Source organism: Aquila chrysaetos, chromosome 19, assembly GCF_900496995.4.
Source record: "Aquila chrysaetos chrysaetos chromosome 19, bAquChr1.4, whole genome shotgun sequence".
NCBI lineage: Eukaryota > Metazoa > Chordata > Aves > Accipitriformes > Accipitridae > Aquila > Aquila chrysaetos.
The window spans coordinates 4,110,599-4,182,391 of record NC_044022.1 but is presented as its reverse complement, the minus strand read 5'-3'; the positions used below and the strand labels follow the sequence as shown (position 1 = coordinate 4,182,391).

General features: G+C 43.1%; 1 protein-coding gene and 2 long non-coding RNA genes across 4 annotated transcripts; 2 read left to right on the top strand and 1 right to left on the bottom strand.

The window, feature by feature from the left end:
* Window positions 1–27,240: 27,240 nt before the first annotated feature.
* Window positions 27,241–30,039, top strand: LOC115353565. The gene is made up of 2 exons (XR_003927607.1): window positions 27,241–27,288; window positions 27,879–30,039. It is a non-coding gene; the product is annotated as an uncharacterized LOC115353565 (long non-coding RNA).
* A 7,872-nt stretch (window positions 30,040–37,911) lies between these two features.
* HSPH1 (heat shock protein family H (Hsp110) member 1) lies at window positions 37,912–60,505 on the bottom strand. 2 transcript variants are annotated; one of them, XM_030042778.2, is made up of 18 exons: window positions 60,212–60,503; window positions 59,339–59,396; window positions 55,885–56,025; window positions 54,892–55,014; window positions 53,623–53,722; window positions 50,620–50,753; window positions 49,877–50,121; window positions 48,727–48,955; window positions 47,695–47,801; window positions 46,214–46,347; window positions 43,834–44,039; window positions 42,908–43,039; window positions 42,018–42,155; window positions 41,475–41,600; window positions 40,824–40,931; window positions 40,600–40,719; window positions 39,259–39,420; window positions 37,912–38,776 (listed from the first exon to the last, which is right to left on the bottom strand). In XM_030042778.2, the coding sequence occupies exons 1-18, from the start codon at window positions 60,316–60,318 to the stop codon at window positions 38,576–38,578; spliced, it is 2,571 nt and encodes an 856-aa protein (XP_029898638.1). In that variant the 5' UTR covers window positions 60,319–60,503; the 3' UTR covers window positions 37,912–38,575. The 2 variants fall into 2 exon arrangements, with proteins under 2 accessions (XP_029898638.1, XP_029898640.1); XM_030042780.2 differs by lacking the exon at window positions 42,908–43,039 and having other exon boundaries at window positions 60,212–60,505.
* Window positions 60,506–60,982: 477 nt separating this feature from the next.
* On the top strand, window positions 60,983–71,073 carry LOC115353601. Its single transcript, XR_003927624.1, has 4 exons — window positions 60,983–61,079; window positions 65,134–65,371; window positions 69,618–69,649; window positions 71,017–71,073. It is a non-coding gene; the product is annotated as an uncharacterized LOC115353601 (long non-coding RNA).
* The last annotated feature ends 720 nt before the right edge of the window (window positions 71,074–71,793 follow it).

The following is a 71,793-nucleotide window of genomic DNA, read 5'->3' as shown; positions in this document are numbered from 1 at the left end:
TTTCCTTCTTAAGTAATCTGGATCATGTTTTCAGGTTTTTTCCGTATAAGTACAAGGACAAGGAACTTGCTTTCTAATGGAAGTAGTGTTTTTTTCCATTTTCCTGTGACTCTAAAGGGTAAATAACTAATACATTATGTCTCAATACGATTCTGAGAGTTGGGAACACAAATTAACAGTGTTGTCAAGATTTTCAAAGGCTGGTGGATAAAGCTGGACAACAGCTTCATCAAATGCCTTTTATTCAGCTACCTAGCTCTTGTAATGATAACTGGAAAGAATCGTGCTGTACCCTTAAATGATTTCTTAAGCCTTTCCATTTCTGTGTGACTTAAGCTGAGGGATGGCTTGGGTAACAGAAACTCAATTATATGTTGTTTGCCTTTTCATAAAATATGCTCCCCTTGTTTGAAAAAACACACTCAAAACCAGAAAAAATGTTCTTTTCCAAAATAATAGCTGACAGCAGTACTAATGATGTTTTGTTTAAGAGGGCTCTAATACTCACCACCCATGGCGAATATGAAGTCTACAGAGAAATCATCTTAAGCAGACCATTAGTATTCTTTACAAATGTCAAAATAAAAAATGTCTCCTTAAATAGTATGTTTTCTATTCTGTTTTTTTCTCCTTGTATTTAAAACTCTTTTGATTAAAAATAAAGAGCTCAGTTGGTGCTAAAAGAGTGTATTTTGTTGATCATTTGGGCTGCGGTAATGCATTCCCCTCTAATGCTATTGCCATTTGCTGGTAGTTGTCATGAATGCTGGCTGCCTGACCTGAAGTTATTTTACACACTTTTTTCCAGCTATTTTTCCCATGTTCTTAAGATTTAAGCAAACAGTAACTCAGATTTGGAGATCCAAGTAAAGCATAAAAATCCACTTTGTATTTCACTGAGCTGATTTATATTCGAAGTAGCTATTCATTGGAGGATGTACCTTCCTCCAGAAATAAGCTTCAACAAAAAAGGACCTTGCAATGGCCTAGTGAAAACCATCTTTGCATCTGTATCTTTGTAAATCTTGTCATACCTTTCTTGAGTGCTTTTAGCTTGTAAATTATTCAGATGGAAACATTATGCTGCATATATCACACTGAAGAGCTGTGAAATGAAGAGTGGTACGTAGGGACCGAAGGGAAGCGTGTAGAGGAGAGTTCGTAAGCAGCCGTCTCTATCGCTCAAAATCCCAAATCTGCGAGGGCTTCTGATGTCTACAGGAGAAGAAATTGCTTTTGGGTGCTTTGAGAGTGCTTTTGAGCACTCTCCTCACCCTGCCACGCCATTATTTTCGCTGAAGCATTGTAGCAAGAGACAAATACATTTTATAGCAGATGCTTCTGGGGTTTTATGCTATTTGGTTAACTTCATGACACTAAAAACTTTAATATTGGACCAGCTTTCTGCTCTCTTACTTGGTATTAGTTTGAAGTGATTCCATGTGTACTTTTGTATACATACAGATATTTAAATCTAGTAACTGAGATTATACTGCAGTGCCAAGGTCAGAGTTACATATTTTTTTAATGTGCCTGCCAATAAGAAATGATAAAATTTTTTGCATCTCTTGCCCTTGAACTTAATCCATCTATTCTGAAGCAGGGATTATAGCTTAGTATCGAAATTCAGCTAGCAGGTAGATTGGTTTTTAGCAAGATACGTGGACTTGCAGATCTGCAGATAAGGATGTGTGATAAGGATTCTTCTCCTTGTCCAAAAATGTAAGCAGAAGTATAATGCTTGGCCATTACCGTATAAGAAAATATTTACACTGAAGGAGCATCAGCTTTGTAGAAATCAGATGCTATGTTCAGCTGGAATCGGGTATGTTCCTCAGCACTTGTAGTCCCTGGTAAATAGCAGACCTAATTACATGCTTTGCAACATAAATCAGAAGTCAGAATGCTGTTACAAATTGTGACCCTTTGAATTTCAGCCCACAAAGCAAAGAATGAATTGCGAGCAAAAACTTTTCTACCGCTTGCCACAATATTTTTCTATTGCCTACCGTTTTGTAAAGCAAGTTTCCACTCATTTCCTTCGGACCAACACTGCGGTTTCGGGAGAGGGGAAGGGGTTTCTTTGTGATGAACTGAGAAACGTGCCAAGATCTGTTTTTACAAGTTGCATTGCTGCCCAGGAGCGGAGCGCTCGGAGGCACGGCAGCGCTCAGCCCTGTCTCTCCCTGCACCAGGGCACCCATCGCCCTGCACGGAGCCGCCTCGGGCGGCTCGCTGGGCCCTGGGGGACACAGCAGCGTCTGCTGAATTTTCGGGGGCAGAAGGTAACGTGCCTGCCGGGTACGCTGCCTCAGACACGTATTTTAGTTTTTGGCCGTGATGGTGTCATTTTCTCCCATCGATTTTCACAGTAAATTTAGTGACATGCGGTTATTACGCTATACGAAGCGATGCCTTATTGTACCGAAATGTCTTTCTCACTCCGCTTGCTGCTATAGTAATTCGTGTGATTTTATTATAATCTGAATTTTAGCAAAAACTGGATATTTGGTGATTTCTCCTAAAACCCAGTTCCGGGCAGTTTGAGGCTGGCTTCTTCACAAGTACTGCCTAGTCCATGATCACTCTTGGAGCTCATTTCCAGCTCTTTTTCCAGTAACCTTTTCTTTGTCAGTAGTCAGGTTTCCTCCAGGTGAAACACAAAGCCCAGGCCTGATCCTGCAAGGACATCAGTGAATGAGCATTTAGAGATAATGTGCACCAAGCCCCAGGCTGACTCCTAAGAAAGCTCCCTGTAAAGACCGTAGGAATTTAGGAAGTAGGTTTGTTCATCAGCTGCACCAAGTTAACTTGATTTTTTGGAAGCTCATCAAAGTTTGCCTGCTCATAATTTGTATTTTTTGCTGAGACATCTGGCAAGGGAGACTATCCTGTGCTTGATTCGGTTGAACATTAAACAAGCTGTCACCATTAAGGATTATAAGGAAATTATCTGCACTGTACATGGGTCTCACATAGGTGGGATGATCTGACTAAGGCAGCTAAACGGTCTCCCACAAGCAAGAGGAAGGCTTAGGTTTGGATGATGGAGGTTGTTCTTAGTCATAGTTACAACATCATTAACGGCCAAAGAGCGGTTAAATGGGTGTTACCTGCATTATAAAGGAAAAAGGATTTCACCCTGGAAAGCTTGGTCTTATTCTGGTGCCCCTAAGCCTTCAGAGAGGGTGCTGTCAAGGCTGCGACCTGTAAAGCAGGTAAATGTGCCTGAAAAGCACTCCTCTCCCTGGTTTTTGTGCTGCTGCCCCAGTCGGCGGAGGGACCCTCGAAATGCACGGGTGGCCCGACCGGCAGGTCCAGCTCCACGAGGCCACGCGAGGCTGCTGGTCCGCTCCTGCCCTCCGCCCGTGGTAACGGAGTAATTAATGGTGACGTCTTAGGAAAAATCTTCTCCGGGAGCCATCTGGTTTGGGAATAGCCAAATGATGGCTGGGGCTAACTCAGCCAAGAGTTGTTTCTGAGCCAACAGCAGAGTAATAGTCTTCTCAGATATCTTCCATGCAGAGGCTTTCTGGAGCCTCCAGCTCTTTCTTTGTCAGCAAATTATGGGAGATGTAGTAATACAGCTAGCAGTCACAGAGGAACGAGGCCAGGCTTGAATTTAGGGCTGACAGCTTAAAGGAAGAATTCTGAAAATAAAGCGATACAGTTGGTGAGAGGAGTAAAACTCCACTCATGGTATATACAATTACTGAAAAATGAACCCCCCTACTCCTTCACTTGTGTTTACGTGCTAGAGGCAGAGGTCATGAAATTGCACCCTATATGTTGTCACCAGAAAGAGGAGCTGTCACTCAGTTTATGCAGAGCAGAGCCCTCTTCCTGATCCAGAAACTGCTACAATGCATTTTGGTCCATTTTATTCTTTCATGGAAAGAAAAATTTACATAGCTGCTCTTCCTTAATTGAAATAAATCATACTTGACTAAACGTACCGTCTGCTTCTCCTGCATACAGCAGCACCAGGAGCTCTCAATTCCCTAAACTAGCAACTCTCGCAACTTGTGTCTTTTCTGTTTTTCTTTTGCTAAATTATTCAGTTAAAATAAGTGTTCTCCCCCGGGTTATGTTTTTAAAATAAAATAAAATCATAGAATGATGCAGGCTGGAAGGGACCTCTGGAGGCGATCCAGTTTGATCCCTGCTCAGAGCATGTCCAGCTACAGCAAGTTGCTCAGAGAAGCACCCCATCGACTGTCAAATATCTCCAAGGATGGCAATTCTACAGCTTTTTTGAGCAACCTGTACCAGTGTTTGGCCACCTTCAGGGTGAAATATTTTTCCATATATCTAAAAGAGTTCATGAAGTATTTTGCAGAAAAAAAAAAAAAAGCAGTTGCTTATTAACAGTATAAAAGCTCCTGCACCAGAATAAGTCACACATTAAAATGGGGAAATGTTTGATAACCACCAGCAAATGACTGCTGACAGTATATAGTGGAATAAATGTTAAGTAAATGGTAGTGAATCTGTTTTGAAGATTTCAGTAGTTATTTTTTTAACAAAGAAAAGAGTTTAACAATAGGCGGTCAATACAATTTAAACTCAGGCTGGTAGTTTATCAAGGCACAAAAGCTCTCTGAATTCAGAATGATTATTTTAAAAGTTGAGGGATTCAAGGAAATAAACAGATATTTAGAGAGAGAGAGAGAGATTAATAGAAAACCCCAGGCAACTCTCTAGAGCACTAACACCGCTTCTCCATGTACACTAGACACATGGATAAGTAGCTACAGAATATCCTTTTAACACCATCTCTCTCTTACAGCTCCCCCAGTGAATTTAACACAAAAAATTCCATTAATTCCCATGGGAGCAAGTTGTACTCATTTTTCTTTTGCAATTTGTCTTCCCTGGCGTAGATCTGCGGGTTACAGCTTCCATTTTGCTATGCTGAGGGGCGTCGAGGCTACAAGAAGACCCTTGCGCTCCTTCACACCGCGTTCCCCAAGCGCAGGGTCGGAAATGCTCAGCCCCACCGCAGGATTCGGGTGCCGTGCCGGGGGCAGAGGGGTGGCCCGCGCGGTGCTGAGAGAGGAGCGGGGTGCGGGGGGGGCGCGTGGCCGGAGCTCTGGCGAAGTCCTGCCCCAAATACTTGCCTCCACCTGCCAGAGCTGGAGGTCCAGCAGGCACCAACTGCTGCCTCAAATTTCCAGAGTCTGGCAGCTCAGGGACTTAAAGTTGCTTAGGGACTTTTCAGGACACCACATCTCTAAGGAAGAAAGTGCGTCCTTGCATGTTCACCTCTCAGCACGTGCAGTTTTGCACATAAATGCACATTCTGTAGCAAATGACATTTTTGGCTTGGTTTTGTTAGACCGGCTGTTGCTTTGGAGCTCGTTTTCTTGCAATTAGTCTCTCCCTAGAGCATCGGTTGCAACATGAAAGTTTGTTCTGGTTTCTAAGAAAAAGTACTGAAAAGCTGCAAGCTGCTCATGGCCAAGGGAGGAGATTTTAAAGGAAGGAATACACACTTGGCAAGGATAAGTGGTAGCAAGTCATTCACAGAGCTTAACTTGGTCCTTGTGACCCATTCCTCATCTGCGGTACCGGTTCCTTGTAGAAGGCTTGTCCAATTTTACAAATTCAGAAAAAGGACTAAATGTTAGAATAACTCATGCTAGCAATGTTCAAATCAGGGAATAATGCTTGATTGGTAATAATTATAAACTCTGGTCACCCCCAGTAACTAGAAGCACTTGGAGAGTTGTGTCCTCATCCAAAACCTCATCCACGGGCAACGTGCAGCCGTGTGCGCCCAGTGCCTTCGACGGGGCCTGACCAGGACCAGTCGAGCTGTGACAGTCTCCATGCCACCGACCGTACCCCGTGTCACCCAGGTGCCACATTCCTCTGGCTGTGACACTCACCGGAGCTGGTGGGTTCCAGAGAGGCCAACACGTATTTGTGCATAACGCGCTGTCCTCTTCCACACCACGGCCGTTCGCTCCTGGCAGGGCTAGAGACGGTTTCAGCCGCCCGTAACCGAACTGGTCGTGCATCACTCAGCAAGATGTGTCCCTGCGACCACCGGCCCGTCCTGGACCAGCTGTGACACAGCGTGGCTCAGGAAGGACATTTCTGCTGGAAAAGTTGTGACTGGCAAGCCACTTTTTCTTCCTCCCAAACATGCCGTTTTCCACTGGGCAACAGAAACAGCCAAGAAAGGAGTCGTACGGGCCAAAACTGCGCGACTTCTTTGGCAGCAGAAGAAACCAATGACTAACATTTTAAATGTGTTTTATTGCTGTTGATTTGTTTGTTCTCCGTGTGGCTGACCAGGCTTAGTGAGATGTATCTGCTGCAGATGCAGCAAGGGCTGCCTGCCTCCCGATTCTGTAACCTCTGGTTGTATCCACATTGCAAAATAAGAGACGGTTAGAGCACCTGACTAGCTACAGCAGTGAATGATAGCTTATACCCTGGCTTTCTTTGGGACTACTCCAGCTACCCCTTTCCAAGAGGAATCTGTAGATAGAGCTAGCTCTAAGCCAGAGTGGCCAAAACCCAAACTGTGCCACTTAGTCTCAGGGCTAAGCGTTGGGTTTTGGCCCTTTATCATGCGGTCATCTTGAGAAATGTCTGTCTGAGAAGTCCATCTCCTCATGAGGGAGCGAAGAAGATAGATAAGGAAGTCTTTATAAATCCACAAGGGCCTGTCAAGGACAGTACATGCAGTTCCTAAGAGAAGACGTTCCCCACTACGTGACATCTGGAAGAAGGAAGACTTCTTGGGCAGCCAGATTGTGGCAATGGTTTCCAGGGAAGTGGGCAGAGTCAAAATGAAAGATATGTCTGAGCTGAGAGCAAGGAAAATGAAGGGAAAACAATAGCTTTGGACTGAAGTAGGAATAGATAGCGTGGGTGTGTTTGTGTGTCCTGAAGGGGCAGAGATTAGATAGGATTGAAAAACATCATAAAAAAATGTAAACTGATGTAAGTTAGAAGCTGCCAATTGAAGGGAATTGATAAATGCAGTAAAAAGAAATATCCATGGCTGAGTGGCTCAGGGGCATAAGGAAGAGCATAGAAACAAAAGCACCCTAGTAAGAGTGTAGGTTAGTAGCTAGTTAGTAAGATAAAATTGTTGAAAATTATGCAGTGGTGGCACAAGCATCATTTTGTCCCAGAAGTGGTTTGTTTGTGGCTTGTTTGGTCTCAGTAATGTCGTCTGGTGACAGGACATACAGAAAAGTGTTGTCATTTTACCATCCATCACAAGCCAGTTGGTTATCTGAATAGCACTGTGATTGCTCAGGAATGCAGCTCTGTGGCAGGGAGGGACAGGTCTTCAGGACAATCGAGGTGTCACAAAACCAGGGTTTCAACACACTGGAGAAGTCGGCTCTTCCCTTGAACTAGGGAGAGCAGACCTAGTTACGAACATACATGGTTGCTAATGTAACTTTTTATAGTGGGCATATTTATGTAAGTCTTCATTTAATCAAATATTGACCTTTTAATGAAGAATTCAAAACTAGAGATGAAGAACTAGGAAGAAGAAATCAACTTCACAAGAACAGGTCTTTGTTCTGGTTCCTTCTCCTTTGTAGAAGAAATGGGGACTCAAGTAATGGCAATTTAACAAATTACAAGCCATTAATATGCCGTAACTGTGCATTTCCACGCTCATATGCTATCCCACGTGTGTTCAAATGTCTCACTAAGAGTGGTCTGGGCTGAGATACCTTGTCTAGCAGTTGAGGAGTGCTAAGAGAGTGCGAACAGGGGGGGATTCAGCTCCGTGGTCCCACAAGCGGAGTTGGGCTTGGATAGTTGAGTGCAGGTGGCTCCACGCGAGCTGCCTGTTGAAACTCCCTTTACAGCCCTTGGAGACCCAGTCAGTCCGGCCAGCCCCAGCTGAAGGGTGCTTGGCTGGTCAGCAGGGCTGAGCTGAATTGTTCCTTGGTTTCCCTGCCTGCATTGAAGGGAGCTTGATTCAGGTCTGCTGTTCTACCCACCTTCCCAAACAAACGTCTGAGATACCGCAAGGGACCTCGGGTGGCATCAGGAACCTGTAGGTGGGCACACGATAAACCCTCCGGGCAGCAGAGCGGTGCAGGGCACGGCTGGATTGACTAGGCTGTAGGAGGAGGTCAGACACCCAGCTCGTGTTGTACATCCACAAAACCAAGGTGTCCAAATCTGGAGCTGAATTTGTCCCTTTCCAACTGTTTCTGTGGCTTCACTGACTTAACCAAGCCACGGTGGCTGGACTGTGGGGCCAGATTGTCCGTAGTTGCTGCCAGCAGACATTTCCCCTGTTCTCCTTTTTGTTTTTATCTTTCCCATCCACAGCAGGGCACTTGTCCCTGCTCTCTTGCCTTGTTTTTATCTTGTAAGCTCTTTGTAGCACTTAAGGCAGTGGAATAATACAGACTGTTAAAGATAAGATACAAACACCTGGTGCCACCCAGTCGTGGTTACAGCAGTCTCTGGTAACTGGCTTCTGCGTGGACGTGACACAAATTCCAGCCTGATGTGAAAAGAGCTTAGGACTCGAGAATTTTTGGCCTGCTTGTAGCTTAATGCATGCATTTCATGCTAACAGCTCTATGTGGCAGTCACGTACAGCCTTCCCCCACCTCCTCCCCCGCTGCTGGTGTGTCAGGAGAAATAATTCTCACTCTGTGGCTGCAAAAGATAACGAAAAAATCTCAGTAATGCATGAACCAGGCACCCCCTCACCGTTTCAAGCTCAGCTATGCTGACAAGCCATGCCATCGTGCTGCAGGATGGTCTCACGCGTGACCTGGAACACCACCTGCCATACGGACCGCTGCTCCATCGCACGATTTCATAAGGATGCTCACAGGCATGATTTACGGGAGGCAGGGGTCGTTAGTGTTCTGCCAGTTGTAATCCCTGCTCAAGTGTGTATCAGTGATGTTGGGGTTTTTTCCTGCATGCTGGAGCCTGGAAGAAACAAGCTGTTTTCCGATTATAGGGATCTGAGCTACATGCATATTGTTCTCCGTTATGCAGTGTGTTTGATTACTAACATTTTGGAAATTGCAGGCTCTTCTTCTGGCAAAACCAATTCTTTTCTGCAGTCTCACAGCATGAGCATCATTGTCACTCGAAAGTGACTTTTTCAGGATTGTGTTTTATACCACAGCGTTGTTCTTCCCTTAAATTAGCTTTCATCTGTGTTTTTCACAGATGCAGCTACAGCACATGCTGGAAAGCATCAGCCAGGGCATCATTCTGTTGCTTTCAGTATTAAGCATGTTCCTGTTAACAGTAACTGCTGTGACAGGCTGGAGCCCTGACTCTGGAGCAGGTTCCCACTGAGCCAGTGATTCCACAAACCCTGAACGTGATGAGCTACACCATGGGAGGTTACAGCTGAAGTATATGTAATAGGTATATATGAAGTACATGAGCACAAGGAAGTCTATGTAATATGGTAAAGGAGGAAATAATACAAATAAAACAGTCTTAGTGAACATAGCAGAGAGTGTTCTCAGCAAGTGAGCAGTCTAACATTCTTGTCAAGCTTTTTTAAGTGGAGCAAGGTCCTAGTGGGAAGGTAATATTGGTCGGTAAAGCTGTGCAAAAAGACGTGAGCTTTTTGGACATACTGACTTTTTTGTGCCTGTGCTGTGTAGCCGCAGTTGCTAACAAGTGGAAAGAGGAGCATGGAAGTAGCTCCATGGGTGGTAACAGGGAGCTTTCCTCCCATGGGAAGGGCAGCAATGAGGAGGTAGATGGTTGAAGAGAGCTGGTATCTGAGTAACGGCTGCAGGATAATATTGAATATTATCCAATTTGGGGCCTCCCAGTTCAAAAGAGCTACGGAACAACTGGAGAAGGTCCAGCAGAGCATTACCGAGGTGGTTGGGACCTAGAGCATACAACCCAGGAGGAGAGCTTGAAGGACCTGCGCTGGTTTACTCTGTAGAAGGGGAGGCTAAAGGCTGGTTTAACAGCTGCCTAATACTGCCTACAACTGCCCAAAGGGCTACCGCGAAGACCTTGGAGTCAAACTCTTCCTAGTCACGCCAGACAATAAAAACAGGGGCAACAGCCGTGAGCTGTGGCCTGGGAGTTTTAGGTAGGACATAAAAGGTTTACCAGAAGAGTAACCTTTTCTCTGGAGCAGTTACCCAGAGAGAAGAATCCCCATCCTTGGAGATTTTCAAGACTTTGCTAGACAATGCAAGGCTGGCCTGATCTAGCTTTGGTAACAGTCCTGCTCTGAGCAGGAGATTGGACCAGAGACCTCCAGAGGTCCCTTCCAGCCAACACGTCCATAACTGCAGCTGTGCTCTGCTTGCATCCAGAGCTTCAACATAACTTTGCTAGCAAAAAATGACCGGTATACAGCAGCATCTACTGCTCATGTAAGGTGTGATCTGCCTCATCATCCCCTTCCCGAAGGTTTAGGTTTTCCATCTTTTCTCTCAGATTATCTCCACGGCTAAATAAATGAAGGGTAGGGAGCAAGCCACCTTCGCCACCCACTGCCCACCACGCTTTCCTGCAGCCGGTCCTGGTAGGATGCTGACCGAGCTTCACGGGCCACCGGCCACAGAAAACCATGCACCTCGAATGCGTCAGCTCGTCTAGGAGTCCTTGGGCTGCAAGCTGCATCTCCTGCCAACAGCTTCAGGGAAGAAGCCCGGGATGGTAACTCCCTCGGGTTCACGGTAAACGTATCACAGTGCAAGTGCTCAGCATCACTCCAACGCTGCAAAGAGCCTTTGGAAAGGAAAGGTGTGATGAACGCTACAGCGTGCATCCCTCGACTTCTAAATGTCTCTGCTGTGAATAGGATTTGGCAAAGAGGAGCCAGGCAGCCAGACACGGAGTTGTCACTGGTGGTTTGGGAGAACCTAATTACTCAGTAATGTGGAAAAAAAACCCTGTTTACGGCATGCTGAATTACATGGGTAGCTGTTCAGGTGGAAGGTAGATTATAAGCCAGCCAAAACCATATCCAAGTGGCTATGCAATTCAAACTTCAAATAGTCCTTGCTACTGGCTCTGCAACAGGCAGCTCTGATCTGGCAGAGAATTCAAACCTTTCATCTTCATAGCGTGAGCTGCCCAAACCGAAGTTTGCTGCTCAGGCAAGCCATTCCCAGACAGCTGCCTGCATCAGCCGGGCCACAAGCCGACAGTGAACCCCACCAAGTGTGGAGCTGAGATAAAACTCTGTTTTTCCTGACTTAGCTCAGCCTCCAAGTGATGGAGGAGAAAATACAAGAATGTGTGGGTAGGAGGTAACACTGAGAAAGAGAAGTTGGGATGTTGAAGCCCACAGGATTGCCTGAAGAAAAGAAAAGCTAATGGGATGCAAAACCTCTGGCAGCAGATGCAGATAGACAGGCGCAGGATAGACAATTAACTGGAGGAAATTTCTGTCCATGAATGTTGGCTGACTAGGGCTGGTTCTCTGAGAGGACACAGGGACACGAACTGCTTCTCGGGGAATGACAATGCTGAGGCTGTGTGCAGGATCTGAGCATGCATGGCGTGAATAACAGATTTCCACAAGCCCAATCACTCTGAATAAAGAAATGCCGTCTCTCTCATCAGCCAATTATTTATTCACTTTCAGGAAAGCAGGATGGGGGAAGAGAAAGAGACTAGCAGCAGATATTGGTATTCAAGAGCAGAATTAGAATTTTAATCTATGTCTGCTACTCAGGAGGCAAAATTCTCAATATAAATGCTAAGTACTGCACGCTCTTATTATGATAGCTGCATGAATATGCATTGTCGCTGCTGGCGTGGGGAGCCTGTCTGGTCGTCCTTTGGCTTTGCCACAGTCTGGGCATGGAAGAAAGAGATGTAAGGAAACCGGCCAGCGACTCCACCTGAGGGCAACAGCAAGAGAAGAAGCCAAGGCTCGGATGGCTACAGCACGGGGTTAGAATAAAGTCAACCCTGGCTGAGATTTCCCAACGCAGGGGAGATTCCTCTCCCTTCCCGTACTCTGGGAAGTGTGAACCCGGGGCTCGCTCCCTTCCTCTCCCCTCCCAGGCAGCGGCGGGGACAAAAAGGTTGCGCTGCTGGGGAAGGCAGCTAGAGACGGCCGCTAACAGGAGCAGCAGCTCCGGTCACTCCGAGGGGTCTGTACAACCCCGCCGGGACGCCTCTGGAAGGGGCAGAGCGGAGCAGACTTGCATCACTCCCAGTATTGCCCCTCTTACCTCCTGCTCCCCTCAAGTCCCTTCCCAAAGTTTTCCTGTGCTTAATACGAACACATCTGCCGTGGCCAGCCCGTTTGCTGCGCCCACGCTGTTGCCTCTCTCGCAGTGTCCAGTTCAGCAGTCAGACCCTGGCTCTTGGCTGTTTGTCCAGCGTCAACAGGACGACAGCACGGCTCTGGATCGATCCCTGGCTGATGCCTTCAGGAATATGTATACTGATAATGAAGCAAGTGCCGCTCTGTCCCATAGCTTACCATCTCAGGATCTTGTTAATTACTGCTGCTCAAGGAGCATTATTTATGCAGTAAATTATTGATGAATGCAGCTCTGTGAAAATTTGAAACTGTCGTCTGTCATTCTGCTGAATGAATAATGGTGTGTGGAGCACTTGCAGCAAACACCGTGTCTCCCTGACCCGAAGAAAGGGAGGGGAAAAATAGACAAAAGCACTTTCCTTGGATGACTGCAAAGGTACAGAAAATATTTTGCTTCTCCATAACCATATTTGATTTTACTAGGAACTATGTACAAATTAAGGAGTGTGGTGAGCTCCCAGCAGTTATGAGAAGACACTTAGCTTGCAGCGAGGAGACACCAGTGGATTAAAAATAGCATGCTCCCTTCAAAGGTGGTGTTGAATCCTCATCATCTTCAGTAGGTACAGGAAAGATTTTTGTTTAGGGAATATGTATAAATGGGATCTTCTTTGCATAGATACAGTAAATTTATTTAAGAAAATAATCTCAGAGGAAAAGAAGTGTCTGCTAATTAATTAATTCAGACCTGCCCCTTCTAGAAGCATGCACTCCAGGCACCGAGGCAATTCACTGCACAGCGTTACTGCGAGTGTGACTAATAGCACTGGGGGTGACTTTTTTTTTTTTAAACACCTGCTTTCTTTTGTTACTTTGCAACATTGAACAGCAAATGACTCTGGAAGAACTTCAGAGACTGAATCCTGTATTTCAGGTATGGGTTTGCCAGCGAAATTGTTATCTCTGCACAAGCATGGGAACAAATGCCAAGAGCGAATTTCCCAGTGACTGGATCCACTGAGGCTGGCAGGGCTGTGCCAAGGGGTTGCAAGAGACGCGACCCCTCGGCCAGACAGCTCTCCTTATCCAGCACGAAGTTTAGGTAGGGGAAGAAAAGGCTCCCGTAGCACAGAGCAATTTCCCAGCCTGTGTTTGCTGGCGGCATGAGGGCTTTGCTGGCGATAAATTCACTCTCCTTCAGCGTGACGCCTGCTGCCTGGCTCTGGAGGAGGAAGCAGCTTAGGAAGAGGAAGGGAAAAGGGATCTGTGCTCTGGGATTAGTCCCCAGCCGCTTTTGGGAGCTTGTAACAGGGAAGGAGCCAAGAGCTGCGAGAAGGGAAAGGTCTTTTCTGCTGGAGGAGGAAACCTGGCGCCTGCTTAGAAAGGCAGCTGGAGGTTGGGCAGCCTACACGAAGGGGGCTGCGGCACGGCGAAAGAGGCAGCTCTATTCCTTCGCTCGCCCTCCAAAATGTTTGGAAGCAGGAAGCGAAATCCGTCCCTTCTACTGCTGCTGTTCGTGAGATGAGAGGCTAGAGTCGTGCCGGGAGGTGCTCAGCACGGCCGCGGGTGCTGGGGAGCAGGGGCGACCGAGGTCTCCGCTTGGGCTCCCGGTCGTGCGCCAGCTCGGGATGCTCATCCCGCGTGGGAATTTTGGCAGTAACGAAAAGCGCGGGGTTTTTCAGGTTGGCAAACTGCTTGCCGTGGAGTGAAGGGTCCAGCTGCAGAAGGAGGGGGGGGGTCTGCAGACGAAGCACCCTGCCAGCAGTGCAAAACTTCCCGGCTGGCTGGGTCCAAGTCCTGGGAATAGTGCTGCAGCCCTTTAAATAATAAACAGACGGCCCTGGTTTCTAGATGACCTGATGCGATCACACCTCCCGAAACTGGCCCGCTGAGCCGTGGCTCAGGCTGCCTTGATGGCCACAAGGGACAGCAAAGAACGAAGGAGACAAGGGCTGTGTCCGGAGGGCAGGCTGCGGGGAGGGGACGCGGCACTCGCCTGGCTGTTCCACTTTTTTCCATGGGAATCGCTCTGTGGGCTGGACTCTGCGACAGGCTGACCCTCAGGAAGGAGAAGAGAGGGGAAATGACCTGAATTGGGGGAAAAGTGGGACAGAGGGATCAGGGAAAGGAGCAAGCCCAAGCAGCCAGGGAAGAGGAATTGTCAGAGGCCAGGGAAGATGTGCGAGAAGGAAGAAAAATCAGCCCAAATCAGACAGCAAGATTCAGAGATGGCAGGAGAGAGGATAAAGCGTGAAAGAGTTGGCCACTCTCAGGTTAGAGTCTCCCTGCAAGCACATTTTCACATTTTCAAAGGGGGGGTCCTGCAGCGGAGCCGGGGCTGCAGTGGGGGCACTGGTCTGCACCCCCAGATATCTGGGGACATGGCTTACCTGCCAGCCACCGCGGGAAAGTGGCTCTCCACCTTCACAAGCCAAAGGGGGTATCCTTTCTCTGAAGAGTCTTCAGGGGAATTTCTGTCTTGCCACCCCATCCACTGCCCAGGCGGGTGGCAAACACCATCAGCCACATCCCTCCCGGTCCCCTTTGCCGTCCTCTGCTGCTCAGACAGGCTGCCCAAACACAGAATACCTTTCTCAGGACCAGGGAAGGGATGATCACCATGTCTTAGTCCAACTCTGTAGCAAAAATCTTGATCCTCCAGGCCTGAGCGCCGTTTGGGTACATCCACTCTGGCCCAGCAGAACGGACTGATGGAGGTCTCCATCTGGAGGTGGCAAAAGGACCACTTTTGGGTGTCCGGGAAAAATTGCCCCACGGCTGTACTTGGTACACACAAGATCCGTAATTTAACCTGATCCATAACATTTTTAAAGCACTTTCCCATACTTACATAGAGTTCTCACAAGCTGCGAACTATGCTTTTCTCAACAATATATTTCTAAGGAGCCTGAAATTACCATAATTTGTTTTGTAGGGCAGAGAAAGCCCTGGGCTTATTTCCTGGCTTTTGTTTTCCTACATTATTTAACAATAATTATACCACTGTATCCAGATGACTAAAAAGTAGCCAAACAGGCTTTTGTTTTATTAAATAGTATAGCCAGGCTGCAAAAAGTATGAGAGATGTCAGTCCAGTTGTCATTTGCTGGAGTCAGGTGGCAGGATCCATCCCAAGGTGCTAATGGAAAGCTAGGTTTTCTCAACTACTGGAATAATGAACTCATGCTGGATTTAAGAAAATTGTTGTATTTCTAGACAAAATTGTCCAGAAGTGTAGGCTCACATTAACACACTCGGTAATGAATGATCTTCAAGCAAACCAAATATAATCTTTCTCAGCAACGTTATGTTGTTTCTTCCACTCCCAGGAGATGGAAAAGAAGGGCTGTAAATCAATGCATGTAGAGAAGTTCAAGTGGGTAATGAAGAAGTGCACGAGTCCACATAGCATAGCACTTGAACCACAATTTTAAAAAGCCTGAAAAGCAAGAGTGTGTTTTGTCAAAGCATAGCTCTGCTCTGTGGACCTAATCCTGCAGTCAGGAGATCCTTCAGCGGCCTCTGTGCTGTTGTAGTCACGGAATTTCCCAGAATATTCTGAAAGCCAGGATATTAGAATTTAAAAAACATGTAATATGGAAAAGCTGTATTTTAAACATATAGTTTCTCCTTGTGTCCAGAGTGGTTACTTGTTTATGGTTATGGAAAGAGGGACGGACAGTTGTTTGCCTTAAGTAAAAACTGTAGGACTGTAGGATAACTCTGCGAACAGAACTGAACAATATTTAGGCCACATACATTTTCGCTCAGTCATGACAAATTTAGCATTTTTATGTAAAAGGATCCCATAATTGGATTAATCTGATCCATACTTGGACAAAAAGTTATTCCTGAAATTCTGATACTTGTCCAGAAACCAATATGGAAACCGAGAATGCAAAATGTTATTATCTCCAGCTGAGTAAAAATCTGTTGTTAAAATACAGCATACTAATTCAGCTACTCTTCACATAACATGTTTGTCTCAAAGTCGTATCATACACACTTTTCAGAGTCATGAGCAAGCTGAAAAACTTCTCATGAAAAAAGTCTACGTTGCAACAGGAAGAAGTCAGTGGGTGAATGTGCATGGCGGACAGCTTTGGGGTCTTCTAATTTGTTTTTTCTCACTTGGAGAGCAAGCCTTTCAGCCAAAAACAGGAGTAAGAACTGCAGCTTCAGGAGTTCATCAATAGAGTTTAAGTCATGGTTCACGGTATATTAAAGAGAGGAAGTATTAAAATAGGACTCAAATTTTCACATTAAAATTCTTTTGTAAAATGCACTTCTTTTTGTTCTATTTTGGATGACAGTTTGCTTGTTACAGGATCCAAGCTTCCTTCCTGGGTTTTGTACAAATTGAACAAGAAGTTTGGAAAACAATCCTAATATCCTAATCCTGCTCAAACTGACCCGAGGCAGCCTCCACACCGCTGTCCCTGCTCCTCTCCCCACTCCACTCCCCAATGCGTCCATACGTTGTGAAGACATGAGGCAAGGGTCAGCCCCGCCGACAAAAAAGGGTGTTGTGGAATAATTGGTTTGTCAGTGCTATAGGTGACAAGCAAGGGGCTCATCCTGGGTGGGATTTGGTGGCTCTTCATTCTCCGTTATGTTTAATAGGATGCAATCCACGCCGCACTCAGTCTGGCGGGGTCACCTAATATTCGCCTTCAATCTCTGCAAGGTGTCTGAGGTCCTTGGAGGCATCAGAGGGCAGCGGTGCACAGAGACCGGACCCGACAGCAGCACCTTATCTTCTCACGGAGCGTGGGGATGGCAACGTCCTTCTTTGCTTTTTAGGAGAAGTTCATCTAGGAGAAGCCTAAGTGTGTGTTGAATTCCATTGTTGTGACACAGTACAACAAACTCCTCCTGGGAAGAACAGGAGTGGTTCCTGCTTGCACCGTGAGATCCCTCTGGCCTTGACATCAGTCTCATGCGATGTTTCTCCACAGTGTCCCGTTGGGTGTACAAAACTATACTGTTAAATAGGTCACTTTGTCTCTCTTCATTATAATCTTAATTTTATTACTTTACCCGCTACCCGCTATGTGCTTGGGTGTTTATTCGGCTTGAAGTCAGACATAAATGGTAGTATATGGGTGCACCCTGCCCTTGACGGTGAGTGAACGTGAAATGCAGCTAATGCCTGTTGAGGACATATATTTGGCACAAAGAAACGTTCGGTACAAATGGGAGATGACACTGATTGACAGTGCCACGCAGTCACCAGCTTAGGCAGCGACCCCAACGCTTCCTCATACCTGGCCATTCCCTGCTTCACACTGGGGATGGGGGAAAATGTATTACGTCTCCCGGAGAAAGGCATTTTGCCTTCTGCTGCAGCCGTTAGGGACCGTTCTCCCGAGGAAAGCACTGGGTGAACAGGTTTAATCCTCTTCCCTTCCAAGTCACAAAAAGCAGGGTTGGACCCAATGCGACGAAACGTCCCTGTTAACTACTGTGTAGCGTAGCAAACAGCCTGCTGTTGCAATAAAATATTTATAACTAATCATTTTGTTAAATGAAACATGTACTTTAGGGCACCTTTTATAATTAACAAGCCATGTTCCAGTTAATTTTGCACATGATGTTTCACAGTTTATTACCAAGTACTACAAGGATACATAATAAGTACCTACGAATAACTGCCCATATTAAGCTGTAGTATTGCAAACAAAAGCAATTAAGCTCCCGGGAAGCTTAGTATTATTTGTTTGTAAACAAGTATAAGGGTAGGACCTTTGCCAAGCAAAAGATTGGGTTGGTGGGGTGATAAAGCAATAAACCTTGCAATGCGTGAACATGTTATTGTGGAGCTACAGTAAGGGAGTAATGAGGATGTTTTAGCAGACACTTTAATGAAGCTGGATTTTGCTGACAGATAATGTTTAAAGACACCGGTAGGGTCAAGCTGTACTTAATGATGCATTAGATGACCTGAGTGCTGGCATTAGCATTGAAATAATGGCTTATGATCTGAGTAAGGCATCCTCAGTGGGTTATGGCCACAGGAACATATCCAGCATTTACCATTAAGTTGTCTAATTTGCAGATTAGAGACCGAAAGAAGACATTTGAAGGGTTTGTGCTGAAGCGAAACCTCCAACACCTGCCATTCATCTTGTTCTCAACAAGGAACTGCTAGAGATTCATTCTAATCTATACCGGAGAGCGGAGATGTTGCTGCTTAGTTCGCTGACTTGATCGCACCAATGCGGGGTGCTGAGCCATCTCCTCTTTGTTTCTGCTGTGCAAGCGTAGAACAGCCACTACCACCATGTCCCACGGACGTCTGGCAGGACGAACCTGGTCAGGAAAAGGTGACAGACTGCGCTCCGTCTTGCAGTTAAAAGCAAGAGTAGGCTTAAATCACCCAAACATCAACATTCTCCTTTTGCAGATGTAGGCTGAGGAGACAACGCTCGTTGAAGCATCTCCTGAGAACGAATTCTCCCTTGGTTGGAGCTAGCAAAATGGGTTACTCGCCCCATTTATCGCTGCCCGGCGGAACAAGCGGGGTGTACGGGCTGGCTGGCGCAGCGGCAGAAGCACTGCGTCGAGCCGAGGAAGGTCCGGGGTCTCCGCACGCCCACCGCCGGGGACGTGGCATAGCCTTGGGCCCCAGCGCTGCAGGATTAGGCCTTCCCGAGAATTAACTGTGAATGTGGCGTTTTTCTGCCTTACTCTGAATGCAGAAGGCTGGGGCTGGCTCTGCTGGTTATTTGGGAGCTGGCAGTTCTTACGTATTTGTTACTTTTATTGGTGCTGCGGGTTCGATTTTTGCAAACTGCCGAGCAGCTTTGCAAAGCCAATGTGTGCCTTTGGCTCTCGCTGGCTTAATCACCGGTCCTTTGGTAACCGACGTCTACAATATGAATTAGCCATCTGCAAAACGCTGCCCTGCTATATTTGTGCCAAATCCCCACGTCCTTATTTGAGATCAGGGACTGAGGGCGGAAAACGAGTCTGTGAGTACAGTTTTCTTGCAAAACATTTCTTGGCTGTTTCTTTTTTTTAAGGCTGTGTCAATATTTGGCTCATGTCCTCTGCAGAGGTAAGCATTTATGATGCAAATATAATGCCAAACCAGGTGAGAAATGAAGGTCTTTAACAATGTTCAGTTTGAATGCTGACAAAGTTATTGTGAATTTTCACTGCATTTAACTTTCTTCTTTTTGTCCTATATTATCTCAGTCGGTCTGCAGGATAACTGATGTTCCCCAGACAGTCTAGCTCTGGTTAGGAATACTCATCCCAGTTGCTCCATTTTGATGTTGTTGCACCAGTGTCTCTGAGTTTGCCCTAAAACTGGAGGCAGAACAGCCGAAGAGACATGCAACCAGATGAAAAATACCTGGTTTCCTTTTTTCATGCTGAAGCCAGCAGATGGTGCTTACTGCCTTTACACACTTCTCCGAGAAACCCTACACTATCTGCTAGTTTATTTATGGTATTTACCAGGGAACAGCTATAAGGCTCACAGCTGCTTGTCACTTTTCAGAGAGCTGAAGGATTGGGCTCTGAAAGCAGAACACATCCCACAGTGTTGAGAGCTTTAGGGTTTCAAACCCCTACGAGTTTGGTTGTTTTCATGGACTGTTTTCTCAAAATGCTGCTTTGCTGCCATCATAATAATTTGGGGTTTTTTTTTCTTTAAAATTGGAAGGTGGGAGGAGGAGAGCAAGTTGTACCATCTCCTTGGACAGGTTTCAAAGTGGAGCCTGCAGAAGGAGTCTGTAAGAGACTGTTCTCTCTCCCAGTGTGACTTATATCTGCTGGAAGGTGCACAGACACTGGGTTACACGGATTTAAAAAAAAATAATAATAAAAAAATATATCAGAGCTGCTCTGTCATTTGGTGATGGAGAGCGTGAGCAGCAGTGTGCTGAAGATAAAAGGCTCAGCTACACATTACACTGTACTCCCGTGCAAAGAGCTTAACTTGTTCTTATTTATTTACCTGTGTATTTCCTTTCTACAGACAAAAAAGCAGAAACTGGCACAGCAGACTGCACCTTCCTGTGAGCGCATCTTTTATTCAATATTATTCTCTTTCTCTCGTTCTTGGTAGCTGAATTATTATGACTCCATTACAGCAGTGATTTCTACCTCCAGCCACGAGCGGACAGCTTTGGTAATAGGTAACAATTTTGCTTATCTTTAAAACCAGTAGGAATTTCTTTCAAGATAATATGTGTCCAACCAGCTCTCCCTGCTTCCAGTCCCACCACAGCGTCAGTGCTACCTGCATTTCTAGGAGGAGCCTGAGGTTTAAACTTTTCCTTTGATGATGGAAGCAGAAGCAGTATTCTCTTTGGGGGTTCTTTGTTTTGGATTACCCGTTGTACAAGCACAGCTAGGTTTTCTACATGGGAGGGCGATTTCTAAACCCATCAAGGCTGGTTAGAAAAGGCAGCAGCCTTGCAGCGGGGCTGGACTAATTTCCCGGCCACTCTTACCAGCTTTGGCAGCTAACCCAGGGGAGCGAGGGTTGCGAGGAACCCGTGCTGCTCCGCACTCTACCCCTGCCGTCCGGACTGGCATCCTCGGGTTTTCTCCAGGCCACATTGTTTCTTCCTACCTGCATGTTTACACTGGAAACTTGGTGAAATCTCACAAATATCGGTGTTTTCCTGAGACTGCCAACTAGTTCTTTTTATCTCAGGGGAAATCATGCAAGATGAAAATCTCTGATGATTAATATCTGTATGAGTTGATCGTATGTGGGTAGTGTGAATCAAAGATTTTCTAAATAATATAGGAGAAGAGTGTGTCTAGGCTTGGCAGAGGAATCGGGGGGGTCTGGGCCTGGGGGGTCTGGCCCAGTTTGAACCCTTACTGGGGAATTAGTTTATTTCACATACTTGGAGCTGATATCCATGACATTAACACTTTGCATTAATCAAGATAATAAGAGAAAAGTAGACATATGGAATAACTTTTTATTTTTCAGCTGTGTCCAGCAGTGCTGAGCACCTGCCTTTTAATCTAACTTTCTATCAATAACTTAAAAAATGGATATTGAAAACAAATGTCAAGTGGTAACTGAGGTATTACCAAGCTACTTAATTTTGGGGTTATGTCACGTGCAGGCTGACTAACTTTGGTCCTTAAATAACCAATCTACAAGAAAAAGGCTTGCATATTCAGTGCACTTTCTGTCCTATTTCTGGGACCACGGTGCAAGCACAGGTCTTGTTACTGAAGGCGAAAAGTGCTCAAGCAGCTCCGCAGCCCCATTTCTGCGAAGCGCAGGCAGCTGCCAAACACTGAGCTCCGCGGGAGCCGTGCAAATGTGCTTCCTTGCTTTGATGGAGTGAAGACAGAGACAGGTCTCTAAAACCTGCTTTGCTCCCAAAGAAGTCAATTGCAGAGCTCCTATCGATTTCAGTGAGAGAAAACCCCTCTTTCAAGGGTAAGTAAATAAATGTATTTCACCGACACAGAGACCAGCGCTGGCACAGCTTTGAAATGTGAAACGCCGAGCGTCTCCAGCCTCGCGGCGAGCCCTGTGCTGCCTCGCTACAGCGTGCTTCGTCACCCAGCCCAGACCTTCCCCCACCCGGGCTGTCTTCATCTGCCCACGGGAGCAGAGCGGAGGAGTCGTGTCTCCGCCAGGTCACCTTGGGTTTCCATAGTGACTATTTGAATGCGATTGTCTTATCAATCAGAACCTCCTTTACTCTCATAAGCAACTATAAAATATCTTCTGGTTTCTATAGCAACCATCTTTAACCCATATATTTGTTTTCTCTAGGCTTAGCTGAATTGTTGAAAATAGTGCAAATTAACTGCTGGTGCAACATTTCTTATTGTTTTTCTCTTAAGCGATCCTTTACTGTCATCCAGAACAACAGTTATGTTGAGGCTACTGTTCTTTTGTTTCAGCTACTTAGAGATCCTCTTTGCTGCCTAACCACATGAGCAATGACTCTTAAAAATCATCTTTTTCACGAGGAACATTGAAAACCTGAAACCTCTGGAGTTCAGTCTTTCCCTTCCCAATTCAGGCCCCTATATCATTCTGTCCCCGGGCACTTAGAAGGAAAAATGGTGCTGTTTTGTTACCCCAAATCACTTCCTGTAATAATATGCGAGAATAGCACCATCTCTCCAGAAACCTCAATGCAAAGTACAATTGCTGCTTAACAGCAACACTGCGAGTTAGTGAAATATTATTATCGGTGTAGTATGAAGAATGTGCACAAGGTTAATGGCCCACATACACTGCAGACACAATAAATGTCAAGAAGGTGGGTTGGTTTTTTTTTTTTTCCCAGCCTAAATGTGGTAAGAGCAGACAAGGCTGATATCCCATTATCTATGCTTTCCTTTCACCAGAGAGCAGGCAGACATAAAGTTATCCAAAAGAGCTGACAGTGGCACAACCACAACTACGCTCTTCATGATCTGACTATAAACACACATCGCTTATCAGTCTCAAAGTCCATTTTTCCTGCGTAGATCGTAAGCAGAGAATGTGCTTAATTCAAGGTTAGAAAGCTAGTAATAGACAATTATTCTGCTCTGAAACTCTGTGGCAGCGTTTTCTGGGATCCTCTCCGTAGCAGCAGACCACAGCCGTACCAGATCTACCTCTGTGCTATCGCAGGGGAAGAGATGACCTCGACTCCATCTGTGGGGCTGGCTTCTAGCTGTCCTGGCCTTTCCTCACTCCGCTTCCTCTGTCTTAGGAAAACAATCTTGGGTTTGGAGCAAGATGACAGAATTGTTTGCTTTTCTCTTAATTTCTAACTTTTCTCAGAAACCCGTGGTCCCTCCGACGTTTTCGTTTGCTCCCCCTTGCCCAGAGCTGCCTGGGTGCCGGCACAAGGCACGTTTGTGCCTGTGCGATGGGACGAGCAGCACGGGCAGAAACGCTGGCAAAGCTGCAGTCGGTCCACCTTGCTCCTTAGGAAAAGGGTTGCTAACTAACTGGGAGAAGTTCAAGGAAAGGTGAAAAAACAGCCGGCCGGCTGGGGTTGTGTTCACCTATTAGGGAAGAGCAATTAACTCTGTGTCAGTTAGTGGGAAACTCAGTAACTGTCATCGAGGATTAGGAAATCTTATGGGTACGGGAGGAGGAATACATCGAGATGATAAAAAGGAGAGGAGTTAACTACTCCTAAAGTTAAAAAAAAGAGGAAAATGTACTGACTCAGGATCATAATGCTGAATTCACGAAAAGCGGTTGGTGCTGCGGGGGCTTGGACCCCTTCCAGCTGAGGGAGGTTTCCGTGTTTTCCCAGGGCGCACCGCCGGTGCTACTCCTGTTGAGCTGGGGGTGGAGGAGAAAAAAGGGGCAGGGGGAAACCTCGAGGGGAAGGAGAGGGCGGCTGGCCGTGGGAGCTCCTCCAAGGAGAGCCGGAGGGGACCGGACCGTGTTCAGAATCCACGAGGGAATAAAAGTTTTTGCGCTCAACAAAAAGCACGACCTGCTTGTGACAGGCGGAGGGGACCGGGCGGTCCGGCTGTGGACCCCCGACCCGCGCGGGGAAGGGGCTGCCGAACCCTTGCCGCGGCGTGCGGGCGCAGAGACGGGTGCGGAGGGCGAGCAGCTCCCACCAGCTAACGGTGTCCCAGGTGCCGGTGCGGGAAAAGAGTCACTGGTGTCCCTGCGGGACGTGAGCTCAGGACCACGGCTCCATCGCGTTGCTTCGGGTACGGTTAGACACCCCAGACCGCAGCACTGCCGCTCGTTGCTCTTAATACCTTTGCTCATAGAGACCCCAGAGAAAAATCACCTCTATAAATAAATGCTTTGCAGAAACACAAACTGTTGGCAGCGGGAGCTCAGCTGGAGCTCTTCCTCCTCCCTAAACTTTCAATCTCACAGTGGTTTCTGCCCAAACAGATGCCCCTCCAGATGAGCAGGGCTTTCGGCTCTGCGCAGGCTCCTGCCACCTCGCTGTACGCCAACAAGGCTCTTGCAAACCTGCTTGCAAATCTGCCGGGTACTGCTCAGAGAGGGGATGCCAGGAGCCCAGCTGTCTTCAGGGTTTGGAGGGGAGATGGCAGCAGGCAGAGATGGGGCACAGGGAAGCCACGGAGCAATGCTAACTAGCAGTCAAAGCCGCTTTCTTCAGGCAAACACTTGCAGTACCTCTGCCTTCCTTTCAGTGTAGGGTTGCTGTTGCTGGCTAAACCTTCCTGAGAAAACTCGCACAACTTCGCTCTCCAAAACACAAGCGTTAATAGATTTGGGCCCATTACGTTTGGCTTGGTGTAATAAGAAATGCACAGATGGAAACTGCTTAACACGGAGCTGTTCTTATCTAAATTTCAGCCACTGCACATGCATACTCAGAAGCTACAGAGCACCAATCTTTTACCTTCACATATCTGAAGAAGATGCTAAAATATTTTCTATGATGTCCGCTGTTGAGGTCTGTAGAAGCTACTGATACCATACTCTGATTCTTTCTACACAAAATTGCTGAAATTGTCTAATTTCTGAACGTGTAACTCATAATCTGTGCAAAAAAAGCACGTGCCCTTTGCTGGCATTAGAAGAACATTTACAAATCTGAGGTCAAATACTCAGGAACTGGGAAATGCCAGAGTTGAAGCTATCTCTGCAGTCGTACCTTGGGTCCTTGCAGTGAAACACTCCGAAGAAGCAGAGCACTTCTTGCTCGACTTCCCACCGCCCTCCCCAGGCAGGCTGAGCTTTTCTTCCTTCTCTTTTCCCTGTGGATTTGGGATGCTGAGGACCAGAGCTGCTGGGTTTTGGCTTGCCCGAGGACAAACCAGGGGTGAGCTCTCTGCTTGCCTCTATGTACCCGGCATGCAACCCCTTTATGTTACTGCGGATACGCTTCGTCTTCTCTACCTAAAATTGAGGAAAGGGGCAGCTGGGGAGAAGGGGTGAGAGAGGGTGTTTTTCATCGCGGTTTTCTTCCCGAAGCCTGTGCTCGGGCGGGTGCGAGGTCCGTGAGAGCACAGCTCAGACTAAAAGCCTCGTTCTCCTTACCTTAGTTTTCAGAGCCGCTTAAGCCCCACGTCTTTCTTTCCCCCGTGTGGCTGATGTATCAGGAAACCGATGCGGAGCAGCTCCGCGTGTTCCTGCCTTCCCCGGGGCTTGCACAGCCACGTATTAACACCCCACTCTCTACACGGTCTGTAGCTGCACATCCCCGTCGTCTTCTCAGCAGCCGCCCCCAGGAACACGACTTTGTTATTTATGCTGCTCCCTCTCGTGCTCCCGCTCCCATCACGCCGCGTGGGTCCGGAGCCCGCGGTGGGTTTTCCCTTGGGTGAACGACTCAAGTGGCAGCAAGATCCAGGAGCTGTGCTGGATACTGCCCCAGCAGTTTCCACTAGATTAACCCTGGAGGGCAGCCAGTAAGGTAGACCAGTACCAGGGCTTGGCACGCCGCTCACTGGGCTCTCATGTCCCTGCAGGGTGGGCTAAGGCCCTTGCCCTGAGACCACTTGACTTCCAGCCCTCCCCTGGAGCATCTGAGCATCTCCCGCAAAAATCGGGAGCGGCTTCTGTAAGAGGGACTGTAGGTAACCACTGGATATTGGGTTAAAACACGGCCGGCAACACGACCCTCTCCATCCCTCGTTCGAAGAGGGTGGGATGTGCTGCGAGCGCAGTCACGGCGCAGGTCCTGCAGACGAGGCGGTGGTTGTCTTCTCCTGGGACTCTCACCAGTGTGCAGGGTGATGCAGCCTGGACCCGGGCGGCTGTGTGCCCACCCAGCAGTGGCTGCTTAAATGCAGCCTCTAGACACCCAGATCCAAGTTTATTCAAAGGGACTTTAAGTATTAAAGCCCACCCAAACTCTGGCCCCCATTGTGAGATACTGGAGATCTCAGTAAAGGTGAGCCAAGGACATGCCTTTTCCATGCTGTTCAACGGAAAAGAAAGTTGGGGCAGAAAGGTCGGGATGAGGAGCGGGAATTTAAGTGGAAAATTTGAGCTATTTTTCGGAGTTCAAACCTCCTTTGTCTTTTTTGTTTGTTTGTTTTCCTTTAAAGGCAGCTGAAGTGTGGGGTTTTGAAATGGGAAAGCAGTTATTTGAGTTCAGCGATGCTCACAAAGAGGCAGCAATCACCTGTTTGACTTTTGATAGCAGTGGAAGAAGCTACGTTTCTTTTCATACCGATTATATCTCTGTAAGCATTATTGCTGGTGCCTGCAGCGACGAATGCTGCTTTTGAGTCCTGTGCTGGGCTGGCTACGAGAGATAGAGATGGATGCCTGAAGATAGGGAGTTACAACAACAGACATTGCCTGAGTGCTCTGAAGAGGGGGTAAGCGGTCTGCAAATTTGTGGAAGGCTGGAAAACATTTAAAGGACATAAATGAGAGTGGATTGAGCTTTTTTTTCCCCTGCAGAAGGAAAGTGTGATGAGATCTGCGACCGCACCTATGAGGAGGTGAACAGGAGCAAGTAAGGTCTTCCCTGATACTGCGTGAGCTTTGTCCCAGGGCCAGATGCATCGGGTGGGAGTTTATGCTGCAAGTAACTGCGCTTTTCTGTGGGAAGTTGCTCCCATGAGACATTCCTGAGGGATTAGTCAGATTCGTATGCCTTTGAAAGAAACCCCTACTACAGCTTCTGGAAAGAAAAGAACAAAAATAAACCCAAGCAGAGCTGTAGTGCACGCAGATGGAGCTGCCCAGCCTGGCCACGGCTGGGTCTGCACATCCACAGAGTGTGTGCAAGTCGGATGGTGCTCTAAAAAAGAATTTATCTGTGCCCTTGCTCTGCTACACCAGACAACACACCGGTGCTATTTGTAGTATAGCGTCACACACAAGCCAGAGCCTAGTGCGCTAAGCGTAGGACCAAGTACATCGATGAAAGGTTCTGTGGTTTCCAAGAGGAATAGTAATTCCAGAACGGAAAATTATTGCTATTCCACCCTTTTGGAGACCAGTGGGTAAATTCCCCCATGTTTGAATATTTGAACTAACCCTGTGTAAATACCACTTCTCCTTCTAATTTTGGAAAAGTGTGTTGATACATCAAAGACAACCTGAGCAGTGTCCTGAATGTTCTTCTAGGTATACTGTGGCTGTCGGGTGGGACAGAAGAATAAATGTGTCTTTTGTAAGTAGAAAGATTGCATCTAAAAGAGATGATCTATAAGGATAAAATAATAGGATATTGTTTTAAAAGAAAACCCAAAGTCAGTGTTTAGATCTTGGTAAAAAATAAAACAGAGCAAAAATCACTTTGCCACCGCTAGAACCTGCTGTCTGGGCTTGAAACCAAAACTTGCCCAAGATACACAAATCCTTGGGGATCTTTCCACAGGGAAAGTGGTGTTACACTAGCTGCCCACCCCCTCTGCCCTCCTGGAAAAGCCCCTAGCTGCTTGGCTGTGGGCTGACTTTGGGAAGTGGGAGCAATTTCACTGAGTTCAGCTTGACTAAGCAGAGCGCCAGATATGTCCGTACTTCTTTGTAGAAGCACCACGAAGTTTTATTGTCCTCCAAACACAGTCTTGGGCTGTTCGTTGGGAGAAAAAAAAAAAAATCTGTGTAAAGCTGCATTTGCCAGTGATCAGAGAAACATCCAGCTGCCTTTTATTGGGTAGCCAAATGGTGGTGGCAATGGTCAAGGTTGGATTTAAAATGTAGAGAGGGAGCATTTTTGTTACTTCTGCTGACCTGAAGGATCTGCTCTTTCCTTACAAGGTCCAGGATTCCCCTTGGAGCCCCCAGGAAGCACCAGTAGGCATCTTCCCACAAAAGAGGATTTCGTCATCATCATAAAATGGTCATTTTGTTGTCCCAAAAGTGGGTTTCAGTACCCGGTATGCAATGAGCCAATCTCACACATGGAGACGAGATATTGTTCATTACAAAGTTGCTCAAGTTTGGGTGCTAGGTGGTAACTCCACAAAGCTAGCACACCTCAGTATTCTCCAGAGTTCCTTTTATATACATTATCATCGGTTGGTAGGTTTCTGCAGACTTCCCTCTACTACCGTTTGGTTGGTAATTTGCATATGGTTACACTATGTCTATTCTTATTACTCATGCTCTATGAGTAAGGGTCTCTGCCTGGGCCAGGGTCTCCTGCCCAGTGGGTGTGATTTTTAGTATTATAATAAGGGTAGTTTGCTGAAGGACACAGTTCAGCTAACTATCCAAAATTAAGTATAAACATGATAATTGTGTTAGTTAGTTGACATATTTTCCAGGATGTTTCTCCTTCAAGGACAGTCAGCTCCTGATTAGAAGTTCTCTAACTCATTGCTTCTAATAACTTCAAGGACAGTCATCCTGGTCCCAGACATTGTGTACGTGTTTGGTTTTCTTAGTATGTGCAACATCTAACTTCACTAAATTCTTCATAAATTTTTAACCCTCTACTTGCTTAGATAACAATTTGTTGGAACCAAATGGCTTCAACAAACTGGGCAATGTTGGGAATGGGACTGAATGGGAAAGAAAAAGCTTGTAATTATTTGCTGGCTATTCTGGGACACTCTTCTCGCTTGCTTCCTCTTTAAAGGAAGAAGTAGCTCATTTTATCCAACATTGGGGAAAAAAAGAGTCAGAAACTTCTTTACCATCAGTGAAGTGGATTTCCCATTTTCTGGCCAGCTCTTTTTGCCAGTAGGGCCGTGTAGCCCGCATAGCGCTGACCTTCCCGTCCCCCGAGCAGGGAGCATGTGTCGGGCCAGGGAGGACAAATCTCTTCTGGCAGTGGCCAAACCAGCCTCTCCCTTGCCGGTCTCCTCGGTCCAGGACTCGGCGGATGAGCTCCGTCGCGCTCAGAAAGCTCAGCCCTTTGGCAGGATGACATAATAAGGATCCGCCTTGAGTCTGTATTTCAAATACATTATTTAATGAGAGCAGTAAGTTATGGCATAGTGTAAGTCAGCATGGCACAACAGATAAATAGTTGGTCCTGATTTAATTCAGGCAAATGAGATTTTCACGTTAAACTGTTAATTCAATCTTAGCGTCGCATAGTCCTCGGTCACCAGTTTTCGTAAGGTCTAGGAGGAGAAGTCAGAGACAGAAATAATCTGAACCTGGGGAGAGCTGGGCTGCGTGGCTGTGAACTGAGATGGGAGGTGGAAAGCGGGTGGCACCAACCTTGCGGCAGGGTTGGGCTTATGTGGACGGTCTGGCAAAGCCGAAGAACCTGCTGAATGAAAGGGAAGGGTGAGCGCTTTTTCTTTCGTGGCTTTTCTCTGCTTCCACCCATCCCCGTGGCTACAAAGAAGATTTCCTGTGTGTTGTTAAGAGAGGTTGAAATGGTTGGCTTTGACTTTTATGGGGTTACTTCTGGCCCAGATTATTTACAGATTATAAACATCATTTGAAGGGTTTTTCTAAAGGAAAACAAAACTGCTTTTGTTCTGAAAATGCTGAAACAGCCTCTTTTAGAGACTTGCTGGGCTATGTTACCAAGGTGTCGCCCCAAAGTGAAACCTTAGTAAAAGCCGTCATTCAGCAGCCTGCTTTGCATTTCAGCAGACTCAAGTTTTCCAGTGTAAAATGTTTCCATCTTTCTTTGACTAGCTGTGCTGAAAGCCATCAATGGTGATACCTGATACCAACAGCAGCCTTGTGAGGCTGTGGAGGGGCAGCTCCTATAAATGCCTATCAGTACATTAGAACTGCTTCAGAAAAAGGCAAAGGTGGGGGGTTTATTACTATAATTTCAACACAGCAACAGGGGGGCATCTTGCTGTGTCAACATGATGTATTTTATTCATTTAACATCATTCATTACAGAAAAGTAATTCTGAATTGTGTAATTTAAGTAATTCTTAAATTCCTTTGCATTTAGCTGGCTTACAGTGAACGTACAAACATTTTTCTTCCTTTTGCTTTCCAAGCTGCAGCCCGAGTGGTATTTCTACAGGCTCACCTGGCTGGGCTGGGATCTGGAGCAGCAACTCTCATTTCCAGTGGGCCTCCAGGCAGGAATTAGCACTGGGACATCACGCGCATCCCAGCACGTGTCACAGCTCTGTGCTGTATGGGGTGGTTTTTTAAACGACCTGTACAATGTTGTTTTTTTTAAAAAAGACTATGCTTAGGTGTTTTTGGAAAACAGTGAACTAGTGGTGGTGGTGCAGCCCTCCCCGGGCCACTCGGAGGTCTCAGGATAAGCCATGCACGATTTGGGAAAACCTCCCTTTGTGCTGTTACCTTGATTACAGGTACAGTGAATTTTGGGTATCAGGGACTCTTCAGCCACACCTTGCCATCTGCTGCCTGAATTGTGTATCAGAATGACTCGGCACGAATCGTGGCCGGAATGTAAAATAATGACCAAAGCCAATCGTCTCGAGACCCTATAAACAGGGATCCAAGGGGAGACCTTTGGAGCTGTCTGGGATTGCAGCGGGATGTGTGACCCAGCGTGTCCCCCCGAGCTGGGACGGACACCTCTCGGGTGGATTTCACGAGGGTTGAGAGATCGTCCATCGACAGTTTTGTGAGGACATCAAGGCCTGATTTCGTGAGGTTTGCTGACCAGCCGTTGATGAATGCCGGCACATAAAAGCAAGCAATCCACGAAACTCACAAAAGGGAAATTTTAAGCATAGTTTAACCTCTGGGTGTGTGTGGGGGGTGTGTGTAAAATTTGGTTCAAAAGTGTTTTATCTGTGCGTCTGCATTTGCAGTGTTGTTCAGAACTATTTGTCTGCCTGTGTGGTTCAGAACTGTTTTATCTGTGCGTGTGTGTGTGATTTGATTGAACCTCCATCTGTGTGTGCAACCCTGCCGTAAGTTTCAGGTGATCCTTGCCATTTTCGAATCTTTAACTAAGTTGCAAATTTGATTGTAACAAATTCCATTGAATCACTCTGTTAAATTGGCTCATGATTAAGTACTGTTAAAATTATACAACCTAATCTTGTGATCTATCTCAAAAATATTAATAAATCCTAAATTGCTGCTAAACCAAAGCCATGTAACAAAAATCTCATTTGTGACAGTTGTTTCTCACTTTGTAGTTGTAACTAATCTTCCCTCTCCCTCTGCTTTTAATCCGTGAGCATGTAGATGCAGATTACTGATTTTTCAGCATCTTAAAACAAATCCCTTAAACTGGTGATGGCACAACGTGCCTCTCCCGTGGGGTAAATTCTGCAGGACCTCTGGCCCTGGTATGACATGGTGATCCATCCTGTGGGAGAGCTCTGATTTTCCCTGATAGCAGGACTTGCTCTAATCTTTTTAAACTGTTTTGGGGTTGGTTTCTTTTTTTTCATTAAATGTGGATATTTTATCGATTCCTCCCTTTCTTTATGTTGTAGTTTTGAATGAAAGTAATCATTTGCTCAGAAGACAAATACCCAGAGAATACTTGAGGTGAATAATAAAAATGAGAAAGCTGCTGTGTTACAGAGCACTAGTAAATAAATACCTTGCAGGCAAAAGATGATCGGTGGAGGAAGGTTTGGGATCGCTGTCTCTGACTGCAGTGTCATCCCCTGTGTGCTCCTCCCCAACACTCACATTCCACCTTCACCAAGAATTGTTTTTGCCGTCACCGTTTGTTTTTCTGAGGGTTCTTTCTACTCCCGGAGCCTGCTTGGCCTCGCACCCGTGAGCTTGCCGGCCGGCACACACGTTCCACGCGGAGCCGAGCTCTCCCCCTTCGCCGAAACCGCGGGTGTTCGCTAGAAGCCCCCGCGCGACGCAGCGCACGGCCATTAAAACAGCCCGCGCCCTATTACCACAGACAGTAAATTACCGGTTAATGACACAAGCGGCCTGGATGCCCGTCTCGGTCTGGAGCACGGCGGCAGCTCAGCGCAGCTCAGCCGTCGCTGCCGACGGGCACGGGAATGCCGGCAGCACCGAGGATTACGCCCTCGGGAAGCCGGAGCGGGAGCCACCACAACATACGGGATATGGATTGTTCCCACCTAGATAAACTGTACGTACGTGTGTGCATCTGAGCAAACACGATAAGAGAAAATAAAGATTTAAACGAGCAAAGTCCTGGCTATGATTTGTGACTGTATTAAAAATACCAAACCAAACACAAACCAAACAAATCTAAATCCCCTCTCCTCCCCTGCGTTAATCTCTTTTCTCCTCTTGTATGTTCTCATAAATCTGTCCTTGGTTTTGCAGTGGCTTGTTTTCAGCACAGCTAAGTTTGCCCCTGTGTAGCATTTCAAGTAAAACAATTTAATGGCCCATTGGCTAAATGCTGACAAACCTACTTTGAATTCAGTAGGAGGTAAGGGCTGAGCAACATCTCGTAGCTTAGCATCCTGCGACACTCAATCCTTGCAGTTTAGTGGGAGCTATTTACCCACACGGGTCTGTTCCGCACCCTGCATGAAAACTGTTTTAACATTTTGTTGCATTGAAACAGCATTACTGAGGCACGCGCTTCGTTTTCATGTGTTAGCCTTTGTGCTCGGCCCTGCACAAAGCGTGGCCTCTTTGCAATGTCATTCAGTGACACGTTCTTCGCTGTTGACCTATACCTGTATTACTGTGAATTGTATGGGATATTACAGAATTATTCTTTATTTTCTTTAATATGAAATTATTCATATCTTTGCTGTAGATACGCATCATGTACAGTTGTAAGTATGGTCTTACGCAGCTCAGTTTGGGCTGTGGAAATATCCACAAAGTACACAGACCTATAGCCAGCTGCTTTACAACGGCAACGTGATTAGGTTACTTAATTACCATCCTCCCAGCAGAACGGGAAACCTCAGCTCTGCCTTCCGCGCGGTCCAGAGGTCACCAGCAGCAATCACTTCTCCAGTCATGCTAAATGCCATTTCACGGTGCCGTTTCTACTTCAGCATCATTTGGATGTGTCTGATCCTCCCCGGAGCCTCAGTTTCTCCAAACAAGGGGCTGGGTTACAGCACCAGCACCGGGCACCCCTGCAGCCCAATTCCTCAATCTCCCTTTGGGGGATCCCTCTCCTGCCCCGTCTCCGGAGGAGGATCCCGAGAGGGACGAGCGTTCTGCACGTTGAAGCGGACCCGCCGTCGCTGGCGGCGGGTGAGGGCAGGCGGCGCGGGTCAGCGGCGCTGTCGGGGGTTTTCTGGCGGGCGCGCGGGCGCCTACGCGCTGCTCTGCCCCTGCTCGGGTGGATCGGAGGCGACGGAGGACGACCGAGTCCTGCTGCCCCCGTCTATAGGCGGCACAGCGCATCCCCGGAGTTGGGCCGGAGAACGCACGGGTAAGTAACGCTAACGGCGAAGCGCACGAGTGGCGCGGAGGGGATGCGCAGGGAAGAAATACCTGCGGGAAGCCGACGTGGCCTTTCCTAATTACCCTGCCGCTGGAGCCGTGGGTGGGTGAGCCCCTACGGCATGGATCCGTGGACTGCGTTTAGTAGTTAGAACTATATTTTCCTGCCTTGCATCTTCATCTCTATTTTAAATCACTAGGGGCTACACTTGAGTGACAGGATGGAGTTTCTTCATTCCACAGGGAATGCCTTCGGGCTTCTTCTGTTTTCCCGTATGCATCCTAGGTTCCAAGGAGGAAGAACATGGTCAAACAATATTTAAAATGGACTTCCTTCAGCCAGAAGAACTAGAGACCAGCTTTCAAGACACTTCAATATCTGAAAATGCAGATGTTAAAAGGTTTTATTATGCCTGTTATGCTTTTTTTAACAAATAAAACTGCATAGAAGAAAATAAGATTTAAGCATAAAATTTCCACTGTTTTTGTCTCCTTCACCACTTTGAAAGTCAGCTAAAACTATCTGCATTAACACCCACTGAAATCAATACCAGTTTGGGGCATTGATCAAGGTCCATGAAATAAATAACATCTCACTTGGAAGGTTACATAAACATGTAATTTTGGAATATTTTTCCAAGAGCTGTGCTGTGGCTTATCATGGGGAGATACAAAATACAGAAATATATGCATAGGACACAAACATTACCTGTACCAGAGCAGTAGATACCATGGTAATCAGGTGCTCAGCTGTAACAGAGAAGTTAAAACCTCCACTCAAATTTAGTAACTCACCTGGCAGTCCAGTATCCTCGTCCACAGAATTAAGAGAACCAGTAGTCCTCATTCACACGAGTAGAGAGCCAGAGCAGTCATGGCAATGCTTCCAAAGTCCCTTCTTCCTTACAGCTTATTTAAAGCAGTGATACTTTGTTCTGTTTGAGCTTTCTGTTATGTGTACGTTGTGATCCTGCTTTCCGCTCCTCCTCTCCCCACAAGTTAACCGAAGACTTCCTACCGGTTTACAGCTAGTATTACCCCGAGCTTTGAGATGAGTCCTCCTTGTGCACCTCTTCAGAGGGTTACCATCCCTCCTGGACCCTTTGGACAAACCTCCTGAGCCTTGGGAGGTTTCCACTCCTGCCTCCTGGGAACACCCCCGGGTTCCCTACGATATACCGATAAAAAAAGCCCCCAAAAGCCCGCCCGTTCACCCAGCGCTAGAAGGAGGATCTTGTGTCCTGCAAGTCCTCAACTCAGACCAGCAACCCAAAGCTCGGGGGAAGCCTGTGCCTGCGGTTTGAGGACAGGCAGCAGCTCTTCTTTTTGTGCAACGGGCAAGGTCCCCAGTGCCTGCGCTTGACCTCCTCCAGTAAAAAAAAAAAAAAAAAAAAAAAAAAAAAAAAAAAAAGGAAACAAGATGGTGCACTTAGCACTTAGGACATGTCTTTGCATTTCCTACAACAGGCTAAGGAACAAAAGGATGAAATTCAGCGTGAGATGTATTAGACTACCTTCTGCTAAATGAAAACTTCATTATATATGCAGCAAATGTATTTGGTATTCCAGAGAGATTATCTTATTTTGGCTCCATCATTTTCATCACATTTTCATCACTTTCTTCCCGTGAAGAAAGTAAAACCTATCGCAAAAATGGGAGAAGCGGTAAATAATAAAAGGAACATTTCACTAAGGAGCATGATACCTGACCAAGTGCTAAAATGCAGTTTGAACTTTAGTCAGCCTATGCACTGTTAGTCCATCAAAACATTCTAGATCAAACCTTTGTGAGACAGGTTATACAGTAGCTAAAAGTAAATTTGAGATTTTACCTTTTCTATTATTTATTTTGCCCTTATCCTTTTGTGGTTCTAAGCTCTTAGTGGCTTAAAACACTTACAAATTTGATTTAAAAAAAATAATTTCTCAGACTGTGCATAATTTCATAACTTTTAGTTCCACTAAGCCTTTAAAAAAAAAAAAACAACCCATAATGGCAAAGTAAAATACAACAGTTCTGGTAAGTTCCCTGTATTTTACATAAGTTTGAATCATCTAAGATTCAGAACTATGGAAAGATTGAATTTCAGGCAATTTCATGTGTTGTGAGCTTATAAACTTTATCTTAAAAGAGAGAGTTAATTCACAAGTCTCATGTCGGGAAAATAAAGGCAGTTAGGAAAGTTTATGTGTGTAACTAAGGTTAATAATGACCCAATAAGGCAGTCTGAGTAAGTGCTTTTTGAGCATTTTCCACTCACATCCTTAAACATTTTTAGTGGGGATTTGACCTCCTTGTATACTTCACATAGATTTCTGGATAAGAAATAAATGTTTGTATTTATTAGATGCTTTTCTAGGATCTTAGAAAGAAGTGGAGTCCAAAAAGTCTCAGAACACAGCTTGAGAAAACCATACCTCAAAAATAAAAATACATTTACATTGAATGCTGATGTAAATTCTCCCTATTAGTAATGCCGCTATAGCAAAACAGTTGTAAAGACAGGTAAAATTGGGAACTTAAAGAAGCACATTGTAAGTAAATGTAACAACTCAACACACACTATCCAAAATACTCCATCAAAAGAATTTCAAAAGCTTGTTTTAGAGTAATCAAGTTGTTTTCTTTTGGAAGAAAAAAAAAAAAGATTCAAACCTTTGTGCAACATTTAGTCAGTAACACAGTAAGGCGACTACACCCCCGTGCCAGTAAGATTAACCAGGCCAGCAGTCTACGCCTTGCACTGCTGAGTGGTCTGGTATGGGGCAGCGTGAAGGAAACTGCCATCCTGAACATCCTCACCTATGACTGATGCTGATCAAAGGGGAAACACACATGATTTTCACGTATGTGGTAAAAGGTAAATTAAAAAGCAAGGAATTAATTAAATTGAGGGGAAGGGAGAAGAGGAAAAGTTGACTCACTGATTTCTGCTTTCATTTCCCCCCTCCCAGGTCGAAGCACAAGCACTCTAAGAATTTAAATAAGCCACTTAATCATAAGGCATCAGTCACTTACCACACCATTAGCTGCTATGAAATAGTTAATGTTCCAGAAATCTGGAAAAAAACCAACCCCACAAAACTCCAGATTTGTCTGTTCTCCATGCAGACTTCTTTTTTGAAGGTTCATTAGAGAAAAATGAGAGCAGTACCTTTTATAGAGGTAACTGAACACATCCATCACTCCAGGGCCAGCAGAGCTGCTTTTTTGTAGACCCAGGACTAGATGTTCCGACAGAACTCTGCTTCAAATGTCTTTACAGAGTTTTCCTCTCATCAGGCTAAGCTTCCTCCTATGGCATCCTACCGATTTTGCAATATAAGTTTGTATCTTTTATGGTGCTAGAACGGTAATTTTTTGAAGTCTGGTCCAACTTCCTATTCTTTAGCTCTAGGAAAAGGATGGCAAGAAATCAAAGTATTCTGAGCGTTCCCTACTGTACACAACTGTCTAATGGTAGAGAACAGGCAGCTCAAAAGCAGCCAGTAACAGTAATCCAGTTGCTTATAGTCAATGCAGAAAACTGAGCACTTCTGTGGGAAGCTGCACACACTGTAGTATTGCTCCTGCCCCTGGCTGTGAGAAGACTTAGGGTGCTGCTAAAAGCACCAACTAGAAGAAAAACACTTGCCATGAGTAGGATTAGTTGGCCCTAGAAAGCACCAGTCCTCTCACCTGTAATCCCTCTTCAGTAGCACCAGTGGGACTAATTTCTCTTTTCTCCTTTTGGTTTTGTTGTTGCAGACAAAATACTGCTGGAGACACACTAACTCTTTTTTAAAACAACACCACTCTGCATTTAGTGACACTGATTTTCCAGCACCTGGTGTCACATGCTTATATATAGGGGTCTATGCTCCAATCCATCAGTAGAGATAACACCCTTTGGAATATGCCTCCAAGAAAAATCCTTCCCTCAGTACTTCAGGTGTCTGATTCCCTAGTATAATTTGATGTCTAAAGCAAAGGATACAAACAATTGTTCAGCATCCTCTCCTGCTCCAAGTACCTAAAAATAAGCTTCTTCAATAGGCTACAGAGACTTAGAGGAATTCTTAATTTTTAATACCTTTACCGAGGTGTAAGCAGAGCCACTGGCTCAGCAGAACAGGCTGAAATCTCATTTTACCATTTCTGTTTAGTCTCTGCAACAAAAGGCAGCAGAGCCTGGCCTAAGCATTCAATCAGGTTTTAACATCTTTTTCTGAACTGCAGAACTCAGTCTCTAAGCTACAGGGTCCTGTGTGTTACAAATTTTGTCCTATGCTTTAAATCTGTGAAGTTTCCAGGTTTTCAGGTGTGTACAACCCTTGGGGCATAGAAAAGAAAGAGGCATAACTCATTATGCAGCTGAGTTACTTTCAACTCACTGCACAACTGTTCCGTGCTAAGTGAGAGTTTTAAGCCTTTTTATGACTCTCGTGCACAGGAACACAAAGCAATGGCCTGTCACAAACTGTGAAAGAGGGCAACGCTTACACCAGAAGTACTGAAAACAGGTAAACCCAACAAGTCAGGAGATACCAGTAAAATGAACTTTATTTTAAAGCTCATTAAAAAGCTTCACAATAACACTAACAGAATTAGCATTTCCTTCATTTTATGTACCCCACATGAAAAATGTATTGTTTAGCAAGAGATGAAACGTAAGCGTTTCTGCATGCTACTAACACATTTCACCATCTTATTATCTGATAAGTGCTTTGTACTGCAATAATCAAAAACCTTAGAACAGACGGATTTCTTCTGGAAAGTCCTTATGAACGGGACAGACACTGGCTTTTTACTGACATACCCAATAGATGTCCAGACGAAAGAAAACTACCTTGGAATCTACAAATGCCTACGAAGGTTTCGATTACAACCTTTTGAAGGAGCAGTATATTTCAGAGCAAGGGCTTCTTTTCATCTTTAGTGATGCAAATGGTTAAATACTGCACAGAAGCTTAGTATGAACTCACAATTCCACAGGAATCTGAAAGTTACCAAGGCAATTTTCCTTTTAGGATAGTCATGACCAACACTATTACTATTCTTCCTCCCATAACACAACATATCCCAGACAAGTCTTAAGAAAAAAATATAAATAGTTCCCAGAACAATGCATTCCCACCCCCCCCATCACATACAACGGCAAAAATATCTTCTGTCATGGGATGAAATAACTTGCTGCAAGTGCAGTGGTTTAGTCCAAGTCCATGCTAATGGTGTTTTGATCACTTGGATGACATTCGCCATTTTGTTGAGGCATTTCAGAATTTTTCTCGTCTTCTCCCATGTCTTCAGGTTTAAAATCATTCCGTTCATTTAATGGGTTTTCTTCCTTAGGAGAGTCAACTTTTGGTTTTGGTTGTGTCACAACAGGCTCACAGACATTGTTTAACTCCTAAAAGAAAGGGAAAAGATGTGGTCAGAGTCTATATTAAGGACGCACCAGCTTCACTAGTGTGAAGAGTCCTATGCCGAAAAGACTGTTTGAAACTTGCTTCTGTATTTGTTTCCCAAGTCCAAACTGACAAGTACTTATTGTACTCTGAAATAAATTAATTGGTCTACTTTCTGAAGTTCTGTGGGCAAAGTTCTTCAACTTAATATTTTGGATTTCACATGGTTTTTTTTTCCAAGACTATTTTGTGCCTACAAGTAACACCAAAAGACTGAAAGACATAAAATGTCAATAAGCTCCACAGAATTGTATACAGTATAGTACAGCTCCTCTGCTTTCTACTGAATCTCTTCCTGTCCATACTTTCTAACTACCTTTTAAGAACACTGGAGCAGCAAGATGAAACTGGGGGAGAGGGAGGGGGACAGATATCAGTCTAGCTTTAGCACCAGCCTCTAAAATTCGTTTCTTATGGTACTTACCTGTAGCTTTGCCTTAATTTCACTTGAATGCACAGCCGGATCCTGATCTAAGCTCTTCTTAGCCTGTGCGCTCACGGCATTATTCATCCACTCTATCACTTCACTAACACACTTCTCTACTTTCATCATTTCCATTTCATCAATATGGATGTATTTCTCATCCTGCCCAAATACAAATGCTTTGTATTAGTTAATGTCAAATTTACTGTCATCAAGTTATGCCAAAAAGACTACCTCAATTATTTACAACTTATAATCTTTACTGATTTTCAAAATAAATAGAAGTTGGCAACAAGCCAGATCTGCTACAGCAAGAGGCAACAATAAATACAGATATCAAAATAAAGCTTCTTTTGCCCAATAATCAAACAAGAAATCTAGTTCAGAGGGAACAGAGGCTTCACAAACAGGTCACAAAAAATACAACATTCTTTACAGGCCTAATAAAAAAACATCCCCTTCCTCCTGGAGGGTCTTACATGGGCTCAAGGTAGTTTAGACAGTGCGATTCTGCTGTACAAAGACAGGGAAAGGATCAGAGTTGTTAGGAGCATTCCCTACAATGCCACAGTTACGCAGTCAACTAATATCAGGAGCAGGACCTACCCAGCAACACAAGCCGTGATTTTAGTCAAGAATTCTAAATATGGATTCAAGTCTTAAAAGCACTATTTCCAATGATGCTAGTAATTTCAAGACTGTGTAATACTACTGAATAACTTCACTTAATAACAATTTTGTGATCTATAGCTGTGAAGACGTAATTGTTTCTGACGCAAGTCTCAATCTCAAAACTGAATTAGCTTGAGTGTTGTGAGTTGCCCTATGAAAAGTCATTAAGTTGAAACTCAAGTAGTAAATTTTCAAAAGCAGGAATTCTTATTAAGAAAGTAATCTTCAAATACCAATGACAAAAAAAAAAACCAAACCCAAACACCCATATATAATAAAGCTGGATGTTTTAGTTTATCCTGAGTAGCTTTACATTAATGCTTCTCACCATGGCACAATGCTTGTTCCCAAAAGAACTGGAAGAGCAGCACACTTCTAAAAAAAGTCAGACTGGCCTTTAAAAGGTCAAGAATCAGACCACACTCTAACCCTCACTCTTTATAAGAACGTTCTTTTTGGCCTGAAAACATCCAGAAGTATCAAGTGACTGAAGATATGACACACTGTGCAAGATTTTTTGAGTACTGGGAAACATTTGCGGTGTTAAATTTGTGACCTATATATCAGTAGATTGCAGCTCATCTGAGAGTGAATTTGAAGCTTCTGCCAGCTGGTGAGCCTCAGTGAAACACTATGTGGTAAAAAGAAATGTACTTCAAGGCCACTTACTTTATTCCTGAATTCCCCAGCTATTGTAGCATAGTACTGGAGCCTGTGTCCCAATTCTTCTAACAGCTTTGGTCGTTCTTCTGCTTCTTGATAGCGCGTTTCAATTGGAGTACCTAATTTCTAGAAAAAGCATTTCCTGTGTGTTATGTGATTCACTAACATTCATTAACACTGTTGTGTGGTAGTTTGGAAATTTTGCATTTTGGGCATACTAACAGACCTACCTTTAAGTCCTCTAATTTGTCTACATACACCTGCTTAGCTTCATCCTCACCCTCCTCATACAGCCAGCCTTCTGTCTCCGTTAGAAGTGCAGAGAATCCCTGCAGATCCTATGTGTCAATATAATTCAACATGTGAAACATCAAAATACACACCAATTGACTATGTTTGTCTTGCAGTAACAGGACACTGGTAAATATATACGTTAATTCTTAGTCTCCTACATAAAAATTACTTTTCTACTACAGCTTTTGCCTAATTTAGTCACTTAAACCACACCAGCTTCTGAACTGAGAAACACACACATCTACAACATAGGCAGCATTTACAGCCTTCCATCCTTGATTAGGCCAACGCTTGGGGTGCAGCTTTAATTCCTGTTTTCGGTTATGGATACAGCAACACAGCTTCCCCTTCTAGTCACCAACTTTACTTTGCAACAAAACTTTACTCCGTTTGTGACAAAACTTATTTTCAGGGATATATACTATTTGCTAAGCCTGAACCTAATTCCAGATCAGTACCAGCCATCATTCAAATGAGTTACGGTTTTCAGCTATTTCCAGGGTGGCTATGAGAAAGCTTGACCAAGGAATACAAGATAGATACTTGGTATCAGTACTGTCAGAGAAGCTCCTGAAACCACAACCTACCTTTTCACAAACAAACTTTTCATATGGTCCAGACAACTTGTCCCTGAACTCATACACATACTCCTCCACTGCATTCTTGGCATCATTTCTTTCTTTCTCCAGTTTATCTTGCATAATCATCTTTCCCTGTATAACCATAGAAATATTTTAATTAAAAAATACCTATGTTCAAACAGCATTCTACAAAGCACAGCTCCTGTAAAACACAGTAATCTCCCAGAGGCCTTGGTTCACGTAACTGTCGGAATTCTCATTGCTACACACCTGAAGAAACGGGTTGCACTTCTCTAGATTACAACAGCTTGAACAAATCTCTGATGTCACTCCATGGATCAGTGCTCTAATACTATTGCTATAAACAACACTTCAATCTTTCTTATTAACATTTGTCAATTATGTGTTAAAGTTGGACTGTACATTAGCTCACTAAATTATTTGAGTCCACATTCCAGGGTTACAGTAAAAGGTCAAAGGTTGCCTTAAAAAGCAGATGAATGGTTAATAACCGCAATCAAGACAGCAGTCTAAACCACATTAACTCACCTCTGTTTCAATATACATATTGAGGAGTTCTTTTCCTAACTCCCAAACCAAGTTAGCTTCAATAGGTAGGTCCACATTCTTCACTTTTATCTTGGGTTTTTTAGCTTCTGGGGGCTGATCACCTTTCTTCTCATTTGTCTGAGTTGGAGAAAAGAAAAACAGGATAATTTTCCTGACTTCCTTCTGATGAAGTAGCACTATAATGAAAGAAACATTCACAGGAAGAACATGCACACATTTTCTCTGTTCTTTCAGAATCTTCAAAGTATACTTGAGGCACTTTCCTCTCAGGGATTCCACCTCTTATCCTAGTCTCCTCACAGTCTAATTGATGGAAAGTAAGTACTGAGCTACAGGAAGGACATTTCTCAGATATATGTTGTATTTGCAGGTTTTCCAGAAGTGCCCATCTACAGCTTAGCACTTCACCAGTGATGCCGACAGTGGTAAGATTTTAACCTAAAACATTTCTCATCTTATACAGATGAAAGAGCACACTACTAGCAATATCGGGTAGGCATATGTTTTTCACAAAGATTATTTCCTATTTTGTTCGTGAATTCCTGATCCCAACTTCTCTCAGCAGGCCTAATAAGCTTGGCCTCTAACAGCTGTTAAAAAATTGAAATGTCTGCAACCTGAACAAATTAGCTGTACAACACTGCATAAAGACAGAGCAGTGGTAGAGAGAGACTTCTTGCATGAATTCTTTTGCAAACTCCGTATGAAAATCATCACGAGACATACACATTATTTTTCACAATAGAAAAGGTATAAAAATGAAAAGGTTCCGAGCACCAAGTTCCTTACTTTTTCCTGGAATATGTTACCATTTAAAAAGCCACCATTATAGAGCATAACATTTTCAACATAGTTAAAGGGTCACTCACTTTCTTGACATCTGGGATTTTGTTTTCTTCAGAGGGAGGTTCTGATGAAGGGGGAGGCTGTGATGTTTGCTGACCATCAGTTTGTACCTGGGACTGTGTTCCAGCCTCACTGTTCTCTTGCTGGATATTTTTCTGTAATGAAAGCCCAGGCACAAAGGATGTAGAAGGCATGTGCACTTGTATTTAGTAAAAGTTATAGGGCACTTCACTTCTGATGCACATACTGTACAAAGTGCCCTACAAAGCATTCTGTGCACACGCAGAAACACACACGCTTTAACTAACGGAGATACAGACTAGTGCAAGTTCAGAAGGACTTGTGAAAATGCTACTAGTGCCAGGCTTGCAGCATAATACTCATGTGCATGTGTGTGCACGCTACCACTTTCTCTCACAAGAAGTGGCTTTTAAGCTATTGAGTCATAGCTTAAGTTTTTTTCCCCCCTCAGAAAACTATTAAAACATCAAGCACACCATAACAGTGCTGCATTATTCCCCAGTGTTGCCCTCCCCTTCAATGCTGTAGAAAACAATCCAGCTTTCCCTTTCACAAAAAGTTTGAAAAAAACTTTACTAATACGAAAGATTACACGTGAATCCTTTTACATAGAGAGCATGGATGACTAATAATCCAAACCAAGTTTTCCTATTTGGAACAGTCTGATAACTATGGCAGCTGTAAGCAACCCCACCCTCAAGAAACCCACCTGCTGCCATTTGGCACTTTGCTCAATAATTGATTTTGAAATCCACACACTTTCAAGTTACCACAAATTTTCTCCTGTTCTTATGAAGACATATTTCCTGACAGCTATGCACATCTCAAAATTAACCTCACTTTGCTGTCTTCCTTTTCTTCCAGAGCATGTAACAGCAAAACACTTTCATCAGTAAAGGACATTCACACACAAGAAAGGTCAACTTACATCATTTGAGTTTTCAATAGGCCTCTGGTCCTGAGATTCCACTTCAGTCTCAACACTGACATCTTCACTCTCTTCACTTTTAACTGGTTCTACCATGGACGCAGTGGACACACTGAAAATGCCATGAGTATTGACACGGACTTTCACTTTAACTTTAGACTTCTCTCCATCTTTCTGGGCTGCCACATTCTGGATAATATACCTACCTAAAAACCAAAGAATCAATACTCACACAGTGGAATTAAATAGGTAACATTACAGAGCCAGGAAAACACCTCCCTTTTTCATAGGGGACACATTTTCTAAATATTTGGTGAAGCCTCTGTGCTCATCTCATGGTCCCCAAAATGAAATGAAGACCAAAAAAAAAAAAGCAGCAGCATGCTGCTTTTCAGCCAACTTTACCTTACAAAAAGGAAGAACATTTACTTTTGTCATCTAGGGTAGGTTCTCCTGCTGCTAGTAATACAGAGTAAATACAAAAAGTGAAAGCTCACTTCCCCTTCCTTGTGCTATCTGTGATGCTATAGTGGGATGAAAGAAAACTACACAAAGACTTAGTCTAACGCCAATGTTAAGTAGCATGTCTTTTTAGTACAAGTTACTGCCCAACATAGAAACAGTATTCCTAGAAGTTTTCTTTTCAGTTTGTGACATCCATCTAAGTCTAAGTCTGCCATTACCTTTTACTCTAGGGCAGAATGCAATTGTTTTGTAACTCCTGTAGTACCTGAAACAAGCATTGTGAAACTAAGAAACAGACAAACAACTAGTTTAACAGTAAATGAAGAATCAGATCTCTTTGACATTAAAAGCAGACATATTTTTCCTGCCTACTACATGGTTATATGTATAACACCAGAACGGTGACGGGGAGATTATGTATAGCTGCAAAGTACAAGTTCACCGATTTCATCACAGGCTGGATATACACCCCCCCCCCCCCCCCATTCCTTCATTAACAGATCTAAACCACATGCATACAAGCTTTTACCTGCTTACTTTACAGGCTAAAGAATGTAATCCCCCCTCTCTTATCCAATAATACTAGAGTTGAGACTACCAAAAGAGAGGACAGGTCACATCAGAACTACTTACTCACCCATTAGGACTACTAACAATTCTGTTCTGAGCAGAGTTAATCAGTGAGTGCACTGAAACAAGTCTGATTTTCAGTTCTGTTCTTACCAGTTTGCAGAACACCTTATTTGTTCAAGCCATATAAATTGAACACTCACAAATCCCACTATCAGTCTTTATGGTAAGAGTTAACATGAATGGAAGTCTGCTGTTCCTGTAACTACAAAATAATGTGCTGGTTTCTAAGACATACGGCATTTGCACTTTGTGACTCTCAGTGAAACAACACATAATTTGCTTCATAATAACTGATAACTGATGTTTCCTATTAGGATAATACTTTTTGGTAACTTTGTAGTGCCTTAGGTATTAGCTGAAATATTGGTAAATCAGATGGGAGATGTTTTTGCTCTATATATTCTCCCACCCATTTCAAGAATATTTATAAAGCTTATCTTTAACACTACAATTCTGGTGATACTGTATTTTAAGTGCATTGTTAACCAACAGGACAGCTGTATTGTCAAATACTTAACCAAGATTAGTCATTTCTTCTACCACTCTGGAAAAAAGTTGAGCTTTCTAACAAAACCAAGAAATTACTTGACAGCTAGTAATAGCTTTATCTTAATTTTACATGCAAACATACAACATTTAATTGCATGCTTAGAACTCAAGAGCAATTATTTAATTGGCCTGTCTTTACCATCACAATCTTTTTCTAACCACATTGTAAACTCTTTGTGTCAACACTGTCAATGCTGCAATTTGTCAAAAAGGATGAAAGAACTGATTATAAATGTTACCTAGACAATTGCAATCAATACTGTAGTCTTGTAGCTGCCATTATTTCAGGCTGCCTTGATTAAAACTTATTCAGCACTATGTCAAACCCAAAAAGTATAGGAAAAAACAACAACTAGTTACTCAAGACATGTTGAAGTTTTTTATATGCAGGAGATATTTCTCAAGTATTCCTAGCTTGCTTTAGTGATAAGCAGAAAAGAAGATTAAAAAAAGTTAAGAAGTTATCTTTCACAGTGAGAGTCCCATTCTAGCCCTGGGCATTCAGCTATAGTTTCCCCTAATTTCTTCAACAGACTGAAGCAACTTTAGAAACTAGAAAAATAGAAGATCCAAATTCAGTTACCTGTGGAATGGGAGAAATTAAAATTGAATCCTTCAGACACAAAAACCTAAATATATACATCATATAACCATACTGTAACACAACACAGTTACAGAACCAATTTAAGAGCAAACCATGTGAGACAACACTATTTCCAGGACAATTACTTACCAATTTTTGACTCAGGATATGGGACTCCATTAGGATCAGAATAAAAAGCTTCTAACTCAAATGGACCTTTCCTGTAGAATGTAAGAACCTTGGAGAAAGGTGCTGCATGATTTCTGCTGAAGACCTCATGAACCCTAGAATTAAAGAGAAAAATACCACTTTTAGCAGAAAGGCTTTGATCTAGGGTCAGAAATCTTCAGAGAAACATCACCATGTTTTGACACATTTGCCCTTCTGAGCAATTCCAAGAAAGATACTTCACTACTGTACCATAAGGAAAAAAATTATTGTTGCGTACTGTAATGGGAAATTGTCCTATTCCACTAATTTTTGAGTCTCAGAAGCAAATAAGTTTAGATGTAGGTGGCAATTCAGTGACAGACTATCAGCAGAACTTCAAAATTTGTTTCCTGCAAAGACATTATTCTGAACTTGGAATAGCATAATTTAAATCATAATTTGCACCCTTCCTCGGTTAGTCTCAAAAGGCTAATTATAGTCCTGTTAATTCCTTTATCATTTACTTTCTGTGGCTCAGTTGAGAACCCTGACACCAGATTATTATTCATTCCTTGATATGACAGAAAGACAACCAGCTTTATTTTATGTTCTTCCTCTAGGGTCTGTCCGCTATTATGCCAGTCTGATTCTAATTTCCATCTAAGTTTTGTCTCCTAACTATGGAAGGATCTCATCTAATAACCTAAATGTAAGAAAATAAAAGAGCTTCACCTAGAATGTGAACCTGCAGGTTGCCCTCAGAAGCATGTGACAGAACAATTAAGTTCTGCATCTCCACACAAGACAGACAAAAAAGGAAAGGCTGAATTACAAAGAATATGAGAAAGGTATGAACAGGTCCCTCAAACTCTAAACTTTCCAAAAGCTAAACTCAGACCTCTTTACATCCTAGACAGCAACTGCATTTCCCACAGGCATGGCATAGTTAATAGCAGAAAGGTCAGAGTCTTAAGACACTGCAATTGCAAGAAATTTCTCTTGCAAAACCCTAAGAATTAAATCCTTGCTTCTGTTTTCAGCCAAACAGCATCCATGTAAGCTCACAATATTTACATAGTGCATAATGTTCCTACTAAAACAAGAATCCAGATAGGTGTTAGGAACACCTTGAGTAAAAAAAGCCAGAAAGGAAAGTGGGATCAGGATCCAGCAGTTATTCTAGTTCATTTTGTATTCCAAAACCTGACAACCAGTAAGGGCAATGCAACACAAGATACTGGTTGGTAGCTCATTCAATAACAATTTTTTTTAATCTTTTTTTTTTTTTTAACATATGAGGAGTTACAATTAAAATTTCAATGCATGCCTTTACACAGTCTCCACTATCAACCATCTCTGGTACATGGCCTACCGGTTTTCTGCATCATGATGCCATGATCTTAATTTAAATGCAACCAAGAACATTATGCTTGAATTATGAAGGCCAAAAGCTTCACAAAAATGTAGTTTGAGCTACCTACCCTTCAGTGTCCTCTGCTTCTGTGTTCCACAACAGAGATATTGGGAATGGTGTAGCATCTGTCACAGAGAATTCTCTCACTTTAAAAGCTGGAGAAAGGATTGCACACTAAACAAAAGAGACATGCATTAAAGGTGGTTAACTGCTCTACTCCACCCGCCCCCAAGACAGCTAAACATCTTTAAACAAGAAAGAGAACTGTATTACTTTACTAAAACAGAGCTAGGCAAATCGCTTGATTTCAACAGAGTATGGTAAGAAAACAGAAGTTTCATACAGAAGTGTTTATACTCTGAGTTAGCAGCACTTTTGGCCTTATTCTTACTGTAGCTTGTGAAAAAAGGTAACAGTCTAAGCCAGGACTGTAAAGAATGGCAGTGCTGCATTACTTAGTCCTAAAAGAAGTGGTGTTTATCTTACAAGTCCTGCTTCCTTCCCTGGAGACAACTGATTGCTAGTGATGGAAAGCAATTAGTGAGATGGGGTAAAGAAACAAGTCAAAGAAGAGAGGGTGAAATAAGAGAATAAGTAAAGGAGAAAAGGAAGAAGGGAGAATGAGTTGTTTGCTTGTAAAATATAGTTCAGTAGTTGGAAACTGTAAAAATTGGGGGGAAATAGAATAAAAGTCTGTTTCACATTGATGGAAAGTTGGATACCAGAAAATGCAAGCTTGTAGTGTTTTGGGCGTACTTCTCATTAACTTTGCTGATTAAAAATGTCTCTTCCCTTAGCTTGACAGCAACTTAAATTTTTCTCATTAAAGATCCCTAGATCCTGTTCTTTTGAAGAGTGGACTGCTTACAGAATACACCCAGCATCAGCACTTTCAGTAAAGTACTGCACCACAGAGGGGTGCTCTGGACTTTTTAAAATAGCATTGTCCCATAAAAAGACCTGGTGAACATGTATGTTCCTTTGCATACTTAAAAATGGACCACTTCTGCCATTTCTCATAACTGCTTGGCTAATTCTTCACAGAAGTGCTCTCAAGAAATTTAACTTTTAAGTTTATCAAGCGTTGCCAGTACTATACCTGCAGAGCACAGCCCCTAGCTATAGCTTCATCTGCATTCAGCGTTGTACTGACATCCTTGCCAAAGAATTTAGCAATCCTCTCTTTGACAGCAGGAATGCGGGTTGCTCCTCCCACAATCTCTACAGCAGTTACATCTTCCACTTTCAGTTGTGTTTGTTCCATTAATGAAAGCAGAGGCATCTCTATCCTTTGCAGCAGGTCAGCACACAATTCTTCAAATTGTGACCTAAGGAAGGAAATGGAATTAACCAAAGAATGCCTGTCCCACCGCTAAGACTTCCTGGTATTCTTGTTTCCAAACTGATGCTGACCAGGTTTGTTAACTACGCTGCAAGGAGACTTAAAGCTAAACCCCTGTGAGTAGGCTGAAGCAACAATCATACATAAGGTAGTACATGAACAGCTGCTTACAGATTTTCCTATGCTGCTATCAGTGTAGTTAAATAAGATAAAAGTATTGTTTGGGCAGGTGCTATATATTTCCCTACAGCAGAGGTTACAGATAAGAATACAAGAAAACACTAATACTTCCTTTACAATGAAAAACTGTTGCCTAAATACTGGAGGGAAGAAAAAAACCCCACCACTCTTGGCAGTAGTTACAGGACTAACAGTGACTACAAATTAAGTTGTGCCTGTGAATGTGTGCAAAAGAGAGACAGACACACACAGACTCCATTTAGACTTGGGCCATAATCAAGTCATCCCCCATAAGCACCGTATCTGTCCTCCATTTCTCTGCCAATATCCAGAGTACAGTAAGAACAGAAAAAAAGGAACAAAGCTTCAATTGTTGCTATCTTAAGAGCAGTATGGGATTTAGGTTACCTAAAATACGCAGGAGGCCTACATATGCAGCCAACCCCCCCTGGGTCTGGTTTGCATGCATCAATCCATGGTTTTAAGAACGTGTCATTCTACAAAAAGAATCCAAGCTTCTTATGCATGCATTATTACACTGAAACATTGCTCAGGTAGCTGAACATTACATTTCACAGCCTTAGTTATTCTAGTATTACAAAAATGCCATAGCTATTCAGCACTTACACTTAATTTTAGCACAGTAAGTTTCTTTCAAATATGGAAAGAAACACTTGTTTAAGAAATATGGCCACCAAAGCAACTGCCTGTCTTGTACAGCACTCACCTGTTCATTTTTCCAGATACATCAGTATCATTCATGAAACACTCAATATTTAGGGGAATGTCTGTGCTATTTGAACTCATTAGTTTCTTCAGTTTCTCACATTCCTGATACAGACGAAGAAGAGCTCGAACTTTTGCTTTTGGATCCAGCTTATACTTTGATTTTATTTCTGCACAAAAGTAATCTACTAGCTTTCCATCAAAGTTTCTTCCACCTAGGAAAGGGTCAAATGCTGTGCCAAGTACCTGGTTTGAAAGAACACAATTATTTAGTCTTACACTTAAGTAAAAATCAAATGGAATAGCAGCCTTCCAATACCAGTAAGCCTTTGCTTCAAAAAAGGTTGGGGACAAGTCAGCCTATTTTCCAATGCACAGGCTTAAGTACTTCAACCAACCGCATCAGCCAAAAATTGCTCTTCACTTTTACAGTGGAGGTAAGACTAAATAACTCTGTGACAATCCTAAACATTCACAATTTTAATCCACACACATGTTCATTTAGATAAAACAAACTAAATGACAGCAGTTGTATTGTATATCTTACATTGGTGTATTGCAATGAATTTACAGCCTCCATTTGAAACCATCCTAATGAAATGAAGGACACTGATAAGAATCTTCACCTTTTGACTCATTGCCATCTCCCATACATCAAGTTATTTCAGAATTTTAAAAACAAGGCAGGTTTATAGTCTATGTGATTATAATGTCTCATAAACCCTTTTATTTTCATCTTACTACCTTCAGTTTACTCTTGTTGAATGCACAGGCTGATACTTGAAATGCAGAATGTCCCATATCAACAAACACAACTATCCGTGGCTTCTCTTCAGGAGCTGGAAGGTCTTGTTTATAAATTCCATAATTCAGAGCCACTGCAAAACAAGTGTCAGATATTACCAAAGCAATCTCTACTAAGTCTTCAATTACATGCCACCACATCCCTGTGAATATTAAGCTATCGATTGAAGAGCAGCAAGACAAATCCAGACATACACCTATGCAAGGTCTTACCTACATGGAAGCTTTATTCCATTAATACATGTTGTAGGACCTGAGAAGCAAAACATCCTTCCTCAGTCATGCTCTCTATGTGTTGAAGCATGCAAAACTAAGAAGCAACAACCCTGTTTGGGGGTTTTCTACTTTGATCTCTTTATTAACAACTTTTTTTTTTTTTTTTTTTTTTTTGCTTTGCATAGTTATCAAAAACACAGACCATCCTTACAACAAAACCCAAACCCAGCTTTGTATTTATAAGGAGTATCTCCCAGGCATGAAGGTTTTGCCTGAGAATGGTATAAATGGTCAGCAGAGGCTGCAAAAGGGAAGAATCTTAGTCTATACAGAGTATCAGGCAGGGACAGTTCACGTGCTCTGAAGAGCAATGTTTTATAGTCACACCAACATTCTCTCACTTTAGGAGAAACAGACACTGACTCCCTCTCTCACATCAAAAGCAGTAGTTCCAGACCACCTGGAACAAGGACAGCCAAGTTTCCCGCTGATCAGAGACTTGAAATTTATGGATTCTAGTGTCTAATAAAGTTCCCCTGCAGTTGGTGCACTCATTCTCATCTGTGTGGATTCTTTGGGGTCTGTGAAAACCCAATATCAGCAGTCACTAATCCCTCCCACAAGCAGTTATTAAGAGGTGGTTAATTAAAAACAGGAACTCTATTTCACAAAATGTATCTGTTATAGCCCCAAGATCTAGATTTCAATGAAATTGTGTTTTGGTCTGTTCATTCACATAACATTCCTATTTCTGAGCAGACTGAACACATTGCCCTTGTTTCCAAGCTAAAAATAAATATATGAACAGAACTTGTGAAACTTTATGAAAGTCACAGCAGAATTTGCCTTTTCTTAAAAAACAAAACAAAAAACCAATCCCCTGCCCTAAAAAAAACCCAAACAAACAAAAAAACCCCCAACCAAAACCACAAACAATTTTTCTTTTCTGCCCTACTATACCTCAGGACCCCTACCCCAAAGATACAATCAAAGATTCTTACATTTAAAATATTAGAAAAACTTGGATGGTACTCATTAGCCTTGCAAGGTAAGGAAAATTAGAAATGCTATGTGCTACATGGTAAAGAAAGGCTGCTGGTGCGATCAAGGGGATGAAAGAACTACCTGCTTTTCCAGGGACTGTTCATCCCAATGCCAAAGCTTCCAAAGACCCTGGCTAAAAAGTCCTGAAAAGCTCTCAGGGTTATTGCATGGCCAAAGACTGGCCTGAGCTGTTCTGCCAAACAAATAAAAAGGAAGTGACAAAGCCTTTAGTTGGCTTATAACACCCCATCATGAGAGGTCATCTCTCAATCAGGTGTGAAGGATTACTTTTGCTTCAGTGGCCACCATACAGAAAGGGGTTGGAAAGGTACTGTTTTGACTGCTAAGGTTGGAAAACACTCCCCCCTGCCCTTTTTTTTTTTTTTTTTTTTTTTTTTTTGAGTACTAAACCAACCTTTTTTTTTCTTTATGAATACAAAGTTTCTTCTGAAACATTTTGAAAATGGAATTTGAAGGTTAAAAATAGAGGGCTGGATATTTGTACTTCCTCCTCCTCTCTCCACAGTCACCCTAGAGATGTACAAGCCCTGTAACTCAAGAATCCAGGCATGTGGGACAAAGTGTACCTACTGTGGGGTCCACACTTACCCAGCTCAAGAATTGATGCTACCACACATTCTCTGTAGCACTCTTTGCTATATAAACAAAGAATTAAGCTAAAGCTAGACGACAGAAACATGCACCTATGGCTTTTGCAATGATCCTGTCAGACTTGCTCTTCGTTAGGTGCAAATACATAGCGTTCAATGTAAAGAGCATAATACTGATGAAACAACTGCGTTTACTAGAAATTCTATGCATTACTATGTAAATACTCATCTGAAACCAATTCTGGAAAAACATTTTAAGATACCACTCCATGAGTGCATACTTAAGATTGCTTTACTCCTTAAAAAATATAAAATAAAATACAAAATTCAAAAGCATGAATCCAGCTGGTGTGCACCAAACATGCTTGCATGGAACATTCTCCCAAAGTAAACTCTTCCTTACTTATCTAACTAATGTGGGCAGTAGGAACAGAAAAGTAATTGTCTTCTGGTACAGAACTCCACTTCCCAATTCTTTTCCCAGGAAACAAGTGCTAGTTATTATGCCATTTAAAAACATGGAACAAATGCTCTCTCACCAAACACAAACAGAAAAATGCAGGAAGACAGGTTAAGAATGCTTGTTTTAAGAAAGACCAAATAAACTCTTCATTCTGCCAATGTGTTTTTAGAGTTCCAAACAGATTAGCAAAGGAGATTAATTGCCTTTTGTGTGTGTGTGTTTTAAAACCACAGTTACACTGACAAAAGCCTTGGAAATCACAAAGTGTTTGATGCTTAATCAAGAAACTTCCTTTACGAGTGCCTAAATCCCACAACTGCATCATGAGGTTTCCTCCATGAAATCTGGACAGTAAACTAAATGGACAAGTAGGCTAGGCACATGACTTCTAAGTAAGTACTCAGGGAGATAACTATCACTAAAGCTTCATCTCTTCTACCCCTTCACACAGAAGACAGTAAAATGAGACTGTAAATCAAGAGAAGAGCAACAAGTTTTTAGAACGTGTCTCATTTCTGGTTTTTCAAGTCACCCTTCTTTCTTAGAGTAACTAAATGCACCCTCTATCACACCTTTCATTTGCAGAAATTGCTATTTTACTCTACTTACCTGCTGTCATGTCATTCATTAATCTAAGACAATTTAATCCAACAATCTGAGCTGCATCCAGAAGGGACCTCCTTTCAGCATCTGTGAAAAATGATGGAACCTGAAGAAAACAGGTGAGAATGGAAAGTTAATTCCAGAAAATGAGATATCACATTGTTTATTTGAAAATATTCATTTAAAAATGGTATCTGTCCCTCCTCTTTGAGGAACACACTTGCTCACTCCAAGTCTTTTAATATGCAACTACTGCACTGAATCGAGACTTCAAATATTCTATTCAATCACACTGAGCTGGAATTAAACGAGCACACGCTAGCATCAAACAAATGAGTTAGTTGTATACAAATGCTAGGAACCTTAATTACTGGTGCAAGATATGAAACTGGGTATTATTGAGACAGAGACATGGAATAACCTTAATCAGAATTAGTATATGTACTCCTGTCCAAGAAAGTAAAGGGCAGGGGGGAGAAGTACAGCAATATTACAGATGAGAGATGCAAAGGAATAAGGGATAACGAATAAAGAGAATCTGTTTTGGCCAAAATTACTTTGGGCAAGCGGTAAGAGATACTGAAGGAATATATTGTTGAAAATTTGCTACATATCTCTAGCATTGGCATTGGACAGTGACCTCTGAAGTCCTCAGGGACAGAAACTACATCATTAGAAGACACTAACTTTGCACGTATCAGCTGGAGAACAAATTCTTCTAATAACAGAACTAAATATTCCTAGATACAACATGAGAGAGACTTGTTCAAAGAGTCATTGAGTACACAGAGGCAGATGTTATTTTATACTCAGGCTTTGCAATGGAATGACTGTTCTTCATCTGAGGTCATTTTCCGTACAGTCATAAACTGAAAAAAAAAATTAACTTACTGAGAGGATGAACATAAACAGGACAGAAACTAAAGTTTTCAGCTGCCAGCGGGCAAACTTTGATAAACAAAGGCACCTTTAATGAGTAATTAGTGCGCCTAGTCATAGAAACAAGCTGCAGAAGGGTATATATCGGATCCCAGAAGTGTTCTGGGTCCAAAAGTTCAGACATCTCCAAGAGAATGAGTTCATGAATAGGGTCAGGGTCTAGAATACGGAAGCAGCCCTGGGATTTCTTTAAGTCAGAAGCTCTCAAGCTAGTTAGGATTAATCCTTTTGTAAGTGCTTATGCAGTATTCTTTCTCACTCTACATGAATAGAAACAAAATGCCCTCAATAGTTGAAGTTAAAGACATAATGTTCCTGTACATTACAATTACTTACAGAAATAACACAGTCTGTTACTGGCTTTTTCAGGTTACTCTCTGCAGTCTCCTTTAATTTAGTCAATAACATAGCTGAAATCTGTTCCACACTGAAGATATGCTCCTCATCCATGTACATGACCTGGATAGAAGAAGAAATACATAAAATAATTCCATTATTTCAACGGGAGGAAAAATTACTTACATTCAATGTTTTTTGATACACTGCTGACTAATAATACTCCATCAATCATGACATGCTTAATTATTTCATTACAGGACTCACTGAAGCACCAGTTCAAGGTATGGAGAAAAGCAGCAAACCAAACGCACAGCCCTAAGCTAGGGTCTTCATTAGTCAAGCAGCATTATTTGCTACACCAGCAAGGCTCCATTATCAATATTTTTATATACTTCTGAAAACAAACACAATGTTATTAACTGCATCTATTCTAGGAAAAGCTGACATTGTATTAGCAAACTCCTTGAAATGTAAGCAAGAGTCAAACCTGCAGTGTGGTACAAACTGGTTTTGAACATCTGTTTCAAGTAACTTATATCAGGCAGTCCACTAAAGACAAACATGTCACTCATTTATAGCAATTATTCTACAGAAGAGTTCCCGACTACTTTATAAGGAATTTGTAACCACATAATTAGACTGTTGCAATGCGTTCCACAGAAGAGTGACAAAAAGGTTAACACTTTGCAGTAAAACCGTATGACCTCATAATTATCTTAGCAGTTTTTCTGCCAGGACATTTAAGCTGGATGTGTAATTTGCCAACAGGGAAGCTCATGTTTCAGCAATTATTTGCAAATGAACCTTAATTTGATAGTTAATATCCACTATTTAAAGATGAAGCTGTCTATTCATACAGAGCTCTTTAACAGAAAGGTTAAAGAAAACCTTTAGGGTAATTAAATGAAACCCGTATTTTCATGACTATGTGCTGAAATGTAAACTTTTAAATTTAGCTCTAAAACCCAAAAAGATACACTGCAAATTTACCTTTACTCCAACTCCACCATTCTTCATAGGAACCAAATCATAGCTCAACTTTTCTTTTTCCTTCTGAACAAAAGGATCATTAAATGCACGGCCATGGAATCTCTTGAAGTTAGATACTGTGTTGTGGGCATGAGTAATTTGCTGTAAAAAAATACAGGATATTTAGAAATCCACTCTTGATTGACCTGCAACGTTCAGTGCTGTTCTGTGTGCCCCCAAGCATCAGTCAAGTTTTAAGACAACTGCTCACTCACTTGTCACATCTCTTTCTGTAACACCTGTAATTGCTATCTGGTACTTTCTATTAGCTCATTACTACAGAAGATTATATGAGTCAGTGACATAGATACTTACAGACCATTATACGTTAAGTATTATAAGGATTATACAAGTATCTCTAAAAACTTGAAGCAATCAGGTGAGCAGTAACAGGATCTATAGCACCTACTATAGTCACCTAATTTGGACAGAATTCAAACAATTAAAGATAGGAACCAGCTTTAGAAGTAGCTGCACTGCTTGTAAACTGGCCCTCCAATCCCAGCCACCTCACCTCCAGCTGTTTCTGCAGTGACTAAGCTTCAAGCTGGTAAGTCTCCCCACACACTTCAGTAACTTTTTTTTTCCTCTGAGCTACTTTTAAACCACTTCATTTCCCTGTTCATGTTCACCTAACAGCCATTCAAATTCTTGCACCAGACCAAAGAAGGACAGGAGTGCATAGACAACAGCAAGAAACATGAGACTCTCTTGTGGTAACGATGTCAGCTTAAAGTATATGTTAAACTACAGTGCAAGCTCCCCACAGAACCAACTGACCAAGAAAAGCATTCTTTATCAGCAACGCAATGCAGAACAGGAATTAGACAACTAGACCAGCCTAAGAGATATACGGCAAGTATCTCAGGGTAGAATGAATCCTATTCTATTGGAGAGAAACTATAAAAGCGCATTGTTCTGTCCAGAATAGATTTAGGCAGGCACCAACATATTGCATGATAACAACTCAAATGACAAGCATACCGAGGAAGTTTTCTAGCATTCACTTCCCTCAAAGGGAAAGCATCAGTTTCTTATTGCCTGCAAAATTTTCCATCATGGAATTGAAGAATCTGAGCTACATCTTATATTAGAAAGCTATACGACTATGACAGTTCTCCAACAGAAAAGCTCCCTGACAAAGTAGCAGGCCATACCCATAATATTAAACAGCAACTTTCAGAAATCTCTCTGTGTGGAGAAAAAGATGTCACACCTGAATTCCCTACCAGGAATCATCCTTGGTTTATTCTAACCACCAAACAGTGCTCAGCAATTATTAGTAAGAGCACGAGTTAGTACAGGCCAAAAATCAGGCCAGGAACTATTCCAGTACTTTAATGCAATAGAGTACTTAGGTTCTGTGTTCAAGATGGTTTTCCAGGATGGTTTCAGTTATTTGTATAGCCATAACTTCAGAGTACTTGAATGCTATGTAATTCACAGCTCTATTGGTGAAGAACGTAGAAGCAAAAATTATTAACATGCAGCAGGCAGAGAAGCACAAACACTCTGGTAGCTTTTACAGCCTAATTTAGAATTAACCTCAGAGCCTTTTCTAAGAGAACAATCTTAAGATATTTTTAGAGTAATTGTATGCCATTAGGTCTCTAGCATGTTTTAATATCTTCCTGCTTAGTCACAATTAAGAAAGCTGAGAATTATGGTCTGTTAAGTAGCATACTGTTCTCATCTCCAATGCTACCAGACTTAACTAAAGGAAACAGAAATTCTCTGAAAATTCACTCCAACAGCAGCTCCTCAAGTGTTAAAGTAAGAGAGCACCTCTGAGTATTATGAGCTCTCTCACACATAAACACACTGTTGAAGTCACCAGTCAAAACTGTTGTGTTCTTTTTTCTTTTTTTCCCCCCTCTTGTTTTGTGGGGTTTTTGGAGTTATTTTGTTGGTGTGGTAGGTTTCTGTTTTGTTTTTTTTTTAAACTAAGAAACTCATTCAAATGAAAGGGATCATTTTACTCCTTAAGTAGCTACTACACCCCAGGACACTGAAAATATAACTCTCAGTTGTCTGTGTCAAGAAACTTGCCCATTTACAAAAGAAACACATTTTACATCTCAGGTGGTCAGCCACACTAGACCACTTACAGCAAGAGAAATTAATGCTCTGACATCTTTTATCATTTTAAGTACCACATTCCTTTTTTTTTTCTTTTGGCAAAAATATCTAGTTTCAACTGCTAGGACAACCAAGCATGAAAGACTCACTATAGTAAGTCTGAAGGCAACTGAAGTCACAGGTGTTCATCACTGCAAATACATGCTTTTTAATGCAATTCAAGAGACAAAATCTACTTCATTTTTAGTGTCCTTCACATTTTCAACAGCATTTACTGGAATAATCCAACAATACTGAAACACACTTGAGAGTACATAGGATTCATATCACTTGCTGTTTTGAATAACAACTCATTTCTGCACACTGATGAATCATACTAGTTCCCCAACTTGACACAGTAGAAGCAGTCAAATAAACAAAAGCAATGCTAAAATGAGATTTAAGGAAAAAACACAAACATATATATATTTACTTTATTACTCCAAATGTTAACCTGTAACTGAAAGTGTATGCGTGCTTATGAACACGTAACCTATTCGTATTTCCTTGGTTGTTCAAAATTAAGAGATAAGCTATTACAGTGGGGAAAAAAAGTCTCCTTTAGTCCTCTCTCCATGGAAACCCACTGCAGTCCTTTTACTACATGAGAGATCTTCTGCACAGGCCAGCAGAGGCTGCACGCTTGGTCTCCACCAGCAGCAGTTATGTAACAACCTACAATGCAATACCTAAGGATTTATTTAACCATTACATTTAGTTATTCTAAGATTTGTCAGAATTAAGCTCTCCTAAATTGAAAATACTACTTGGATGAAGAAAATATTCAATCTTTCAGAGCACCTCAATCAAAAAAACCAAACTGAGGACTTACACCTTCAAAAACACAGGCATTTACCTTTCAGTGAAACCAAAGGTAGCAAGGTACCTAAATAGCTTTAAGAATCTGAGCTGAGACTCTCCCTTTGCATGTAATTTTAAGAAACTATACACAGCATTTAAAAGGTTTTCCGACAAGTGCAAGGAAAACCCTATGTACAACCATTAGGAAAAGAAGCCCGATGGCCGTGAGTTGTCAGAAAAGGAACACATCCAGCTGGAAAATATTACCATTAATGAAAGGGAGAGCAGTAACATTCTAGCGAAAACATCCTGCATTTCTCTGAAGAAAGCATGGCAGAATAGCGCAACATTTTTAAAAGGCTTGACAAGGAAAATGAAGTTGTTTCGTTTTAACTACAGCGAGCCAACTCTCTTTACACCCACTGGTACCTGAACGGTTTGCACTGGCTGATTTACTGTTACGCACAAATGCCAGGAAACGACCTACCCGACCTACCTGGTTTTTAGCCGAGACACCAATAGCTCTGTTTTTGGATCCAAACGAAACCACCGATCTGAAAAGAACCAACAGGCTAATTAACTCAGTACTGACAATAAACGCGGCTGAGGACCGTCACAGATACATTTTCTACGACTGCAAATAAAACACCAAAGTCTTTCTGTTGAAGTGGCATTCTTCCAGCTTGTGGTAAAACACTGTAAGACGGCTCTTATCCATCTTAAGGACTTGGCTCGAATCCAGGACTTTTCACAACGGTTCATCCAGTTAAACACGATGATGGCAATTAAGAGCTCACATTCCCGACTACACCCTACCCATCCGCGTTTGGCTGCTCGTTAACTTTACAACTAACTCCCGCTTTGAGCCTGAAGCTCTCTACACCTGACCTCAGACTAAAGGAGAACCGTTCTAGGGCAGTTTTAAGAGTCCGCCCGACCCCAGAGAGAGGAGGAAAAAAAAAAAAAAAAAAATAGCGTGTGTGTCCCATTTAAACCGGCCTGCCCCGTCTGGCAGCCGCCGGCTTTCCCAGCCTGTCGCCCAATTAGCCGAGCAGCCTCCCCACCGCGGGCTGGCCTCCGTTTCCATCTCGGTGACCGGAGGACGCGCTCCGGACCCCGGGTCTCGGGGACGAGGATGGGGACACAGACACACACGCCGCCGTGCCCCCCCCCCCCCCTCCGCAGCCTCTCGGGGGGTGCCTGGCCGGTCCCCCACGGCGGACACCCCCTTCCCCCCCCCCCCCCCCCCCCCAGAGGCTTCTAGCACTTTTCAGCTCGGGCCCTCCGCCGGCCACCGACCGGCTCCTACCCGCCCTCCACCGCCCGTGAGGGACCCCGCCGCCCCCCCCCCCCCGCTCTCCTCACTCACGGCGTGCACCGGTCGCTGAACTCGTTGGCGACGGTCTCGATGCCGCCGGCCCGCGCCACGGCGATGTAGCAGCTCTGGAAGCCCAGGTCAAAACCCACCACGGCCATGATCCCGCCGCAACGGGGAGAGGGGAGGAAGGCTCCCACCCTACCCCGGCTAACGATCCCGGCGCTGCGGCCGCCGGCCCCGGTACCGCGCCCGCGGCGGCTCCGTGCGCAGGCGGGAAAGGAGGAGAGCCGGCGCCGCCGCTGCTTTAAATATGACAATGAGACGAAGTTTCCAGAAACTGCGGCAACCACTCACCGGCTCCACGTGCGGCTTCCGCTTCCGCCTTCGGTGGCGTTCTCGAACAATTCCTACCAATCGGCGGCGCCGGGGCGCGGTGACGCAGCCGGGGGGAGGGAGGGGGGAGAGCCGTTCTCATGGCGACGGCGGACGCCGCCGCAACACCGCGAAGGGGAAGAAGGCGGGGCGGGGATGCGCGGGGCGGGGGCGGGGCCAGGCGGGAAGGGGCGGGGCCGAGCCGAGCAGGGAAGTGCGGTGGGCGGGTGGGTGGGCGGTGTCTCGCGCGCGCGCGAGGGCGGGCGGTTGGTGGCCGTTAAACGGCTTCTCCGCGCGCGCGGCGGGCAGCGGAGCCCTGGGGCCGTCCCCTCAGCGCTCTCCCCGCGTCTCCTCAGCGCTGTCCCCGCGTCCCCTCGCCTTTTCTTTTCCCTTCCCGGCCCTTCTGCTCGCCGCCTCCCCTTCGCTCCTCGGTTCGGCTTGCCCCGGGAGCGGTCGCGGGCTGCTTGGTGGTTTATAAGCGTTGCAAATGGCGGTACGCGTCTGCCGGCGTTCGGTTTTGCCGGCGGTGGGGGCGGAACGAGCCTGGGTTTAGCCGGAGGTGGCGGGGGAGGAAGGGCTGCCAGCCGTGGAGGCCTGGGTGGAGCGGCCCGGGAGGCGCAGGGCCTGCCGGGCAGGGAGCGAGCGCGGCGGTGGGGGCTGTGTGAGGAGACTGTTGGGGTGCTCGGCTGTCCCAGCGTGTGACTCGGCTCTGCTGCTCAGGGAGCTTTGTATTTTGCTGAGCCTGTATGTGTGCGAGAGTGGGAGAGAAGCGGCTATCTCTGACAATATCCTTACTCCTCTAATACACTGGGAAACCTCTCTGTAGAGTCGGCTATCACGTTGTTGCAGGTGTCTCCCCGCTATGCTGTTGGGGTGCTCTTAGGGCTAGCAAAAAGTAACAGCACAGGTTAAATACATCAATGTAACAGGTCACTTGCTCTCCATAAGAGGACTTTTGTGTCCAGTGCCACACTACACTATAATACTAATCTCCTAGCTGTCCAGCTCTAGCTGTTCAGGACCCCATCCCTTTCTACAGGCAGGCCGTAGCCTCCTGCATTCCATATGGAGGCATGGCAGTTACACAGATCTTGATTTTGGTTGTCAGGGGTACGTCTGTTAGATGCTGCCCTTCTGGTCCTGGCTGTTACGAAGGGTGCAGAGAGATGGTAGTGTTCAGAGTCCCCAGTGTCCCTGTGTGGAAGAGGCAAAATGTCAGTATTTTGCCCCTATTCCCCTTCTAGATACTGCGCTGCAGCAATCTTACCTCTGCTAAAGCTTCGCTTCAGAGTTGAGTAACATTCAGCTCTGTGTTGGATCTTGACTCCTCCTGAGTATATATGGGGAGGAACTGGTCCCCTAAAATAATGCTTGCGGGTTCCAGAGGAGCCACATAGCTGAAAAATCCATTGACACCGTTGTGTGACTAGCTGAGGATGCAACTTTTAACTTCAGAATAAGATGACACGTTGGCCAAACACTTAAGGTGTACGTTGATGAGGTTTCCTGTCCCTACTTGACGTGGTAAATATTCCTGATAATGCACTTCCAATTTTAAATGAGGAGGTAGACTTCTTCAAAGTATTTAGGTGCTTAAATATCCTGCTTTCTCTTGGGTGATACAGAAATGCTCAAAATACTTCTGCCACCTTCATGAGTGTCCAAAGTCCTTGCATTCTGGGTAATACTTCTCTAGAGCTTGAAGGTGAAAATCCATTCCCTTTATTACCAGTTCATTTGCATGTCAGCCATCACCTTATCTGACAAGAAGCTGGGTGCCTAGTATTTTCAGCGATTGTTTAGAAAATTCTGTTGTGGCAAATGATGAACATACAGCATACCCGCTAGTTTAAGTGTCACCGTAGATGATAAAAGTAGATACCAAACGGCCCTTTTGCTTTTTCTCCTTTGTTGTAAATTGTTTATCCTTGAATAGAAATAAGAAAAACTTGACTGTTTGCCCAGATTTGCAGCTGGGCTCTAAAGGGAGAAAACTGTTATGCTCAGCAGTGAATTTGGAAGTTACTCTGCTGGCACCATCTGTCTGATGGTGCAGTACAGTGTTGTGCGGTGCAGCGATTGAGCTATGGCTTCAGTGAACTGGGATCCCAGTATAGGAATGAAGTTTTTCTTACTTGGCCTAGAACAGAAGCGCATAGTGATAGTGACTTGCTATCTGTGAGGTGAATTCCCACTGTGGAACCGTAAGTGGTGTTGGGGAGGAGTAGGGGGAAGGTAAGAATGGCTGAGGGAATTAGTAGTGGTAAGATGCTTGCTCAAGATGGTCCCTAAGGCTGGGCCTGGGGCAGCTGAAGCAGGGGTGAGGGCCATTCTCAAAGGGTAGCCGGTGCTGCGTGTTGCCAGCGTTCTGTAGGCTGGAAGCCCTGTGGTGGTGGACGCAGCCCATGTACCACCAGGAAGTGCTCTGTGGAGGAACAAATTTGACGCTTATGACGTGAATAATAACATCATCATCACTGATAATAACGTCATTTCATCACTGATGAAAACCAACAAATACAAGATCAAGGAGCCATCAAGAAATGATATGACTAAGATTGGCTAAGGTTGACACGCTTGTGAGGCCTGACAGTGAGAAGACTTGCATCTGTCTGGCTACACTGATGCTCTGGACAGAGCCAGCAGGATTGGTATCATTGAAACTGTGATTTACCGAGGGCTGTAGAGATGAGATTATAAAAATTATTTAAAAAGTCAAGAAAACCCCCCTTAAAACACTTGGTTCTTTCTTCCAATGATGTAAAGACTCTGGGTGTGTCTCCTGTCTGAACTAGAGATAGGAAGGTTTACATAAGAACAGTTAACTGTCTGGGGTGGGGAGGCGGGGACACACTGTAACTAACTTCTGCTGCGGTTTACTTGTGTTGGAAAGCTTGTGAGTTTAGGAACTGAGAATAACCGCAGTGCTGCCCTTCCCTTTGGTTGTCACATCAGCCTTCAGTGGATGGCCGTGTGGATAGACATGCTGGCCTGTTGCAGAATTTCTGTTAACGTTCTCCTTGGTACCTGTCAGGTAGTCTGGGATCTTAATGCTGCTGGGAAGGGAAGAGGAAGGTTCTGCTGTTCCTGCTTTCTCATTGTTCAGTGGGATATTGGATTCTTACACATGGATGCTCTATTTCAACCTTTGTGTTTTTGCAATGCACCAACTATTGCAGCTTGTTACCAGAATATAATGATTGATTCGTGTTTTTCAACTTTTTAAGGTGGCCTTGCACAGTTAGTGTGAGTGTTGCTCAGTCTACCCAAATATCCTATCTACTTAGGTGTTTAGCTTATGGTAAATAAGGAGAGGGTTTGGTGACAAAAAAGTATCTGTTGTGGATTTTCATTTATTCCTCAGCATGTGCAGGGTGTTGAGCTATGTAGGTGCTCTTATTGTCTGTGACAGTTAAGGACTTCTTTAAACATGTCCACATTCTGACTTGGAGAAAAGAGGAATCTGGCCTTCATCAGTGCAGGTGATGCTTTAAAATGGTAGCTGGTTAGGCCTTTAAAGAATTATTTTCACATTTAGCACTGGATGTTCTACGTTGTGGCCTCTACCAGAGCATTAATAAGGGTGTTAAGAAACCGAATTTGACATGGGAACAGGAGTTACCTCATGTGTTAAACCAGTCCTAATGTTGGTAAAGTGTCATGGGGTGTGGAGGTAGAATGACATTAGTGTCTATACAGGGAATATTACCATTATAAAACATGACCTAAGTGAACTAAAGCTAATGTCCCTGTGGAAGGCCCCGCATCAGAGAACATAACGTAGGAATCTGTTGAGTACTTAGGATTTCTGCTATGTTGCCAGGGGCCCAAACAGAGATGTACAGGAGGTCTACTAGGACAGTAGAGGCAGCATTCTTTGTACATAATCTTCACATTTTATTTAAAACAGAAAACAGGAAAGCCCGTCCTGGCTTAAGCAGGCAACGTCTGAACATTGCATTGCACTAAATAGGTCTCTGCATCATTTCTCTGGGGAGTTTATTTATGTTCTCACTTTCCATTTGTGGGTTGAGCTGCATTCCAGCCCATGCTATCGTTCTAATCTATTTGGAGGTTGCCTATGCCAGCTTTACTGCAGTTGACTCTTAAGATAGTGCATGGTAGACATGCTGGTCAATCTAAGCTGCTGCACCATTTCTGTCTCTCATTGTTTGAGAAGGCCTTTAATGCAAACCTAATGCAATTAGGGTTCATTTGTTCTTGGGTTCCAGGCTGAGTTTTAAAGGGCGTTTGAGATCATTGCTTACTCCAAAGAAAGACTGATGTTCCTATCAAGTCATGGTTCTCTGGAAATATGAATTAATTCACTATATAGCTCCAGTAGTCTCACCCTTGCTGTACAATGCTGTACTGCAGCCCTTTTTTTACACTGATTTTCATACCACTATGTTACCACTGTATGACATTTATTATTATGTATATAAACATTTTGTAAATCAAGTGAAAATGAGGATAGTAATAAGGAAAGTAGTATGAAATGCCAAATGTTTATTCAACTATATGAAGCAATAGCTAACATATTATGCTTGTAAAATAGTTAAGTATTTTCATTTGGCCTTTTTTTTGTCTTTTCTGTATAGGAACTGTTAATGATAATGTTCTATAGTATTCTGTTTGTTAATACCTCGATCCATGTACTTATCCTGGAGAAAGAAAGAAAGAATGAAGAGGATATGGCACCAATGCAGTAGTGTAAGCCGTCTGAAGCATAGCAACCGATGGGCACTGCTTTCTAAAGGTTTGAAATCCGAGCTGTACTGTTCAGACCATCCCTACTGTGGGGAATACCCACTTCAAACAACATGCACAGCCTCTCAGGTAAGGCAAATAAACTTCACATGATAGATTCTTGCATGCTTCCTGACAAAAGCCTCAGCACTTGGCAAATTCTAATGTGACTCTTCACGGCTCTGCCCATGTACCAGCTTACTTCAACACACAGCATAGCATGGATCCAAATCCCAGAGCAACCAAGGGGGTGATGCTTTATTTTCCTGACACTCTGAATAAGGCTCTTAACCCAAAAGTAACTTTTTAATCCGAATACAAGGATGTCCTTTTTCTGTGATTTTTTTTCTTTTTTTTTTAATTTTCACACCTATTAATAGATCTGTGTGCTTATAAAACATGAATGAAAAAGGAGCAGGCTTGGCTTTTGAGGTTAACATGAATTCCTCAAAAATTGTAATTGGGAAGGTTTGCTTTGATTGCTGGGAAACTACGATTACTGTCTGATGTTGATTAAGCATTCTTTGGATTTAGAAAAACACAAAACTAAGACTGAAACTAAATAATGCAAAGGTGAAGTGAGGAGATTGAAGTAGACGGACGCCTGTAATCTTGAGAGCAGACAACAGACGACCCTTTATTGCTAAAACACACACATACTTATAGTCACATATTCTGCAAAGTCACTGTACATGTGCACAAGCATAAAATATGATTGGTTATATCAACACTGTACACGCGCACAAACATAAGATATAATTGGTTATACTAACTCTGTACACGCGCATAAACATAGGACATAATTGGTTATACCAATTAAAACATGCGAAACTTGTCTCAGTCTAATTGGTCAACATAAACTGCCGAATTGAGGTTCTTTGTGCCAAGTTCCCTTTATCGTGGAATGCGCACCTGTGTTGTTCTAATTGCTATCTTTCTTTTTTTGTCTTCTTGTTTATTCTGTTCAAGGCCTTCTAAAGGCGTCTGGAATGCTCTTGTGACCGTTAACTAAATATGTGTCCACAGTGAAGAAAGTAAATTAAGTTATCGTGCCAAGGTTATTGTACACTTTTTAGTTCTGTTCACTTAGATGTATAGATATTTTCATCCTTTCACTTAAACAACTGGTTTGTCCTAATGGAAAATATGAAATTTTAGGAAAATGAACACTTAGACTTTATTTACTTTGTATTTAATAAACTTAGTACGGTCAGGTAAGTGTACCATAAATGCTTTAAGATACAAAGTGATGGAGTTCAGGAACATTCAAATAATACTAAACCTTAAGTGTTCATGAATCTCAAATACTTTAACTTCAGTGATTATGTGTTGATAATTTCCTCATAACCTTTTTTTTCCCCCTGTTGCTTAGACACAAGAAGTGTTTTGATTGAGGAAATCAGACAATAGGATTATGGCGCAAAACAAATTTAATGTAGGTGACCAGCTGCACATCACTAATTGGAAGTAGTGAAGAGTTGAAGAGTTTTTAAGTAAATATGGAATTAGATTGCATGAACTCTCTGATGCCTAAGTGCAATTAATGAAATAAATGCACTTGTAAAAGCAAAAAGATTGCAAAGCAAGGAGGCAGTCTGGATTAAAAAAAAATAAATCAGTGGTTTTTGACTGGTTTGTGTATATAAAATCAAAGGAACTGAATGTTATTTTTAAGTAGAGAAATGAAAATGGATATAAATGAAAATTGGGAGGTAGGGAATGGAGAAAAAGAAGCTAAGTTACTAGTATTTGATCTGATAGCAAACCATCTGGCAATATGCTGCCAAATCATTATGTATCATTTATATGACTCAGTGCTAATTAGATGTGCACGGATTATGCAGACTCCTTGTGCTTTCAACATTGGTAGAATGTTTTAAAAATAACACTTGTAATATTAGTATGACATGTACTTGTTATGAATTTCTGACAGTAATCCAAGCCATTTTTCACTAGAAAATATCCCAAGCACTTCAAAGACTGTTCAAATTTTGACTTATGTAAAAAACCAACCCCCCCCCCCCAAATATAGTGTCACTATCTTTTGTACAGACACTAAGAAATTAATTTCTTTCTCTTTTTCACTAACTTACCGAAAATATACTGACTAAGCAGTTAGGCCTGAACAGTATGAAAAGATAACTAACTAGATCGATATATCTATGCTACAGGTTACAGTAAGCATGCTATGAAAGGGCATGTAATAAAACATCTTTTAAAAGTGTGTATGCATGGTACTGTGCCTATGCATACACAAATCCAACACTTGTATATTTTTTTCTAAAAAGGAAGGTAGGTATGTTATTTCTCTGTTTGCATTGTCACAAAGTCAACAATTGCCACAAATGGAGCACTACAGAAGTTTTCTTTGAGTGTTTATAGCATGTCTATAGCCATACTTCGTCATACATTTAGAATAGCTAATTTATTCTATCTTAAACATGCTGCCACAGAAATCTGTTAATAAAATGTATTTTTAGAATTTAAAACTTCCAACTGTCTTCATATGAAAGCTACAAAAATCTGTTGGATAGAATATCAAATACTGAAAGTTAAAAATTGACAGACTGCGTAATTAACAGCTCAAATTGCTCCCTTCTCCTCAAGAAATATCTCAAAGGTGGTACATACAAAACTATGGAAATGATTCTTTTGAAGAAAAAAAATTGAATATGCTTGACTAAGAAATATGTGTATTCTGGAAGTTAAGGGCCTATGAAGGGAGCTTATTTATTTGTTAGGTAACCATAAGGTTCAGTTACAAATATGGTGAAAGTAAGGCAGCACAAACCCATAGTTGTATAAAGGACTAGCAAGCGGGATGAAAGAAGTAGTATTTTAAAAACTATTAGAACATTCTACTGCAGGGGTATAGATCTTAACACAAGACAACTTTCTGTGATGTGGATGCTTGTGTAAATGTAAGTGTGGCTTCCTGTGTGTGGTTTCTGATATTTACATTTATAGATGATTTGGAAGAGTTGAAGATAGCTCAAAGAGCTGGTAGCGTGCTTTATAGCATAGAAAGCATGTTCTGCAAGGTGGTATAAACAATCCATTGTTTAGATTTAGACTTAGAATTACTTACACAAGAAAGAGGTATATGCTTATCAGAGCATTTTTTTATTTTAGGCATAGTCATGTAATGTTCCTCTAGTAGAAGGATGAGAGCAAAATTCAAAACAAAAACGAGATGTACGCTTTTAACAGTGACTGTCAGAAATGATCTCCTGGTAAACTTTTCCAATATGATAAACTTGTTTGAATTCCTATAGTTATGGACAGTTGCCTTTCGAAAAAGTTACTGTCCTTTGAACACGGGCTAGGTTCAGGGCTCTGTGGATGAAAACTGGATTGTTGTGTGAGAGATTTGATTTTAGTACTGTCGTAGTAAAGTCCATGCTCTGCTTAGAGCATGCTGAAGACTGATCCCTGTGAGAGGCCCCAACTGGGTTGGCCCCAAAAATGAGAAACTAAAATAATGAGGACCTTAGGAAAATGCTGGTAAGTGTCTTTTGACAGCTTGTCTGGATTTACCTGGGCTATGGTAATATTCATTTTACAGAGAATTCAAGCTGAAACAAAAGAAATATGCAACATTTGCCCGTTTTGAAATTTACATCTGTTAATCATGTGTCTGATCCAAGCCTTGGCATACAGATATGATTACTAATAAGCAATAAGGTTTGTTGGGTTTTGGGGGTTTTTTGCTTGCTCTTTGAGCAATAAAGAAAAACAAGCTTATGTATAACTTCCGGACATTGGGTGGCACCATCGCCTCATGTAAGCCACCATATAGATGCCTTCTAGTTTAAGTTTTACAGTGTTGGCTCAGCTCCCTTTTTTACTTTAGCAGAACAATATAAGGCAAGTCAAAAAGCAGAACTAGTAGCCGCCTTTCTTTTCTTTTTTTTAGCTTGATTTTAAGTAATCATCTTGCTTTAAACGGTAATGGAGTTTTGACCAAGAACTGATCTTGCTTAGTTTAAGGAACTGTTGTTTGATTTCAAGTGCTGATCTACAGATCTTCTGTGAAGCTCTCAACTGAACTAGAAAGATACTACAGCCAGTCTGCTTTCGTGTGTGTGTGCCCCAGCCAGCCTGTTGTGAAGCTGTGCACTAATGTAAAAAGCAGGAATAGCACCTGGGTGTTTTATTGTCTTTAATAAAACTTCAGTGTAAAATGATTTTTTAAGAAAGAGCTGATTTGCGTCAAGTGACATGGCTGACATATCGGATACCATTATATGTTTCTGTAAGTGCAAGATCTCTTCTAAGTTTACTTTCAAGATGTATTTAGGTCTTTGTAATTGGATCTTGTTCTCCTTGCTGGCAGGTACAAAGTTTGTTCCAGACCAGGAGACATTCGTATGTATGCCACTTTCAAATTTAATGTATTACTGGTATAAAAGCATATGACAAATACCTCTTTTAACTACTGGTATATTTTTTTTTTCTGGGCTTCATTAAATTTGTTGTACAGAGCAAAATACTCATATAGTAGGTAACAGTAGATAACTAATAGCATTTTGCTATTAGATTAATTAAACTGTCAGAGACTGCATTTTGAAAATTGACTGACCAGTTACACAGTATTTACTACTGTGGAACAGAATGAGCCAGCAGAAGGGAATTCAGTATTTGGGTTAATTTTTAGTTTATGGCTGTATTTGAGGCAAAAGTACAGAATTAAGTTTTGCAGTTGTTTCAGAAAGTCTCATAGCAGAGCAATGTCACAGTTATATAGATCAGTGTTAGGACTGACTTAGCTGAGGGAAAACATTCTGATGAAAGCTGAAAGAATAACAGTGATTTTTTTGGATTAACTCCTCCCACCCCCCACCCCCATTTGCATGTATGTTGGCTGTTCAACCTAAAGATGCCACAATTTTAGCATAAACAGAAATCTGCACAGAAGTATTTCTTATTCTTTGAAAATGTTGCCATCCAGTTGAGTTATTCAGAAACACTAACAAATCATGTATCAGTAGTATCTGCTATAAACTGCTTATGAACCTATCTGCAATGTTTGCACTGTTAAGCCATGTAAGGAATGCGTTTGCTAAAATCTGAACCAACTACAAAATTCAAGAACAGATTATTAAAAAAAATTTCTTGGATTATCTCTCTGTAATGCATAATCTGACCAGCTCTATCTGTTTATGCTGCTGTAGAACTGATCGCAGTGCAGCTCTGCAAGTTCAAGGTCTTTCATTCTTCAGACGTTTAGAGCCTCACAAGTAAACTTGGAGTAACAGATAATCCAGTTTCAGAGCTGAAATATGCTACAAGAACCAGTGAGGATCAGTGATTTAACATTAGAAGAATCCTACATTTTTATTCCTTTTAGTGGAAAAAGAAATTGAAAAGAAACATGATACTATTTCTCAAGTACTGAAAAATTAGGTAAGGACTTTCTGTAGGCCCATGAAGGATATGATGAGAAGTAATGCCCCAAAATTAAAACAAGGAAGATGTAAGTCGGACATGAGAAAGAAGCATTCTAGTCATGAGAAGTAAATACTGAGGGAGGCTTTTGCATAGCAGCTTCTAATGATGCGGCTTTCAAACAACTGTCAAAATGGTTTAGACCCAGTTCATTGTGCCTTCTGGCTGGAACTGGGAAGGAGGAGATAGAGGAGGACTAGCAACTGGTTGAAGAAGTGATGTGCTGGATTGTATTTTTCTTTCCACAGGGGCTGCTCAGCTGATACTGTACCTTTTGGCTCCCACAGGGTTTGGAGCTCCGTGTCAGCCAGGAACTGGGAGTCAATGCCTTGCACAGCTGAAAGATACTTTTGATTTCAGGTGTCTCCATGCTTTGAGAGGGAGCCTGGGTCCTGCTGTGAGCAGATATGATTGAAATGACCACTTGAGGTTTCTTCTAAGTCCTGTCCCATCTCACCCCATGATTTTAATATTGTACATTCTGTAGTAGATTAATCTGCTGGAAACAATAATTTGTCTTTCAAACTTATTATTCAGACCAAGGTCCCTGATCTGTTACAGTAAATTCACTGCCAAATAATGGTGATGAAAAGACAAAATTGTTACTGATTTAGACAAGCTCATTACCAACTGTTGTGGGTTGACCCTTGACAACAGCTGAGCACCCACACAGCTGCTTGCTCACTCTCCCCCCTCCCCCAGCATGACAGTGTATAAAGGAAGAGCAAAAGCAAGAAAACTTGTTGGTTGAGATGCAGACAGTTTAGTAAGCGAAGGAAAGAGAGGGGGGAAAGACCCAAGTGATGCCAATTGCTCACCACCTCTCAAAGTAGAGCAATGTCCAAACAGTCTCTAAGCAACAGCCACCTTGGAACTCAACCCCTCCACCTTCTTCTTCCAGCTTTTATTGCTGAGCATAACTTTATATGGTATGGAATATGCCTTTGGCCAGTTTGGGTCCTAGCTGTGTCCCCTCCCAACTTCTTGCTCAACTGGAGGGAAGGATAGCACCATCTGGGCTGCTATGCTTGAAGGTGGTTTACAGGCCCAAAATTATAGATTGA

Coding starts and splice junctions, on each gene's coding strand:
- HSPH1 (XM_030042778.2), bottom strand. CDS start 60,318: ATGGCCGTGGTGGGTTTTGACCTGGGCTTCCAGAGCTGCTACATCGCC. Junction 55,015..55,884: donor ATGGTGGAGTTGGAGTAAAG/GTAAATTTGCAG, acceptor TCTTCTATCCAG/GTCATGTACATGGATGAGGA. Junction 44,040..46,213: donor ATATCCTGAGTCAAAAATTG/GTAAGTAATTGT, acceptor TTTGGTTTTTAG/GTAGGTATATTATCCAGAAT.